The sequence below is a fragment of the Aplidium turbinatum genome, chromosome 4 (assembly GCF_918807975.1).
Source record: "Aplidium turbinatum chromosome 4, kaAplTurb1.1, whole genome shotgun sequence".
NCBI lineage: Eukaryota > Metazoa > Chordata > Ascidiacea > Aplousobranchia > Polyclinidae > Aplidium > Aplidium turbinatum.
Window position 1 is genome coordinate 32,819,154 of NC_137475.1, and position 72,089 is coordinate 32,891,242.

General features: G+C 37.4%; 3 protein-coding genes and 1 long non-coding RNA gene across 4 annotated transcripts in view; 2 read left to right on the plus strand and 2 right to left on the minus strand.

Annotated features, from left to right (window-relative positions):
* Positions 1-4,709: 4,709 nt before the first annotated feature.
* LOC145768249 (iron-sulfur clusters transporter ABCB7, mitochondrial-like) lies at positions 4,710-19,671 on the plus strand. Its single transcript, XM_082579732.1, has 15 exons — positions 4,710-4,895; positions 5,176-5,249; positions 5,773-5,862; positions 5,938-6,037; positions 6,401-6,509; positions 9,065-9,333; positions 9,595-9,771; positions 11,386-11,560; positions 12,018-12,175; positions 12,674-12,867; positions 13,305-13,404; positions 13,573-13,716; positions 14,133-14,264; positions 14,574-14,681; positions 18,902-19,671. Exons 1-15 carry the CDS (start codon positions 4,737-4,739, stop codon positions 19,007-19,009), a joined length of 2,097 nt encoding a protein of 698 aa, XP_082435858.1. The 5' UTR covers positions 4,710-4,736; the 3' UTR covers positions 19,010-19,671.
* A 543-nt stretch (positions 19,672-20,214) lies between these two features.
* LOC145768617 (peroxisome biogenesis factor 2-like) lies at positions 20,215-29,190 on the minus strand. The gene is made up of 4 exons (XM_082580155.1): positions 28,525-29,190; positions 27,178-27,422; positions 26,560-26,739; positions 20,215-22,074 (listed from the first exon to the last, which is right to left on the minus strand). The coding sequence occupies exons 1-4, from the start codon at positions 28,761-28,763 to the stop codon at positions 21,848-21,850; spliced, it is 891 nt and encodes a 296-aa protein (XP_082436281.1). The 5' UTR covers positions 28,764-29,190; the 3' UTR covers positions 20,215-21,847.
* A 7,457-nt stretch (positions 29,191-36,647) lies between these two features.
* On the minus strand, positions 36,648-38,656 carry LOC145768127 (uncharacterized). Its single transcript, XR_014288911.1, has 3 exons — positions 38,381-38,656; positions 37,427-37,529; positions 36,648-37,054 (listed from the first exon to the last, which is right to left on the minus strand). It is a non-coding gene; the product is annotated as an uncharacterized LOC145768127 (long non-coding RNA).
* Positions 38,657-68,086: 29,430 nt separating this feature from the next.
* LOC145768748 (uncharacterized) overlaps positions 68,087-72,089 on the plus strand; it is a 12,820-nt gene continuing 8,817 nt past the window's right edge. The window contains exons 1-2 of the mRNA XM_082580332.1: positions 68,087-70,212; positions 71,267-71,357. Coding sequence (XP_082436458.1) covers positions 70,119-70,212; positions 71,267-71,357 — 185 coding nt within the window. The 5' untranslated portion in view covers positions 68,087-70,118. The remainder of the gene's footprint in view (positions 70,213-71,266; positions 71,358-72,089) is intronic.

Consider the following 72,089-nt stretch of genomic DNA (forward strand, 5'->3'; position numbering starts at 1 on the left):
CCAGCACTTTCTAAGCACTGCCAGTAATTTTTAACTTTTAAGTTGTGTTCTATCTTTAGTAAATCTATATTCATGTCACCACATATGTAATAAGTGCTGTTGTTTTGATTCAAATTATCTATTGATGCTAACAGGTGACTTTGATATTCACTAAAGTCATAAGTTGGATGTCTGTATATTACACCACAGACCAACTTCTTTTGATTTGCCAGTTGTAGCTCAACCCATAGGTTTTCACAACCAGTAACATCAAACCTAATATCGTTGTTTATATTAAAGACAAAATTTTTATTAATAAACAAACCTACCCCTCCAGCTGAGGTTGGGGAATCATTATGCACAAAGTTATATCCAGGTAGCGAAAATTGAAAGAATGTAAATTGCTGAAGTTTTGTTTCTGATATTGCAATCACATCAGGCATTACTTGCAGCTGAAGCAATAATTCTTCCAGACTAGCAAAGTTTTTTGAAAGGCTTCGAATGTTTATGTGCAGTAGTGTAAAAGCTTTTTCCAAATTTAAATCAACTGTTTTTATTAGACAATCTGGTTTGCAGTAATTAGAGTCAAATTTTTGGGGTAATCTTTTGGATGAATCATTTACATCGGGATGAGATTGATCAGAAAATAAGCTAGTTAGTTCACAGGTAGGTACTGAAGTAAAAGGAAACATATTTGGATAGCATTGACAGCAAAAATATGGATCAGTGGAAGCCCCAAGGGACACAAAGTCTTCATATTTCATATAGGTACATTTTAAGTGTATCCATTCATTACAAACATCACAGCACAAAGAGTTCTGGTTAGATTTACAGGGTTTGAAACATTTACTACATGGGTACTTTAAGGGCATGGCACCTTCAACAGGACTGGTCAAGGCAATTTCATCAAAACTTGTACCATCATTTAACTTTTAAAACAGTACATAATTATACGAAGATTAAATGTAGCATACAGTAACAGTATTAAAGTTAATTGAGAGCAAGGGTTTGAAAAGGCAACAAAGAATACCTTTTGCTTCTGTCTTCACTTTTTGAATAGAAAATATTACCGTCCATTGTCCAATATGCATATATATTTCCTTTCATTTTTTCATTCTGTAGTTGATTGATTATTTTCATTCGTTCCTGGGTCAATGATTCCGTGATTAGTAGTTGTTTTCCTTTAAGAGCTTTCTTTCTTCTGAAGATTTCATGTTTCACATTATGAGATGTAAACTTCACAATAATTGGGCGAGGTTTTCCAACTTTTTTTGGTGTGCCTTTTAGACGGTGGCTTCTGTCAATCTCATGATTACGAAGATCAAAACCAAGATTGGTGCTGCAAAAGTCTTCAATTTTTTTATCCGTGTCTTCGTTTTCGCTAACTTGAATACCATGGAAGAGGAGACAGCTTCTTCTAGAATATTGCTCAATCTTTTCTTGCTCTTCTTTCAGTTTGTTGATGTCCTTTTTGACGTCTTTTGCAGTGTTATTAAATTGTTGACTTTGTTTTTCCACGTCTTTCTGAAAATCTATTTTTACAGCTTCATATATTGATTGTTTAAACTTGTCATCCTGAGAAAGGAGCTGATATAATTTATTTACAATTGAGTCTATGAAAGTACAATTGTCAGCTAAATTTTTTATTGTCAGCACATTTTCATCCTTTAGCGTTGTTTTGACAATGTTCTTCAGTTGTTCTTGTGTCATTTTATTTAAACAGTTGATCAGATGCAGATAATTATAAGGTTATTGATGGTAAATGTATTTAGGTACAAGTTTATCGAAATCCTATTGATCCATAAACCTTGATTACAAAAAAAATAGGGTAGGCCGGTGTCTGAAATTTTGAGATAGGGTAAGTTTGCTGCTGCCCTGCAGTGCACCCTTCTAAAATAATGAAGCTTGTCCATTGATTTCAACAGCGCATCGGCGGATAAGGCTTTCGCTTTTCAATCATGCAATTCTGGTTCGGCTTAAGCTCGTTGCTGAAAAACACTACTCACCTCTAACCAGGGTGTAATAAATTGGCCATTGGGTAGGCGTAGTTGCTGAAGGAAGTTGTGGGAGAGAAAGGAACTTGACACTTTACTCTCGTTAGTGCCAAAGGCTTAGTATAATGAGACACTTCTAATCTCTCGATGCTTGGATCAAGTGTGGGACTCACCTAAGTTCAACCAGCCAACTTGATAAAAATTGCATTGTTTTGTCAAGACTGATTGAAGATTGCTGAAATTTTACAGCTAGGTAAATTTTGTTTGACTCTAAAATTCTTAAGTCTAACAAAAATCAAAGAAGCATCTATGATGAAAAGTTGGAAATCAATTTCAATGCACCCAGACTCCAGAGTTTCATGCACAATAGCCTAACTTAGCTTACCATATTGCCATGGCTTACAAACCATTCACTGTTGGAGAAAAACATCTTATCTGTGTTTCGTACCTCCCCCTATTAAACGACTCAATTCAATTGCTATACAATGAATAGCATTTTTCTAAAAGCAGTCATCTTGTCATACGAGTTAAGATTGTAAAGTTGTATAAAGTTAAGATTGTACAAGAAATCATTAAATTTAAAAATAAAATGCAGTTTAAATCATGGCTGATAACTGATAAGCCTGTATGATGTTTATACTTGGCAATTATTGCACCATTTCATTATCTGCAATTTGTATTGCTGGTTGTCTACTGTGCTAGGTTGCATCATATTTTTAATTGTACTGCATCATTTGCATGTTGCAGTACTTGGCAGTTGGCACTAACCAAAATTATGTTGCAAATTGTAAAACTATGCATTCATTTCATGCTCAAGTGATATGAGAATCATAGCCTTTGATTAAATTAGAACCTCAATCATATTTATGAGGCTATTCTTCTTCGTCGTATGAGCTATTCTTCTGGACTATATGTTTGGGCATGATGTCATCAGCCACTCGACAGTCTCGTCATCCAGGGCTTTCAGTCCAAGCGCTCCATGTGGTGGTTGATGGATTGGGCAGTCATGGACGACATGATCTACTGTCTGGTCTGTGGCGCCACACTCGCATCCCGGTGAGGGAGCCAGGCCCCATTTGCACATGTCTGAACGAAAGCGACCGACGCCGGTTCGTAGGCGGTTAAGCCGGACCCACGCAAGTCTTGCGAGGGACATTCCCGGAGGGTGGGGATCGACGTCGGGTAGGAAATCTCGGAGTTGGGAGGTGTTGTTTTGCGAGGCTATAAGGCTATGAGGCTATAAGACCTATAGATAGCTATGTTCTATGTAATTTTTTTTGTTTCATTTTATAATGGTGGCTAGCTAATGTAATGAATGTAGACAAAAATCTCCCGGTGTATATTTGTATCAGTAAATTTGTCATAGTAAATATTCCCTGTAGTACTTACGGTATCTCATTATAGCCTATATATATAATCACCATATAAATAAGTTGTAATGGCGCATCTGTATATCTCTCAAAATGTACTTGCACACTGGGTAAGCAAGTTTTTCTTGGCTACCATAGACCTTATGGATGCATCGTCTTTAAGTACTGCAACTAATGCATGCTCCATGGATGAGATAAGCCAAAAGAGAAAAAAAAATTATAAAACCTTTAATAAATTGTAATACAGCAGAACTCGGTTAATCCGGATTCGGTTAATCCGGATCTTCACCTAATCCGGATAAAACTGGAGGTACAAATGATCTGTAATCTTTTTCTTGAGAAACAGCTTCGGATTATCCAGATTATTTAATCCGGATCTTCGCCTATTCCGGACAAAAGTTGCGCTTTCTCTATCGCTTTATCCGGATTTGCCCGACAGTTTGCCATTTTATGCTAAAACGTAACATGGCCTATTGCTAGAAATTTCTTATCTATTGTTCCGTTAATGTGACGCAATAAATTATTACGGATTTCTTCTTTTCATGAACAGTAATCCCTCTTAACGCAAAATTCGCGCACAAATGCCGAAACTCGTACTCTAACTTGAAAAGATATCGGTGGAATTTTCTTTTTCCAATAGAAGACTTTGTTTGACCGTGATTTTTTGTAAGTTTTCCATAGAAACTCGTCTTCCGTAACTGTTTTCAGAAGTTTTGAGTGACTACAGATTATTCCGACATGCATGTCTGAAGATATAACTTTTGCCAGTGTGTTCTTGCATTAGACGCAGCCTACAAATACATTCGTTTTACATGCATAGGCTACTGCATTTCAAAAGAATTCTATCGCTAATGTGGTGATCGCGCGTCTCAGAATTGGCAGATGACCACACTAATGCGTTCAATTTCGGCGATTTTTACTGATACCCTTCTATCTAGGAACGCCAGGCTTGATAGAACCGTCATCGGTTAATCCGGATCTTCGCCTAATCCGGATGGAATCGCCGGTCAAATCGAATCCGGATTAACCGAGTTCTACTGTAATTTTAAATTATGAAAATGTATGGTATGTATAAACTTTAGTTGAAAGAAATTTGGGTGTGACTTCAATAAAATGTTTCACCATTTTATAACACACTGAACTACCCAGCAAACAAAAACTGAACACATAAAATATTTCTCCCCTTCCCTTCAGCACACCTGGCAACAATCTATGTGCATTGCTGCCTTAAACATTAACTCTATTAAAAATGTTTTGTTTTCACTGACTACGGTAGCAGTTAGCAAAAATTAAGTTTTAACCATGCAATTGTCATACAGGCAATACGATTAACTGGCTATTATTATATGTATAAAATTATCAGGTGTGTTATTACTTTTTATGTGGCCAATTGATGTCCATCACGCTGCTTACAAGATGTTTCATTCAGAAAAGTTCAACTATTCAATCAAGATGCTTTAAAACTTTTCAAAACACATTTCCTATTTATCGAGCTCCAGTGATAAACTTGCAACTAGGAAAATCGTGTCTTACAAGTTCAAGAACTATATGGGTAAGGTATACAGTAAACATTGCATTGGTTTTCTATCTTATTCATCCTAAATGGTTTTTTTTTTGTTTCTTTGTGGTGTAGTTTATCTTGCTTGCTCTAATCGTTTATTTCTTAAATACTGTTGTTCAAATTTTTGGCAATTCCTATAGCCTTATTGGGCAACGGTCTGCACTTCCTTTTGGAATCCATAATTTTTCTTGTAGTTTTGAATTATATACTTGCTATGAAACTTTGCTACACAATATTTTATAAACAATTAAACATCTTGCTTGAAATGCAGAAAAGGGAGCTATTTGAAAAATGCTTTAGAAGAGATCTTCACATCTTCAAAAAGACCACAAAGAGACGACCATGGTATATGTCATACGGTATTGCTTTATATAATGATTTGGTACTATTGTTCATAAGAAAAGTGGTTGTGAAATGTCTAACTTCATACTTTCTATTCAAATGTTATTTAAAATTTAAATCAGACTAGATATTTACACACAGAGTTACCTCATATGAGTTTCAAACCTTTTCAAGCTCTCAAAGGCATTACCAGCAATTGATAAAACATTATTAGTAAACTCTGTAAAACTTCGAGGTAGCAGCATTTATTATATGATAGTGTCTGTGATGGATAAAGACGAAATAATTTTTTGACTATTGTCTTAGCTGTGTTTTGGTTTGATTATTGATTTGATTGGTTTGATTATTTTTGGTTTTATTATTTTGTTAAAACAAAATAAATTGACATGACTTATATGTTGCAACTACTAGTAAAAATCAATACTTATTAATAACAATATTAAACTAGGCTTTGGTTTTTTATCGAAAAATTAAAGTTGCATATTTTAAACTCCTTGAAGCCTATTTGTGAACATTATTTTTGTAGGGTTAGGTCACAAATGCATGGGCCTGGAAATGCGATTGGACCTAATGCAGATTTGGGGTCGAAACCAGTTGGAATGAAAAAGCTAATTGGGTACGTAAATGGCAATGTTTTCTATCTTGTTGCTTTTGGATAACTCAAATTTGAAACCAGAATCTGAAAATGCAGGTTTATGATGAAATACATTTGGCCAAAGAAATCATCAATTCGAAGACGGGTCTGCGCTGCTTTGGCTCTTTTGTTGGGAGCTAAACTGTTAAATGTTCAGGTATATGGTTAAACTCAAATGCTGTGTATATACATTTTTTGTATTGGTGGAGACTTTTTAAACATTAAACTTTCCTGTTAATTGTAAAATATATCACTGCTTTTTTGATTGTTTCTGATGAGACAGCAAAAACAAACTTCACTCAAATCTTTATACCGCATGCTTTTTGTCAGAGGTTATGTAGAATCTTTATACTTCAAGACTGATATAGTGCCGTACGGTACTAAAAGTTGTCTTTACATGCACCTTGCAATACATCAATATGAGATTTTGTATAAAGTGATGTGCTGTAATTTCTTGGTCTGCCTCGTACAGTGCTTAAAATTATAAAACTCAGTGTGAAATTCAGTAAACTATTTACAGGTACCATTTCTATTCAAACATACCATAGATTCATTAAATGGAATTGGTTTAAACATGGATAGCGCAACCAATGCTGCATTCACAACAATTTTCTGCTTGATAATTGGATGTAAGTTGTGCAGTGGTTTGTAAATATTCATATCTCAAGCTAATTTCATCAAAAGTTTGTTGTGGCTCCGCTTTGTACAATTTGCTAAAAGGATGTTACATAATGTGAAAATTAATAGGCTGTTGAAGCGGGCAAGAACAACTCAATAAATTGTGAAACTTTCTGCTTTATTGAAAAGTTTTATAGAATTTACAAAGCTCTTTTTACTGTTTTGTTTTTAATATCCACACTTCCACAGGTGTACTTAACCAGTGGGTTACAATTTACAAATTTGTAGAGAACGTCTATGTATTTTCAGTCAACAAATAAAAAGCACAAATTGTAGGAACTGTTCAGCAAACTTTTAGAGATGTTATTAACTGTTTCCATCTTTAGTGCTATTGAATGAAAGAAATCCCTGAACTTTAGCACTTACATAATACATATTTTGGATCTTTGTGCCACACATGATATTTTTATACGACCAAATGCTGAAAAGTTTTCAAAACATTAACAAAAATACGTCTGAAATATGAATTTGCTCTTCACAAGTCCTTAAGTTGCATAGGCGCCGACTTTTCAAAAAACCTTGGAGGGCGAGAAAGGTGATGACGTCATAACCGTAACGCTATTTTACTCAATTAAAATAGTCTTTGATTAAGCTTAGTGTCTTGTTAATATTGACAAATAGGTCGCAAACCGAATTTATTAGAACCGCTGCTTGAAAGGATTAGTTTTACGCATGCAGTACGACTAGTCGTAAAAATTTTGATATTGTTAGCTCATAATTGGAACAGTTGGAAAACAAGACGATTCGTTTCCTTTTCGTGCGAGTGAATAACAACGATCAAGACAGTATAAGTTATCGAAATAAAACGCAAAAAATCATGATCTCAAGCAGAGTGAAAACCCGCTAACAGTTACAGTTTTATTAACCTCGTTTCGCTAATTACTTACTTTCAAAGCGTTGACAACGGCGAAGTGTTTTCTCTTCTGTTTTTTTATCGAAAGTTTTTGTAGTCTTTTATTGAATACAGTAGGCTATATACTCGAGTAAAGGTCGAGATGTTCGCAAGTGATTTTCACCTCAAAAAGGCAAGTTCAACTAACACGGAACATGCTGTTGTCTCCAGCTCGGCAGTTTTCAAAATGAACGCACTAAAAATCATTGTCAACGTAGATTACGGAGTGTGAAATCGCGTCGGCCTAAGTAAAAGTTTTGAATACGTTTATTTGCAGTGATTCAAACTTAATTTTCAAATTCAATGATTTCTTGTCAATTCTAAACTTTATGCACTTGTTGATATTAAGAGTAATAATGATTATTCTTAATAATAATGATAAAGAATAATATTGAACATAAATAGAAAAGACAAGATTAGAAATGAAGTTATCAGAAACAAAACTTGTATCAAAGATGTCATGGAAACAGCAACAAACCTAAAGTGGCAATGGGCGGGACATGTAGCAAGAATGAAAGACAACAGATGGGCCAGGATAACCACAGAATGGACACCAAGATATGCAAGAAGAACTAGAGGGAGACCAAAAAGAAGATGGCGAGATGACATAGAAGAAAAGATTGGCATCACCTGGATGAGAACAGCAAAAGACAGAATGGTGTGGAAACATATGTGGAGGCCATCTGCCAGCAGTGGCATGACCGGCTGATGATGATGATGATGATGATGATGAGCAATATGCAAAGCTCACGAGACAAAACAGAAAGAGCTGTTTTAAGACATCATTTTTTTATTTTTGCGTGTAGGATATAATCGTTCTTATTATTACGTAACATTCCATGATCGTTAAAGTCGATGTCAAACCTTAGCGGCCGCATAAAACAATGATGTCAGGTTGGCTAGGTGATAATAGCGGTAAAAGACGTCGTTAATGCATGCAATATCTGCGACCAAGACCATTAAACACCTTTTCTTTTATCAGTTTTCGAGTTAATTCTCACACATTGCGAAGAAACAATGCGTTCTGTTGAATCATAATTGATCTCACAGCGGGAAGACCTCGTTGAAAATAGCGCGTCTAATTTAGCTGGTTTACTGAATATTGCCGTGAATAGTTACGTGACTATTCCAGCAGCGTAAGTTACTCTACCATCTACTTTGAAATTTCCATACCGTATGAGAAAGCCATGCGATCAGCTGCTGTTTTGCGGGCAAGAGCAACGTAAGCTTTTCTTGCTTTCAGCATTCTTTAAGTCCGTTTAAATTATCTAAATCTCTTTCGCGAAGTGTTTTATCTTTAAAACACCACTTGTAATCACCAGTTTTGTTGCCCCTCAACCATAAATTTACGGGGGGCGCCGCTCCCCGGCCCCCCCGGAAGTCGGCGCGTATGTTAAGTTGTATTTATTTTTGAAACAACAAGGGCTTAATGTTTGCACCTTTTACTCATACGATTTTTTTAGCAAAAGAATAAAACTTTTTATTTCTTCCAACGACTTCGTTTCACAGCTGAGAAAACATCCCATCACACAACAACATTCTACAATGAGTTTGTTAAACTAATCAACTCCTTCAAAGAAAAATTAAAATAAGAAATGAAACTATGCTTTGCAGATGGTGTGTGCCGAGGTGGGGCAGCACTTTGCAGCGAGTTGCGAGACGCTCTTTTTGCCAAAGTCGCGCAACGATCAATACGAAACATAGCAGGGAACCTGTTTGAACATCTGCACAGCCTTGACATGAGGTTTCACATGAACCGACAGACCGGGGCACTGTCCAAAGCGATAGACAGAGGAACGAGAGGAATGAACTTTATCCTTCGTGCCTTTGTGTTCAACATCATTCCAACTATTTTAGAAGTTTCTTTGGTTAGCTCTATTTTGGTAAGGAAAAACATCGATGCATTCTTCAATTTTTCTTTATAGTTGACAAGTAATTTTTAATGTTTTATAATTGTGACAAGCATTTACATTTGTAATCTTTTCGAAGATTTTTTTTGAATAGCAAAAACAATATGATCATCTACCAGTGTTTTGTTTCGTCAACATTGTCTGGTCAAGAAACCCTCAATGGTAGTATAGGAATGTCTCGTGTACGTTTAATCACCTACACCACTTTTAACAGCCAAGCTTTTGTTATTTTAGTGGTACAAATGTGGTGGCAAGTTTGCAGTGATCACATTATCAACATTGGGCGCCTATGCAATATGGACTCTCTCCATAACAGCATGGAGGACAAAGTTTCGAGTCCGAATGAACCAAGCAGACAATACAATGGGAAACATCGCAGTCGATTCGTTACTTAACTACGAAACTGTAAAGGTATGACAAAAAAATTATATGCGCAGATATTCACCTGTAACTGTTTAATGCTACGTTGTGATGTATAAGCCAAGTCATCATTAATTAAGAGTTTGGTTTTACTTCGTGTTTAATTTGTTACATCCATAAAGTTTGTTTTTGATTGGCTGAGCTAGCAATAAACATAAAGCACGTCTGACTTTTTATGCACAAAGCGAAATGCTCTGCTGTACAGGTGAACGTGTTGTTTCACCGTGGTTCCTTTGCTTGAACAGTGCTTGCAAGATATGAGATTACATGCATGTCATGAGTAATGCCTATTTAAAAATGAAGGTACGGTTGGCTGGTCAGGTGTGTTATAACAACGCCACCTAGGTTATAATAACGCCACCTAGGCGTTCGTTATAACCCCGCAGATGCCGTAGGTGTTTTCGAATGGAAAGATAATTACTTTAAACCAGGGGTGTGCAACCTTTATTACAGGAGGGTCAGATATAAATAACTGGGTGAAGCCGCGGGCCGCACGTTTATTTAACTTGATTTCTAGGCTAGTAGTTGCAGGCACAAAAAAGTAGTTTTTTTGTTATTCATGTTATTCTTATGGCGTTATTAGGGGCTATCTTCTTTCAGAAATAATAAGTTAAGACACATAAATTTCTGAAAAAAACTGGTATTCTAATTTATTGTGACACCGTCTTTAGACGAGTTCAGTGAGAAATTTGCAGCTGGCTTCTTTTCCCAACGGCATTTTTCCAAATTTAGTTTAATGGAAGTGCTATCGAAGTCCATTTTCCAAGTGTTTGTCTGTCAAAACCGATCGATAGGGTGATGTCATGACGCCCATTTTAGAAAAAAAATGTTTGCACAAATAGGCTACGTTGAACCAAAAAGAGACATTTTTGAAGCCATGGATTTTTTCAAATGTAGAAAGTCATCTTAGTTGAGCTGTTTCGTGAAAATCGCCAAGATTCATTTCTAAATACTTTGCTTTCAAATCCTTTTTTCTCTTGAAGATCAATAAGTTCAAGTTATATCTGCTGGTGCTTTGTCAATGTCTGTGTTGAATGGCGAAGAGAACATACCAAACAAATGTTCATGAGATTTGAAGTCCTTGAAACGAGCCAAAAATTCATACAATGTTTTCAAGTTGGTCTGCAAATTCAGTTTTCTTCTCAGGATGCATTCCATAGTCTCTCAAAGTTGGAAAGTGAAAAATATTTCCTGTCTGTACGTGAGCTTTTCAAAGTCGTAAATTGTTCATAATGCCTTTTATGTGACCATACATTTTTACTTTCCACAAATAATTAAATACAATGAATTAGCGGTGGCCGGTAGAAGATTTCTAAAATGGTTAACAGAAGGTGTGAAATCTACAATAATCCGCTCCACAACGAATTGTTCCCACGTACCAGACTAAACTAAATTGTAAACACGTTGCGCGGGCCAGACACAATTCAGAATTGGCACATCTTCGCGGGCCACATTTGGCCCGCGGGCCGCACGTTGCACACCTCTGCTTTAAACAACAATTTAGAATTTGATCCTAGTATCTGCTATAAAATTTGAAATGACCTTTTGTTGTCTGTGCGCTTGCATGCTAAACCGTGAAACTGATCTATCATTTTTATATTTTAGTATTTCAACAACGAAGACTTTGAATTGAAGAGGTATGATAACGTGTTAGCTGATTATGAAGATGCGAACTTAAAGACCAACATGTCACTTGCCATGCTCAATTTTGGTCAGCAATTTATTTTCACTTGCGGTCTTACTACCATCATGTTATTCGCTGCTCAAGGCATACAGCAAGGTAATTAAGAAGCGATGTGCTGCTATTGGCCGAGGTGTGGTTGTGCATCTATGAATCATCATTTGCAACAACGCAAACTATAATAGTGGTAATTGTATGCATAGTGGAGGGGTTTCACTGACATTACTTTTTTAGTTAAAAAAGTTGAGTTATGAGCAGCGTGTATCTGCAAAATACTGTTTTGTAATCTTTTCTATTGTTTGCAGAGACACGTTGCTCAAAGCGTTATACAAAGCAAACAGTGTCAGCGCAGCAGTGGCATGATCCGATAAGGTGTAGAACTCACGCCTACCGATTCAGAGACACACACTAAGCTACCAAGCCAGTTATTTAGTGATAGATAAAAAAATCAAGAGACCATTACATTGTGGAGGAAATAACTCCCTTTTGTATGCGATTGATTCAATGTACCCAATTTCGTGAACTGCTTTCAAGTTGTTCGTGCGTTTCTTTTCAGGAACCTTAACCGTGGGCGATCTGGTGATGGTCAATGGCCTGCTGTTCCAACTCTCAGTGCCACTAAACTTCCTTGGCTCCGTCTACCGTGACATTCGTCAAGCCGTCATCGATATGCAAACTATGTTCAATTTAATGAACATGAAAAGAGAAATCACGGTTTGACAGTGTTGATTGTATAAAATTACTGTTGATTCATCACTTTGTGTATTTTCAGCCATCAAACGTTGTCATTTTTAGATTGTTTCAACATATAGTGACATTGAAATATTGAACAGCGGTACTGACCATTCTAAAGTAGTAGTTGAATTTCATGTTTCACACCTTCGCTCAACTGCTGTATCATAATTTGTTTCCAACATGCATGGCTATAGTTACGATCCTGTGCAAGCCTTTTTCTTGTTAAAGATTGAGTTCATTGGACGGGATGCCCAATCTTTGTGTTTACTACCTTTAAGTAGTGCAGTAAGGTCTAGTTGCTTGTTGTGAACGGATGTTTAACCGACAAGCCTTCATTAGAGACCTTAATGCTCGGTGAACCGCTGATACAAAACGCCAAGAAAAAAGCAATACACAATTGGCAAAAGCGGACTTCCCATTTTTCCGTAGATTTATCAATCCATCGGAGGCTATAACCGATTGCGATTGGTGTTTCAGAGCCTGCCTGATGCGCCAATGCTAAACCTTGCCCCCGAGCAAACTTCTATCCAGTTTGAAAATGTGGATTTCGGTTACACACCCGAGAAGCTGATCCTGAACAATCTCAGCTTCGAAGTCAATCCTGGAGAATCCGTAGGAATTGTAGGAGGAAGTGGGAGCGGGAAATCGACTGTTATCCGATTATTGTACAGGTAAACGAAACCAAGGAAGACCATCTATCCTTTGCACCCAACTAGTGGGAAATAAATTACCGTGTTATTGGTATTGTACAGGTGTCGAAATCTGTTTTCGTTTCTTCAATTTTATTCCATGCTTGTGATTATAGCTGGTTGTAGCTACTGCAGTAAGTTATTGTGTTGTAGTTTGTGCAACGGTTGATAATAATTTAAATTTTAGACTTATGAAAACTCAGGTATTCCCTCCTACCAGCATGAGATGGTAGCATCACAGTCCTTAACGCTATTGACAATTTTAAAACAAACCTTATTTTTTCCAACTGCTTCCTTTGCTAACACAACCCAGAGAATGACACAACCATGTGCGTCGATTGCTGATAACTTTGGTGCTTGATCAATGAACCTTACTCCATAGTATCGTGGTACTGAAGACTTTCTGTTGTTCGTTTCAGGTTCTATGATCCGTCAAAAGGGAGAATCCTTTTTGGAGGAGAAGACATCAAAACTGTGAATCTGAATTGCTTGAGAAAGCTTATGGGTGTTGTTCCACAGGCAAGGATATACTGCATTTTATATGATTTCCTTTAACACACTGGCACAAATCCAGTCATTTGTTGATGGAATTTTGTCGATCATTTTCGTTGTAAGTGGGTGGTTGCCACGTTTAAACGCATATTTTAAACATTTAATCTTAGTGCTTCGATTCATATATTCTGTTAGGACACAGTGCTATTTCACGACACGATCTATCACAACATTGCATATGGCGATTTGAAAGCAAACAAAGATGATGTTCAATCTGCGGCCAAGATGGCGGATGTACATCAAGCCATCCTCAACATGCCACAGGGTTATTCCACGGAGGTATAAAGTAAAGATCTATTTAATTTTGATCCATACCATCACTAACCATGAAGATTGAGATCCTTGCCTTGCAATTACAAAAAATTGGTTGTAGACTCGATTAACGATTTTGCAAAAGATCTCTCTCGCTCGGTAATCAACAGTTTTGTAATGTTCTGTAAAGGTTGGTTTTCTCACAACTAGAAGTTGTTCCATACAACATGGTCACAAGAGCGTGATTCATCGTCAGTTATATGTCAAAATTTAGGGTGTCCTGTCGTTTTAAAGCATTCTTTTATCCTACTCCTGAAAGTGGAAAGGAATTGTGATTATTGATGTAAGATCCTTGTAACGATAACGAAGATCAAGTACAATGATTTAAAAAATAATTGTGGTTGTTACAACGCTGAAGTTTAATTTTCTTCTTACGTTTGAAGGTTGGTGAAAGAGGCTTGAAGCTGTCTGGGGGCGAGAAACAAAGGGTTGCGATTGCCCGTGCAATATTAAAGAACCCAATGGTCGTCCTGTATGATGAAGCCACATCGTCTCTAGATTCAATCACGGAGGAGGTAGAGCTCTGTGATGAGATATACTGCTGCTTTCATGGTGGCTAAAAATTCACTAGCACAATATTAAATTATCTCTTTAATTTTACTTGCCCTGCACAAGAGCAAACAAAGCAATTAAATTGCCTACTCGTTTAGATTCTGTTTTCTTGCAGTTAAACCATCAAAACATAAAGGTAAAACAGACTGAAAGGGTTACGTTGATAATGATTTCATTTAAATTAGTTGTAAACTACCAATAAATAATCGATAAAAGCATTAAAGCTTCGACTAGTTGTAGTGAAGTTATTCTAAATACACTTACCATTCCAGCACATTCTTTCGGCAATCCGTCGAGTCACTGAAAACCGAACGTCAATATTCATCGCCCACCGTCTCTCAACTGTGATGCATTGCGATAAAATATTTCTATTGAAAGATGTGAGTACATGTCTGTGTAGGTGGAGTGAAAAAAGTTTTTTGTTTAAATCGAAAAAAACGGGGTTCTTAAATCCCGACAAATGACCTAAAACTTCATTAAAAATTGACTTTAGGGGGTTGCCCTCATTTTCCAGCGGGCAACCCCCCAATTTATGCGCGCGAAGGGGTAAAATTGCCTATCTCGGTAACCACTGGTCGTCATGATATATAGCTCAAAAGCTGCCAAAACATCATGTTTCTATCTGTTCTAAGAAGAAAGTTTGCTCTATTTACAATACAAAACGAGTTATAGCCAAAAAACCAAAATATACACACATTTTTGTTAAAATTCAGCATTTTTTCTGACAAATTGTGATCTGTCATAAGTTTTTTGAAAAAAAAAGTCTGATATGTTGCACAAGATATAGTAACACACTGATAATACCGAATGTGAAAGATGCAGGGAGGAACTACGGCAAGAAGAGTAACAAAATTTCAGTATAGTGAATGGTCTATACTTTGATGGACGTAAAGATACAACACAAACGGTTGTGCAAGGTGCAAACGAAAAGCACTACAGATCTGTTCAATTGGAAGAACACTATACTGCAGTTGGCGAGCCGGGGAGTTATTACCTCACCCACTTTTCTCCTGAAGATGGCAAGGGCAGAATCATAGCTCAACATCTATTCAATTCATTACAAGGTACAGAATTGCAAAATAAACTGGCAGTTGTTAGTACTGATGGCACTGTATCAATGACAGGAAAACACAACGGATGCATTCGAGACCTGGAAGAGTTGCTGAATAAGCCACTTCAATGGATAGTATGTCTGCTACTTAGGCTACTAATGAATTGCCTTTGGGACATGTGTTTACTGTTTGCAGGTCTCGATGGTGCTACAAGTGGCCCAGACACATTTGCAGGTCCAATTGGAAAAAACTACATGGAACTGTATCCTGTTGGCCAGTTACTCAATTCAAAGAGCTCTCGCCACCACTTTTGGCCTTTCCAAAGCTCCCATCCGAAGTTGTGAATGACTTAAGCAGGCCTCGAAATTCGTTTTTGTTGACGGCGGACAAACGTGTCCGGTCTGAGCAGCTATCTCGGCGGACAAATTAAGTCTCACGGCGGACACACCAGTTTTTGCGTCGATCGTCACGCTTAATCACTTTATCTTGAAAATTCTTGGCCATTTGAGAACTATAGCTACGGTTTAGAATGCATTTTATTATTTCAGCGAAGTCACTCTGAAAGACGTGCGCTTGAAGAGTCAAAGCGCCGTGTACCTGCTCAAAACGCCGCATAACTGATTAACTTCTACCGAACGAGGTCGTGTGGCTTCTTGCGTCACAATGCTCTGGGCACGAGTCCGAAAAACTTCTACACTAACGCTACTATTTTCTGCTGTGCAACGTTTCACTAGGCTTTTTTTTAAGTTTATTTTTGCGTGTCATGTGAGCGAAAGTGAATTTTCCCTGGGCCTTTTCTTACAATAATACCAAAACTTAACAAATTTTGCTGTAATAGCCTACCGAACTCGTATTATCTAATTTTGTATCCAACCTTGCCTTATCGATATTACTCGGAGATCAAAGCCAGACATTGTGACGTAAAACTTGAACAAAGTTGCGCTGATTAGTGTGGAAGTACCGGTACTCCCATCGATTCTTAGCGAAGAATTCACCTTTGTTAGGATGATTCAATGTCATCAATCGTTGAAGCAACGTATAAATCGAAAGTTTTCCTGCTTGAATGGAAGCTACCCAGGCAACAAAATTTATCATTTTTACATTGATTCAACGTCTGCGTCTACATTGAATTAATATAAGAATGATCGATTTTGTTGTCTGGGTGAGAGATACAGTAGTCACATTTTCTAGATGCGCGCTAAAATGCGCGGGAAATTATATTCTCGCAACAATTGTTAGTACTATGCAATGACGATTTGTATCGCTAGTTCCCGTGTTATTTCTCGGCGGACAAATATGACCGATCTAGATGGTACTTCCCGCGGACATCACATGCTGTGACGGCGGACATGTCCGCCGTGAATTTCGAGGCCTGCTTAAGTACGGACCAGTTCTATGCTTATAAAATGTGCTGGGCAATTATTGAAGGAAACGTTGATGATGATCTGGCTTATTTGGAGGTTGGACCAGTTGTGCATTCAAGATGGCTAACTTTGGGATGCAGAATTTTAAGTTATTATGTGACAGTGGGTGAACCGCCTTTGAATCTGGAGATTCTGGTTCGTTTTTGGCTTTTTGCCTTGAAGTATATTTTCCGACTTGGTTTGAAATCAAGCTAAACAACCATATAACAAATGGATCCATGAACTTTTTCAACTTGATTCAACGAGTTTTGAATTTTTCTGACCAAAACGTTCGGGAAATTGCTTTGAATGTGGTGACAAGAAACGGTTATTTCGCACACCTCGAAAATATTCTGATTGCAATGCTGGGGGATGATAATGAAGAAGGGTGTGACCAAGGTGCTTGCAATTCGCAAACATGCCGCTGAAACAAATTCACTTATGGACATTGAAAGTCATAGCAGTTCCAACCCATTGAACTGCAGTCCAATTCGTTTGTTCTGTGTTCCAAAGTTGAACTTGGAAGCAAAGGCATACCACGAGTTAGTTGATATTGAACCTTATCAACAACTTTCTCCAGCAATTGAGCACTCAACCGATGCAGAGTTGGAAGAATGCTGCGAGAAGCCTCTGATTTTGTTTTATCCATGCCACAATCAAACAGTGGAACGACATGTGAAGCTCGTAACAGAAGCATCAGCACAAGTTTCAGGATTTAAAAGACGAGATGGACTCATTTGCCAAAAAGTTAAGTCTCGTAAACTGATGAAAAAATTTGACACAAAAATCCATTTTAAATAAGTCGTTTTAATTCAATTGACATACCTATTCCTTTTTTTTTTTGTGATTATCGTGCCATCAGAAGGCCTGAATTGTCATTTCAAAAACAGAGCCTTTTAGGATTAGCAAAGCTCACACTTGAAATATTTCAACTGAGGAATTACAAATCAACGAAGTTATGAAAAAACGTTAAGTTTGGGGGCGACTGGGATATGAGTTTACCGCTCTTCGAGTCTCCAGCCACCCAAATATATGTCAAACACAATCTGCCTCCAGCCGTAATCAAACTCGTGCTTTGCCGCTGCAGTATTGAAAACCTCGAGCAGTTCCGCTCGGCCATGTCGCTAACATGTCACACCAGGCAAAGCAACTTGTTTTTGCAAAATGAATACGAGTTCTTTGAAGTTCCATCACCAAACGCTTGTGATATTTTTGCACTGCTGCAATTAACATTATGCTTAATGTGAGTGCTTCATTATGATGTTTTGAACTGATGTTAAAAGGACTGTGTTGTGAATATTTTTGGATTATTGGCCCAATCTTCGGTATTATCAGTGTGTTACTATATCTTGTGCAACATATCAGATTTTTTTTTCAAAAAACTTATGACAGATCACAATTTGTCAGAAAAAATGCTGAATTTTAACAAAAATGTGTGTATATTTTGGTTTTTTGGCTATAACTCGTTTTGTATTGTAAATAGAGCAAACTTTCTTCTTAGGACAGATAGAAACATGATGTTTTGGCAGCTTTTGAGCTGTATATCATGACTCTACGACCAGTGGTTACCGAGATAGACAATTTTACCTCCTCACGCGCATAAATTGGGGGGTTGCCGGCTGGAAAATGGGGGCCACACCCTAAAGTCAATTTTTAATGAAGTTTTAGGTCATTTGTCGGGATTTAAGAACCCCGTTTTTTTCGATTTAAACAAAAAACTTTTTTTACTCCACCCTACGGCGGTGACCGATAGCTCAGTTGGTTTGCGCGTGACTTCGTGAACAAAGAAGCTTCAAGATCAAGCGGCGTTGGTTCGACTTTCGGGGTGTGCGCCAGAGCAATACGCATGCTAAGGAGGGCTCTCCATTCAGTGGCACCTAGTGGATGGAATAATTCCCCGGCAACAATCGGAAAACTTCACTCTGTCAATCTCGGTAACCGGCCCTGCGTCAAGAGCCTCTACGAGTCTACAAGTATCCGAAACTACCAGGAATAACCTGTCAAGGCTTTGTCAGTCCGAGGATAAAGATTCAAAACTAAAGTGCGAGTGGCCATTAAAATGAATCTATAAATCGCTCTTATTTAAACCATACCGTTTAAACTTTATGTGATAACCTTTGCTTTATCCCTTTTGTATTGTTTTAGGGACAAATTGCTGAAAGCGGGACTCATTCTCAACTTCTCAGAAATACAAATTCGCGTTATTTTGAATTGTGGAACAGCCAGCACAAACCGAACATACATCAGGATTGAAAAGAACCGAGTGGAATCGTTCATGTTTGCGCATAATATTATTGCTTATCCCTGTTTTAGAAATTTTATAAAAAATTTATGAATTTATTATGTTTTTTCCACGAAAAATATTCCTGTTTGCTCGGACCTCATAACAGTCTTCAGGAGTAAAGGTGAAAACAACTGCTTGCACACTCCGGTGCCCTACGAGATTAGAATTTTGGTCTCATCATCATCACAACTTGCATGTGAAACGGGATATTAGCCGTCTTGCGTCAGAATGCAATCGTAACGGTAACTAGAACTCAAGCCAATAACTTATATTGCAGCTGAACTAGCTTTTGTGTGTGCATGTCGCCATACAACTTAGTATTGACCCTGGCACCAATTCGAAGTCATGTTGTCACTGGTCTTCCGATAACATTCATTTTAGAAGTACAACCGTGCGTATTTTGAAAATGATAATGAATGCGTTTGAGTGAATGTTCGTAGGAGCGGTTGGCGTTGTTTTTATCCATGTGCTGCTCGTGTGCCATCCAAGTTGATAAATGATCTTTACCTCATCGTGCATAGCCTACATATGAAAGCCTTTCATCTATGAACAATATTACGGACTGATCAAGAATTTTGTGACCATTCCGCATCTCCCTCTGCGCCAAGACAGAATATAATTAATAACGATTTATCTGTTGTGCTTTGTAAAGTATACTATTAAATTAAACTTTAGAGCAGAGCTCTTTTGATCCGTTTGATTATGGCATCGATTAATTGGGATACTTTGTTGAGTGAGGCTTTTAAAACAGTGCGCTGTATACAGTAGCGTATTTAGGGGGGAGGATAAGGGGCGATGGCCTCCCCCTAATGATCACGTAAAAAAAATCATAAATTTTGCAAAAAAAAGTTGTAGCACAAGACATAATTGCTTGGGTAATTCATCCTGCGCAACTGTGTCACAAGACCTAAGGGGCGATAATAGGCTTTTTCACCAACTTTTTGGCAAGACTTGCTCAATTTTTGGCGAAGAAATCTGAATGCCGCGGAGAGCACCTAGACAACAACATTGACCTAACATTCCAGCTGAAACCGCGGAGATCTATTTCAAACAAACAGTTTTTCTTCCTTTTCTTGACAATTGCATGGCACAAATTCACGAGAGATCCAATGAGCACTGCTCGCAAGCTTTTAAAGTCAGCACATGATATATCTGCCTTCATTGATTCATGAAATGAGAACTGCCTGATCGACGAGATTTTCGACTTCTACCATGCCTACCATGAAATGCTGGATGTTGAACCAAGCAATTGCTTTGCAGCTACTATTAAATTACTAAAAGCGAATTGGCTTGCAGTTTCTGTGGATAAAAGACATGCGACTTTTGTGGATGCGTGTCAAGCTGTTGAATAACTCGGCAATTATCCATAAATTACTTCGAATCTTTGCTACGCTTCCAGTTACAACTGCCTCCAATGAGCGATGTTTCCGTTCACTAAAGTAGCCTACCTGCAAAATTATTACCGCACGACCATGACCGAGCCACGTTTGGATGGTCTCATACTAGCTCAGATGTATTTAAACAAGGATATTATACTCGAGAATGATGCAGTCATTGATATATTTGCCAAGCGCAACCATCGCATTAAACTGTAAATTGTCATTGCGAATCGCCGAGAATGTTCAAAAGGTAGGCTATTCGAGGTCGGAAGGACTAACTTATTGTTTATGTTCTGAAGTGTTTGATATCTTTTGTTGGTTCATTGATTGGAACAGTAACTTACTTCTACGGATTCGCTCTTGATTTTGGACCCCCTCCTATCTGACGGCTTCAACTAACCCTCTCCCTCCATTCTGACGCATCATATGACATTTTGGTATAGCCTACTCCCCCTATTTAAAGGATCAAACAAGTCTAATTTTTACCCAAGTAGAAAAAATTTGAAACAATTAACAACCATTTTCACCAAATTTGAGTTTTCCATGTACTACCGTTGAGACTACCCCTATTGGCCTCCAGCCGCTGATACTAAAAAGCATCATTTTCGGGCTGAAAAAACTTTTCCCCGAAATAAAAAGTCTGACAAAAAAAATTGGCTTTCACAGTAGCCTACGTAGTTTGACAAAAACGAAACTTTTGTAAATACATTGTGCCTTTACTCATAGTGCAGTGGATCCCTAAGCATTCTCTAAAACATTCCATGACAAGAATTTTCCCTTTCTACATTTGGTTTAACTACGTTTTCAGGTGTCAACTTAAAGAAAACGGCATTAAATTCAACTGCCCCATTTAATAGGTGACAAATTTACATCATTATAAACAAGGCGTGTCATCCAACTGCTTCGAACTTTTGCTTTAAACTGCAATACAAAGATGAAGAAAATATTGAAACGAATGAGATTTACAGTATCCCATGAATGTGGTGGGTGTGGATTAGCTGCTCGCTGGAATTCTACGGTACACCAAACTTGGCAATTGTAAAAACATTAAAATAAAAATATTGCAAACTTGTATTCTTGAAGATTTGTGTTGAAAACATTCACCCGGGACGCATTCACCATGCGGCGCTTCCATTTAAAAAACATTAGGCTATTTCACAAGGATCAAGAAAATGAAGCATCTTGTGACAGGTGTCAAACCCACAACAATGCTTGATTGAACTGACTCGTGTGAAAATAAATTCCTTTGTATTTTACAAGGATAGCCTAAACTTTCGTGAAAATTTTGAACCCTGTTTCCAAAACCTCTGCAGACAACAGCAAGGGACTAAACATCAAGAAGTTTCTGTAACGTTAAACGGATAAATTTGATTTGCCGCCATTGAAATAAATTATGAAATTAATTTTATATAAATAGACGATAAATTCTTAGATATATGATTCGACTTGTGAGTCTTTTAAAATGTTGCGGTGAAACCGCAAAGGACGAATTGCCCCAACAGCGGCCCCGCATGAAGGGCATTTTGCACCATCATCGTTCATGACAGTCGATGAAACACAATAGTAGCAGTAAGCGTGCCGCCCGCAAGCTCCTTCGTATGGCATTAATGGCGTGCTCTTGCAAAATGCACACGAGCCCCAATCTTCTTCAAAATCTGAAAGAAAAAAAGAGAAAATAGGTTGTATACTATCGAATATATCGATCTTCTACAACGAAAAAACGTTACTTCACTAAAGTCCAGTGCCAAACGTAAGCTGTAACAGAATGATCATTGCTGTGCTGTCGGCTGCAGCGTGGGTCAGGTGCATGTCGGAAGGCGTACACCGATGCATAGCGCTCAAGTCCGCTTTCCCGCAATGCAGGATAAAGATAAACAAACAAACAAAAAAATCCTATTGTAGTAAGACATAAATCTCGAACCCAATTTTTAATTAGGATGTTGCCAGATATCATGCAACAATAAACTAACTATATATATACGTTTATGTTTTGCAAAGTCTTTGCAAAAATCGTTACGTGTTGAGTTATTATTCATAGTTCAAGTGTGCATGAAATAGAGCATTTAGCCAATAAAGTATTACATGCATTGCCAGTAGCGTAGTCAGGAATTTTGAAAGGGGGGGGGGGTTGACTACTCAACGGCGGGGGGTCTGGGGGACCTCCCCCAGAAAATTTTGAAAAATTGCTTTGAATTTGGTGCATTCTGAGAGCATTTTCAACAAAAATGTGGGTACGAATATTCCTGTAAAATGGTGCTGTCCGGTGGCATAGCAAAAGGATAAGATCATGTTTTCTTCGGCATTTTTCGGAAAAAAAGCTAAGTCTCTGTGTTTTCTTGTTGCTAATTCCTGGCTGACATGTTTGAATGTTTGGTATTGGCAAAACTCGCTCTTTTAATGCAATTTTGTTTAAAATTAGGCAAATTTTTTTTTAGACTGAAAGCATCATTCTCAATATCGTGATGTCACACGCGTGCCAAAGGGGGGGTTGTAACCCCCAAAACCCCCCCTTGGCTACGCCACTGTGCATTGCATATTGACTATAGAGAATTACCGTATGCGTATTTGCAACCTGCAGGAATGTTTTGACCGGTCGACACTTTAAAGATACAAGTTTTTCTATGAATCAGCTGACTGCCGCATTGTGACCCTTCTAGCACTCAGCCAGAGACTTGTCTCTTCCTTTAAAGTTTGTTTGGTAATTTAAGAAAAAAAAATCATGGGGGTAGAAATCGAAACCACGTCATCAAAATAAATACCTCCGAAACCCTAATGCGCAGACTACTACGCCAATCTGCCTATGGCGAATTGTTCACGAAGTTTACTCAAAAATGTTGCAAGAAGTTCACGTGCGTGCCACAGCGACCTATAGATTACAAATAGAGATGTACCGATACCAATATTTTGGTCGATACCGATATCACTTTTTTAGGCCGATACTGATACCGATAATTTGGCCGATACTTTGGTGTTACAAAAAGAAGCAATTTTGGTATTTGCAAGGAATTATATCAAATGCTAAGTTTTACCTTATTTGCATAAAACTATTAAAAAAAGCTTTTAATTGGCATAATTTATTAAAGATTCAAGAATCCAATCTCAACCGCATTGTTGTGTCATAATAGTAGGTTTTAGTAATGAAAGGCCACCGTAATTGAGGACTGGGGAATAAGGGAAGAAAGATTACATCATAATTGGGGTTTCTGAAAAATTAATAAAGTGTTTGCGGAAACTCTCCAAATAGGCTTTCAGAATTGATAATAAGATGTAAAATGTAAACCTTGGAAGTGATTTGTGTAGTCGTACAAAAACTATTCGACAAGTACTGTGCAACCTAAAGGCGCTTGTCGTTTGGTTGAAAAGCTTTTGTCAGGCCAAGACTATACCCAGGTAGCAAAAATGTATAATTTTGCATATTTTTTTACGTTGCTAAACGTCTAAAAAAAAACGTGTAACTTGGTTGTTTTTAGTAAGCTGGTTCTATCAGTTTGTGATTTATTTTCCACCTTTTGTTGTAATAAACTCACCAAGCTTAAACAATGTCATGGCAGAATAAGTAGGTTCAAAATGAAAGCAATGGGACTACGAATCCTCACTAAACTAATCAATAAATGGTCTTGTTGCGCCTAAGATGACAACCTCATTGTGAAGAAAGGAGCGTTCTTACCGGCTATCAACACAAGGTTGAGCACTCACTAGTACAGTGAGCAGTTGCGATTCGCTAACCACAACGGTGTAGCTTCCACATTAGCCATTTCAATTCTTGTCGATGTCAATTCTTGCTACAAAACGGCTGCCGAGAAACATATACTGTAGTTGATTGGATGGTCTAAATGTCTAGCGTGGAAGCTACACCGTTATGGTTAGCGAATCGCAACAGCTCGCTGTACTAGTGAGTGCTCAGCCTTGTGCTGATAGCCGGGAAGAACGCTCCTTTCTTCACAATGAGGTTGTCATCTTAGGCGCAACAAGACCATTTATTGATTAGTTTAGTGAGGATTCGTAGTCCCATTGCTTTCATTTTGAGCCTACTTACTCTACCATGACATTGTTTAAGCTTGGTGAGTTTATTACAACGAAAGGTGGAAATTAAATCACAAACTGATAGAACCAGCTTACTAAAAACAACCAAGTTACATGGGTTTTTTAAACGTTTATATGTATATTATTGTAACTGTCTCCGCCGCCAGTGTAGTCAAATCGTTTGACAGCCGCTGGCTTCGATCAGTCTTTCAACAAGGTTGATAGGATCTCCATTCTGTTTTGTCCTTTGCGATGTTTTGCAATCGATGGAGATGTGATTTGCTGAGCAGGGATCCCAGGCCAGCTTTTCTGATGTCAGATCTCAGCAGTTGTAATAAGTTGGTTACCAACTTATTACAACTGCTGAGATCTGACATCCGGTTCGGCCTTGGTACTTTTTGCTGCCAATTATCGCAAATTCAAGGGCTTTCTGGGGAGGTGAGTCCTGGTGAAATCTCAGAAGATGTCCAAACATGTTCCATCTCATGATGGAGATCTTGCAAGACAATGGTTCACTGTTGCATATTTTGTAGAGATTTTTGTTCGAGATAAGACTGTTTGGCCAAGTATGGCCAGTTATGACACGTAAATGTCTTCGATGACAGGCATCCAATCTTTCAAGACTTGCTTTGGTAACAGACCAGCTATTGCAGTTGTAGATCATAATTGGGATGCAGCACGCGCTGTACAATCTTAGTCGCAACTGCATTGGGATTCTCGATCTCTTGCTCCATAGTTTCCAGTATGATCTGAAAGCGACATTGCCTAAATTGCAGCGAGATTTGACATCGGCAGTGCTGCACAATGATGATCTCAAAAGTTTGTGCGTACGCCATTTTTCGTTTCCTCGAATCGGTAGGCTTTCAGCGTCAGTTTTATTTGTGTCTGCTCGAAATATGTGGGTGAATTCAGTTTTAGTCTCATTCATGAAAAGATTGTAGTTTTGCAGGTTCTTTGTAGCAATAGGTTGTAGCATGTCAAGTGGCTGTCTTTCCTCATCCAGAAACTCAACATCGTCTGCGTACTCCATTTCCAAAGGCATGCAGGTGTCAGATATAGAGGGGTTTGGTCTGGAGGACTGTTCTCGCACTGAGCTCAATGCTGCAGATAGGTAGCAAGTGAAGAGTACTGGTGAGAGGCTGTCTCCTTGAGTGGAACGGATGGTTGTCTCAAAGTTTGCGGACATTTCTTTAAACGTTTAGCAACGTAAAAACGATGCTACCTGGGTAGTATTGGCCTGGTTTTATCCTCTGCTGAGAGTAAAAAAGAAACACAAATGATAAATATTGAAGAAATTGAGTCTCCTTCACAACTTAAGAATCGAACAACGCAAAACTGCTGAAAACAAAAGTTTTGTTTGAGTGAAAGAATCACTGTAAGCAAACAATGCCAAAAGGAACAGGTTGTTATTTTTCTACATCAATGTGACGTTATAGTTAAGTCTACTTTAAAAAATCTATATCTTTGCCACTGCAGAAAATCCGCAGCAAACACCTTTTTTTACATGTGTAATTCTAGTATCGGCCACAGTATCGGACAAATTTTGCCGATACCGATACTCAAAAAATGGTTGATATCACCGATACCGATATATCGGACATCGGGTCTGCTACTATTCGGTGAGTTCCTAACCTCTAACTCCAAACCCCTAACCCAAAAACGGCAATGATAACTAGTCTACAGTACCCAATAATTTAAAAAAAAAATTGAAAAAATCCCCCGTTAAGGGATCGGACTCACCAAATCGGACTCACCGAAACGGGCCATTCCGCCTAATATCGGTACATCTCTAATTACAAATATGCAGCTTACGGAAGACAAAAATTTGAAACTACAAAATATATACGGTACCGGTACTCATTTCATATCTTTAAGCAAGCCGCCAGTCACGGCTTCTCTTTTGTTATGAAATTATGCATTCAAACGCAAAAAAATAAAGATTTCAGATAAATGTGTTAAATGGGATACGCATACGATTCTTAAATCCCAAACTATGGGATATTGGTTAAACGCATACATAAAAAAACAGGCAAATTGACTATGATGTCGATGTGATTATGGACATAATGGAGTTTCATGTACACAATGACTCAAAAAGTGATATCACAAATGTTAACCTGTTTCATTATGCGAAACAAAAACTTGTGATATTTTTCTGCGCATTTTTCCCAAATTCATTAAAGATAAGAAAAACACTCCAGTTTCAGCAAATCCATGCCAGAGTAATTCTCTCCTCATTACATCATGTGTGATTTCTCTTGGGGGAGGATTTTCATCCACATAGACTGTTCTCAGCCCTAGAAACAAAGGCATCATTAAATTTTTAGCTGTAGCTACTTTGAGTACTTATTGAAAGAAATTGCATTGAACAAACGAATATTTAGCAGTATAACCACTGCAGTGCAATAATTCAGCACGAACAAGTGAACACGTAAATTTTCTGTGATTGAACAGAATACTATTGATTGGCGTTTATTTTTTTGTTGCGAGTATAAATACACACATTCATTAAGCAAGGTCAAATAGTACAAACGATCACATAGAATCTGTGGATACTGCAACGGATGGCTGCGAAGTGACCTGGAGGGTCTTCTATTCAAGCAGCCAGCAAACTTGAGACAACCATTCAACCATGATATATGTAATCAAGTGAACACAATTCACCATTATCAATTCAAAACAAGATGAGAGTTGACAGGAAAAAGCAATCAGTTGAACAAGTTTAAATACCCTACCTGCTATTCGTAGCAAAGGAGTATGGAAGCGGCCATTGTGAAGAAACAACAAAATATTTAGCAGTGAGCATACATCCACCAATGACTCGATCAATTTAGAAAAAAGTTGAAAATTTTTCACTTTCGAAATCCAGATTCTTCCTGTTAAATTTGTTGACTTCAACCAATAACTCAAGACAAGAATTGTTTGTAAAAATATTAACTGACGTGGTGAAGCATTTTTCAATGTCTGATTGTTTCCAAACCTGAAACATACCGGTATACATATTGAGGATCTCTTTGTAAACTCAACCCAACTAAAAGTGTTAGGCCATCCAAAATACTAAAAAAATACGAAAAGCTGCAAACTTTTGCCTTAGATATTAACAATATACAAACATGGGTGAATTCATGAAGTAAGGTACGGTAGATACCAGTAGAACAAAGTTGCTGATTCAATTCAGTAGAAATCATTTCAGGCAGAATACCCGAGTCTATGCGGCTAAAAGTCTATCCTTTCACAACCACCATTGTGGTAATGTTTTAGGAAGAATGCTTAACGACAAGATAACAGCATTATTTCATAAAAAATACAGCAAAATTTACAAATAAAAATAAAGATTACAATTAAATATATTACTACAATTGCTTGAAAAACTTTATGTCCCATCCCACGTTACACAGTATGGCATGAGATGACCCCATTCTTGCAGGTTGTCCTGAGGCTGGGCACACACAGGATGGAAGATGCACCAATGATATAAAAGAAGAATTGGTTAAGCAAAAGCGTCATTGTGGAAATGTAAGGAATTTTTAAGAAGAGATATACATATATATATATAGATTTGTAATTAAAATTGAGACTGTTATCTTGTTCTATCAAACCATTTATGTCATATGGAAGGGAAAGTTGGACCTACAACAAAAAACTTAATGCTTTTCAACTCTGGTGCAGTAGAAGAATATTGAAAATATCATATAAAAAACACCTTACAAACGAAGCAATTGGAAAAGAAATGAAGTGCAGGATTGATGGGTAAACAAATAAGCAAAAAATGAAGTTTGCTGGACATATTTTGAAAGGGTCAGCAGGCCAGCTACATCAATATCATTGGTTATTGAAGGTATAGTGAAAGAAAAAAGGTGCAAGGGAAGGAGACAAACATGGGGAGGTGTAAAACAGTAGCAAGACATGATCACAGTAAAACAGTAGTAAAACATAGCTGATTGTCAAGCATGGGAGAAGCAAAAAGAGTAGGCTACCGTAGCGAAAGAACGTGACCTGTGGAAAAAGTTGACAGCCAACCTTTTTCTCGGAGACAGCATATGATGATGAAATATTACAAATTAAATAGAACTGTACAGTACCTTAAACCCAGTAATTTCTGGCCGATTGTCTGGTTGTTTTTCCACAATGTGAAATAAAGAAGTAAACCATGCATAACAGCACGTATATGTGGCTCATACTGCATCAAATCAGAATTCCAAATTTTGTATTTAAAGCACCATTTTAATTGAGCTGATAGCAGTTGTAATACATTGTCGTCAAGTTCTGTAGTATCAAGCTGAGCTACTCTCAACGCAGGATAAACTGCTTTCGTCTGCATTTAATTAACTATAAAAATGGACATCAAAAAATCTACATTCTGAAACAACAAAATTGTGTTGCCGAAGATCTTTATAACAAAAACACTTTGTTAAAAGTTGGTTTGTTGAACCATGAGCAGGGTTCGACCTTAACTTTTTTTCGCACTGGCCAACCGGACCAGTGGCTCACCATTTGCACTGGTCCGCACAAGGCCAACCCAGGGAAAACCACCTTAAAACGACAATAATGAATGATGGCAATTTCATCTTCTTCATAGCACAACCAGGGAAACTGTTGTTTCCATGCATGCAAGGTTAAATTTTCTCGACCGCTTTGTTCGATCATAGGGGAGATGTGGGACCAATGATACAAGGGGACCAATACAACACAGCTCGTTTTTGATCCCTACTAAAAATTAACTTTTTTTTTGGTAATTATTGGAACGAGATTACATAAACCTTCTTTGCCACGAGGTTTGAAAGTTAGGTTGTTGCAAATGCAGAAATGAGACACAAAAGTATGTTTTTGGCAGGCAAAAGTAAAATGTAGTACTTCTGGAAAACTTTCAATATTATGTTCAAGTGTTTATTATAGCAAATGCTAAGTTTTTCATGTACTAGGTAGGAAGGTATTTTACAAGATTGGTAGGCTTTATGAGAAATAATAAGTCGAGTTTTGTGAAACCATCGTTTAATTCAAAGTTTTTGAGATGGGGGAGCTTTGAGACACTGTTAATTGAGACCATGTCTCAAAGGTCCCTGTCTGAATTTGAAAGTATTTTTTGCAGAAAATGCCTATGTTGAAGCCATCCGAAGGCTTAAAAAGGAATTTTTTAAATGAAGCTTCAAATAATGCTTTGCATGACATTGTTTAATATAACTTATCTGTGAGAAAAGCTGCCAAAAAACATAAATTTGATCATACCACTCTTGGCAGATTCTTGAAGGATGGATGAAAAATGAGCCATTTTCTGAAGTGTTGTCACACTTCATTAAATTTATGAATTTCTCCAAATCAATCTAGGTATTTCTGGAAACGTAGCCTACAATGTGAGAATTCTGTAACTTCTGATGAGCATCACCAAACAGGAGAAACTGAGCCTTGTACCTCAGCTTCCTTACAAAAAAATGATTCGATTTTGTTATCTTCAATACGGCCATATCCAAAAGCAGTTGCAAAGGGAAGAAAGAGAAAATCACGAAAACGTAAATCAGTTGTGAAAATCTTCAGAATCTAACACAAGCAGTGTTGTGGAAGTTCATCTAGAAACTGACGTTGAGAGTGTTTGCACCGATACCAGTGATGTTTCATGTGAAGAAAATGCATTGCAAAACATAATTCCTGATTGTCTTTCTACTGGAACCTATGTAGTGGCCAAAGTTCATGCAAATGCAGATGTTAAATTTAAACATTTTATCGGCCAGCTTGCACATGGACCTGATCAAGATAATGACTATGAAATGGAGTTTTTAAAACTAAATTGAGAAAACATCGGACAAAATGAAGGACTGTTTTGTGTTCCCAGGAAATGAAAATGTGGCTTATGTGTCTCATTGTGATATTGTATGTCTTCTGCCAGACCCAACCTCTGTTGCCAAAACGAAACGCTTGTCTGGTGTTTTGAAATTTGCAATAAACTTGTCACAATATCACATTGCTGTCTGTGACGACCCCTCCCCAGCCAACTGTTACTGTTTAAACAATTTTGTATTGAATCAGCTTGTTCTTTCTTCCATCTGTCCATGTTCGTTCTAGAAACTTCTTGTTCTTTGCTTTTACACGAAATGCAATCTTTCTTCAGAAAAAGTACAGTTTTCGTGTAAGTAGTAAACCTGTCTCATTGGTCCCATTGGTGTGTTGCAAAGGTCCCACCCAGGTGGGACCAATGATACAAAAAAGTGAACTTTTAAAAAGTGAAATAATTTTTTAATCTGTGGTCCAATCCAAAGCCTTAGCTATGCATAAATACAGTAAGAAGATGTGCTTCCCTCAAACGCTTAAGTAGCCCTGTACTGCGAAAATCACGCGCGACAACGGAAAAAATACCCATTTTGTTTCATTGGTCCCACATCTCCCCTATGCCTGATTACGTTTTTTCTTCTTTTGTGGCTCTTGCTCCGAGTCTACTCCCTTCCTCTTTGCGCCTGGCTTCGGAACTGTACTACCCGTGGTCGGCGTCAACCACCGCAACATTTTCTTTGTCCAGTAAAGCAAAATTTTGTAATAAAGATAACTTTATTGAATAGAACGCGAATTCTTTAAGCAATCTTGAGTAAACCTTAAGTATTCTTATTCAATAGTACCTAATTCAATAAAACAGTCAACAATCATTATTAATTTAACCTATTTATTAAGTTAATTTGATGCCTCATCACTCACATGCTCTCTAGCACAATCTTAACATTTTTATGCATCAAATCTCTTTCAGAGAGTACTGTACTAGTACTAGGCTACCAGAGCTCACGTGTTGTTGCGATTACCCTTTTTCTTACGATTAACACCGTCACGTGATGTTGCGATTGCTTTTTTCTTACGATTTAACATGTGATGTTGCAATTGCCTTTTTCTTACGGTTTAACACGCACGGATCACGTGTTTTGTTGTTTGAAGAGAAGCGCAAACGAGAACCACGCACTCTAAACGATCAAAAGACATAATACGATATTTTCGCACTGGACAGTCGGACACGTGCGAAACGATTCGTACTGGTCCGGGGAACTTGCACTAGACATTGCCAGTGCTAAGATCGAACCCTGATGAGTAAATAAAATCACTGAGCAACAGCAAGACATTATCATGACGGAAACAAATAATGAAATGTATGATATAATACAATTGTTTTAACTTTTATCTTATTTTTGTTAAAGCTGCTGCAACCATCAAATCTGGCAACCTTCATTTGGTCACTTCTGGACTGTGTAGTGTGTACACTTGATCTGACTTTGGTGACCTTATGGTCTTTTATTGCCATCATTGCTGTGCGAATTATTTTTGTTTATTGTGTTGTGTATATTTTTTGTTTATATATTCGATAGCAGAAAAAATAAATAAACTGAACTTGCCGTTGTAGCAAAAAATGTCAAAATATGGAAATTGTAAAGGATTTCAACGCATGGTCACTGGTTGACAACTTGTTCGAAACAAGATTAAAAAATAAAACCTAAGTTCATATGCAGCGAATTAATCCCTTTCCACATTGGTACAACGTGCAGACGTTGCATTGATCAATGAAAAAAGGAACGATCTGCTAAAGAGATGATTTTTAGTCGAACTTAAAGTCCAAATAGACAAATCACCCAGCAATTACTACATTTAAGTTTTTCTTAGTAGACTGAAGATAAGTGTTTCGGTTGGCCGAAATTCCAAGGGCACTTGCAGTGAAATTGTGGCAGATGTAAATTTTTGGCTTTAACATGCATTTATTGTCAAGTAGGCCTAGTGTTTCTATGGACAGATTTTGTTGTTGCTTAGTGATGAGTTTTCTCTAATTCTGTAGTTGGGTGGTACATGACTTTGTGTTTGACAGTTATTGGCAAGGCAGCTTGGACTGGAACACAAAAAAGTCAAATCAAATCTTTAATAATGAAATTGTTTTGGCTACTGGGTTACTTCATTATAATTTTAAGAGAATTCATGATTTTTTCTACAGGGTTTTCAAATATTTATAATTTTTTGGTATGTTGATTGTTGATCAATATGAAGACTAATTTATAAATAGTGTTGGGCGATATTGAAAAAAACAAAACGATACGATATTTGAAAAAATACTCGATATTTCGATACTTTTCGATATTTTTGTACTAATTAAGAAAAGAGTTTCTCAGTTTTCGAAATTAGTGTTGGCAATTGCCGAGGTGATTGCCGACTCAGATGCATGAATGGCGCATTAGCGTCGGCAATAACAATGCCGAGGCTACAAGAGCGCTTGTAAAGTTAGGGTTAGACATTCCTCCCAGTCGTTATGCCACAGCCATAGATTTGCTCCTTAGTCAACACCCTGATGGAGCTCTGCGAAAGAGGCGTGTGGATGGGTATCAAAACACGAAAGCGGCAAATCGTGGACGCTTCATTGCGAACGGCGAAGACACTGTAGATTTACATTTTACAGCCAAGCGATAAGCCTCTTGATGTGTCCGATTCCAGTGATGACACGACAACCTCATCCTCCGATACAGCATCTGATGATTCCGATTCTGACATCTAGTTCTTCATCAAACAGACTTTGTGTTGCTCGCAGTATCCCAACTGTGCCAAATTATGTTAGTGCATACGTAAATCGAGGCAATTTTCTCGCAGGGAGCGATTAATTTGTTACCGGTACTTGGTTGAGCAATTAACGTTATTTTATGATAATTCAACGTCACTAGATGTTGAAGTAATGTAAAACAAACGTAAATTTCTTATTGGGCATTGTTGTTACGCAATATAACCACGAGACCAGCCGGAAAAATTAAATCGATTTGTGCTGACTCGAACGTTGAATCAACCCAAAATTAAAGGACATGTCCGCCGTCACAGCATGTGATGTCCGCGGGAAGTAACATCTAGATCGGTCATATTTGTCCGCCGAGAAATAGCACAAGAACTAGCGATACAAATCGTCGTGGATTTCATAGCACGAACATTCGAACAGTTGTTGCGATAATATATTTTCCAGCGCATTCTAGCGCGCATCTAGAAAATGTGAATCCTGTATCCCTTAGCTTCCATTCAAGGAGGAAAACTTTCGATTCTTACGTTGCTTCAACGATTGATGACATTGAATCAGCGTAACAAAGGTGAATTCTTCGCTAAGAATCGATAGGAGTTCAGGTACTTCTACACTAATCACGCGCAATTTAGTTCACGTTTTACGTCACAATGTCTGGCTTTGATCTCCGAGTAATAATGATACGGCAAGGTTGGTTACTAAATTAGATTATACGAGTAGGCTATAACCGCAAGATGCAACAAAACTTGTTAAGTTTTGGTATTACAGTAAGAAAGAAAAGACCCAAAGAAAATTCACTTTCGCTCACATGACACGCAAAAATAAACTTAAAGAAAAAAGCCTGTAAAACTTTGCACAGCAGAAAATAGCGTTGGTGTAGAAATTTTCCGACTGCTGCCCAGAGCATTGTGACACAATAAGCAACACGACCTCGTTCGGTGGAACGATCGACGGCTAAAACTGGTGTGTCCGCCGTGAGACTTAATTTGTCCGCTGAGATAGCTGCTCAGACCGGACACGTTTGTCCGCCGTCAACAAAAACGAATTTCGAGGCCTGTAGGCTACTTCGAATTATATGCTGATCACTTTGAACTTTGGCTCTTAATACGAGTAGATACTAAACTGAGCAAACTGCACCTCGTTATTGACTCCCAAGAAAAAAAAAGCGGAAGAAATCAAGAAAAACGTTTTTCAATCATTGTTTGCTTCAACGTCACCATGCTGGCGTTTATCAGCTACCGTACTTCTGTTTCTTTTGTTATCTTAGGAGCAGCGCTCTTGTTAACAAGTAGATCTTTTAAATGAGATTGATCCGCAATGAAGGTCAAACTAACGCAAATCTGAACTTAGAAACATTTGATTTAGGATTTTTTTAATAATTTGCGGGGGGGCAGCCACCCCGAGCTAAATTCACGGGGGGGCGCCGCCCCTCCGGAGTCGGCGCCTATGATATTGTGGTCACATTAAGTGTAAATATATGTAATTGTATCCCCTATTTTGGGGTCAAGGAATTCAAATCTGTGCTTTAAAATGCATTTAAACAAAACCAAACGAGTCAAAATAGCATTTCAAAATCCATTTTCATACTTTGCAAGTTTGCACATGACGAACTTCTAATGCCATTTTTGGAATGTTTCAAAAAGTTTGGGATGAAAATTTTTTTAAGTATGATCTATGATTCCCATTCTACTATAAAATGGATGATTAACAATTTGGTATTAACCATAGAAAAATTTGCAAGTCTTATAAATAATCTTGCATATAAATTTCATGCAAATTAAACAGTACTGTACCACAGGTTCTTGGAAAGTTACGGTACTCTTTAACATTGTCTTAAGATAAAAATACTTTTATTGTTATCAAATTGACATTGCATAAATGATGCACCTGATTCCTCATCGACTCTTTGATCATCATAGCCCAAGAAACTGTCATCTTACACTGTAGATCTTCCACTTCATTAGGTGGGTTGAAGATGGCACAATTGTTTAAGACGATGCGGGTCTGTTTTTCAGCACCACATTCACAAGAAAAAGATGCCATTCCCCATTGGTACAAGGTTGAGTGGAAAAGCTCAAGCTGTAGCAGTGATAGTAATCTCGCACTAATTGCATAGTAGGCTACAAGTCCTGCGTGTATAGTAATCACTCTAATCAGTACGGCAAAAGTACCGGTAGTAATCATAAGTAGCTTCACTTTATGTCATCGTAAAGTCTCAATGCTGGTTATGTACTGTAGTCATAATTTTCTGAGTAAACGAATAGCTGAACTCATAAACTATGCAAAACAAAAAGAAGCTCAATTTTTTTCTCAAAACATCATTTTAAAGCTTCATTAAAAACCTTCGTAGCCTAACCAGTCATATTGTAATTATTCATTGCACATGTATATGTCAGTCATTTTTATTGTGTTTGTTGTAATGTCCACTACTAACATCAATTTCGATTCCAAAAACTACCTCTCTACATCAGATACTAAAAAATTCTTTCAAGAAAGTAAAAAAACAAAGCTCTCCTTGTTCCACTTCAATACCCGCAGTCTAAGCAAAAACAAAGACAAACTCGAAGAATTTTTGGCCGAAATTAATCACCAACCAGATATTATTGCAATTTCTGAAACTAAAATAAAACCCAATTGTGTTGATAACTTTAACCTCATCGAATACAAATTTTTACACAAAAACTCTCCTACAAATGCTGGTGGCGTTGCACTTTACATTAAAAATAATATTGCATATTCTATACGTAATGATATTAGCTTAAATGTACCAAATTGTGAAGACCTCTGGATCGAGATAAAAAGTAATTCTCAAGACAGCGCAGTCGTGGGTGTCATCTACAGGCATCCTGGACCAAACATTGATAGTTTTCAAAACAGGATAATATCAACTATTGTGGAAATTGAGAAGACGAAATCACAATATATCATTTGCAGAGACATCAACATCAACCTTATGCATGAAAATAAAACCCCTAAAGTAAAAGAATATTTGGACTCACTTGTGGCCATAGGTTGTAATTCCGTGATAAGCCATCCAACTAGATTTTCTAAAATTAGTGAACCATCTTTATTGGACCATATTTACACAAACATTGAAAAACAACACAAAACCAGCGGTATCTGTTTATATGATGTTTCTGATCATTTACCAGTGTTCTTGAGCGTAACTAATTTGAATTTCCTTAAAGGGGCAGTAAACCCCAAACCATACTTTTCGATTTTTTTGTTTGTAAGTGCTCTACACATGTATAATAAGTGGTTGTCGTTGAAATTTTCCCTCAATTTCATTGCGTTTCTTTTGTAGGGCCGTTTTAGTTAGCCCTTAGTTTCAGAGCGACGCGTGCTCACTGAACCGTGCAATAATCGGACGTGACGTCATAACGGTACAAGCTGCTCGTATGTTTACGTAAGATGCATTTGAAATGCAGAGTAAGAGATCGCTTATGGTGTCGTTTCCAGCAAATGCAGTGAACTATTTATGTCGATTTTAAGCAGCTTAATAGTTGATAAAATGAACACCGAAAGCAACTAGCTTCAGGCAAGCACCATATTAGTTTATAAAGAACTAGGAACATTTTCTCAAGAACTCTGATAGGTATACTTTACTGTACAAGTACAAAAATCACTCTCTCTATGCACACGGCAAAGCTTTTCTTGAAGCAGACTTTGAATTGTGACTTCTTTTTATTTCAAATCAGGATATTTAAATCCAACATATTTTCTATCTTCACTTGAAAATTTTGACCTAATGGCCGAAACAGCGCATGACGGCAGAGGCACACGGATTGAATGACCAAGGTAACCCCAGATCCACGGAACAAACTGTCTGTAGACAATGTGCCTATAGCGTATTTAAAAACAACTTTTGGTTACATGAATATAATACAACATGATTGCCCATTTTTAGGTATTGCTACATCATTTAAGACGGGTTTTGGTTAGAAAACCATGAAAAATAAGATGCAATTGCATCAGAAACATCTGGATGCAAACGTCTAAGCATAAATGCATAAGAATAGGTGTGCTCTCCCATTCTTCTCGGTGTTCTGCCAATGTTTCCCTTTCACATAATGCAATCTTCAAGAGGCTCTTGACATGATCTTTAAAATGCATTTTAAATCAATAAAAATGTATGGTAGTCACAATGATTGATGCACACGTTTCACTTTACCGCATATGCTTACCCAGTTAGCAAAATCAGTCATTTTTACATTGATTCAACGTTTTGCAGACGTTGAATCAATGTAAAAATGACGGATTTTGCGTCAAATAAATGAATAATAAAAATGACAAAATTTACGTCAAATCCGTCATGTTTACATTGATTCAACATCTGCAAAACGTTGAATCAATGTAAAAATGACTGATTTTGCTGACTGGGTAATCACACACTACAACTACACATGGTATTATAAAGTAGCAGTTTTGGAATATTGTTGATTTTACAAAATTATGCTGTATAGATAACTTACAGTAAGTGGGGTTTTCTTTGATCGTTTTTAGAGAATAGCCAATCCGAAACCAGCGGTAGACCTGCTGCTATTCTCGTTGGAATGAATAGCAGTTACAAGTTGTCTATAAAGAAATGCAGATCAAAGTGATGTTTGCACTCACAAGCCAATAAAAACTTATCTGTAGGTGTGTTTATTATATCCATTATAACAAATCCATAACAAAAATGTTGACCAATAATAGGCCTTCCCACTCCGCCCCGTTAGCTCAGTGGTTACACGCCCGACTCAAGATCACACGGCGCAAGTTCGACCCTCGGAGTGTGCGCTTGAGCAACGCACTTTCAGGACTGCTCTCCATTCAGCGGCACCTAGTGAATGGAATAATTCCCTGGCAACAACACTTCAACAATCGGAAAACTTCAACTCTGCCAATTTCGGTAACCGGCCCTGTGTCAAGAGCCTCACATTTATGCGGGTGCAACCTACTTTGTACCATGAACAGTTCGTACCATGAAAAGATCGAGAGAAAGCAAACATTTTAAAGTTAGGGTTAAGTGAAAACTCCGATCCGTGTGCTATTTTGGCTTTTTTTATTTTATTTTTCAATTTTCTCAGGGTACGACTTGATGGTACGAACTGTTCATGGTACGAAGTAGGTTGCATCCCATTTATGTACTGTTACATTACCGTTGCATATAGTTCTAGCCGGTAAATGAAATAAACACCAGTTGGTCAAGGACTTGTTTTTGTTAATACACTTGGTGAGTTATAGATGGGTCATTTTAAAATTACATGTAGCTAGGCATCGCTATACCAGCAGGCAGCAACTAAAATGTAATAGGCTTAGTCGGAAGATATTCTAAATTATATGAAAAAAAAATTCTCAAGGATGATGCAGTACTCCCCATTCCCAATTTATGTACGGTACTTTATAACAAACATGTAGTAACATAATTGTTAAGCCAAAATTACTTCAAGAACTTGACATTTCCTGTCAGGCTGTCGTATGGATGGATTGGAAATTTGTTGTGGAGTTGTCTCATCACTGGACCTTGACTCCAAAGGTTGCAGAGTTGTTGAAATAGATTTTTTTGAAAAACATTGAAGGGCATGCATTTGCGGTTTAATTTAAGCTGTGTTGCAAGTCCCATGTCAAATTGAAGAAGATTTTGAAAATCTGTTTTCTTGAAATGGAGTCGGCATTATTATGCTGGTCTCTGTTGCTCCTGGCCATACTCATGTGGTGTTTAAAAACTTATCCCATTTTAATTTTCTTGTATGATTTTTTGGAAATTTGAACAAAGAAATTTTATCGACAGAAGAACCACCAGATGAACACTGAACAGTCATATACAACACATCGACTTGTCATGATGAGTACAAAACTGTAACAGGTTTAGCTTAATCTATTTATGTATGATGTCAGTAATAGTATAGCACTGGGAAAGCATGTAGCCTATATATATATATTGAGGTAGGCATACTACCTAGTTGAGCCTGTCTGATAGGCCTGTTGAGAACACAAACATGACTAAACATGAAAAATAAATAAATTTAAACCCCTACAACCCTTGACTGGCTAAATCTAAACCTCTTGTTATTAAAATCCCATCAAAACCATACATACTGTAGCACTGCAGGAAAATACTGGCATTTGCTTGTTTCCTGAAGTGCAAGGCCTAGTGTAAATGTGCAAAAAATGATGTAAGCTAGTATCAAGGCTACAGTAATAATAATAATAATGTCATGGTTTTATTTAATGTCGCTCTACAACAGCTAAGGTCTTTTAGCGACAGGGCTCATATTTAATTTTATATCTGGTTTTACGATGTTATCACATTATTACCCGATTTATTCTCACTGCGTTACACAAGAAAGAACACAATCGGTACCGTTTTTAAAGTCTTCGGTTTGACCCGACCTGGAATCGATCTCAGATCTACCAGCACCAGAGCCGAAGGCGAAACCACTCGGCCACTGAGCTGGTGCAAGGCTACAGTAAACTAAATCTGAGCTAAAATTGTTACTTGTGATAATTTTATCTACTGCTGCAAACGCCTCAAACCTTATCTACAGCTGCATACCACAGAGTCACAGACCTTAAACAGTTAAACCAGCAAAATGTTTTGGCGAACTCTGGTTATGACGTCACGTAAGCAAATATTTTATTTCGACAACAGTTGAAGCGGTGTGTGTTGGAGTTGCAAAACCAAAACTTTGTTTTAAGATTGCACGAGAACAAATGAGTGTTTTTTCGTAAAAACAAGTGCAACGTGTTTTTGAATATCCCCTTTATGTATTTCAACTCTCAATTTGCATTTGAAAATGGACTTGTCTGCCCCTTTAAAACCAAAGTTCCGAAATTGACACGATGTATGCGGCATTTTGACAATGAAAACTTTTTATCTGAAATGCATGTTGCTATGAACTCCCTTGATTTCACAAAAAACAACGTCAACACACAATTCTGTGAATTCATAGATGCGTTCCAAAAAACACTCAATAAACACGCACCTGTAAGGAAATTATCCCGTAAAGAAGTTAAATTGCAAAACAAACCCTGGATCACAAAACTAAAAGGAATTCTTAAATCTATAAAGACAAAAAATAAACTATATCGAGCGTGCTATAAGCACAAAGATGACATGAAAATAAAGAAATATAAAGCTTACAATAACCGCTTAGTGCATATAAAAAGAATATCTAAAAGACAACACTACACTTATTTATTTGAAGCAAACAAAGCTGATGCATCGAAAACATGGAAAGTAATTAACGAATTGATCACTAGCAAATCCAAGTCAACGTCATCGCTTCCCACCAATATGGAAATAAATAACATTTTACACAAAACTGAATCAACCCACTTTGCAAACCTATTGAATGAGCACTTCACCAATATTGGTACTAATATGGCAAGTAAAATTAAACCAACTGGCGTATCCTCTTCAGATTTTTTAACAACAACATGCCAATCCAGTTTTTTACTTGAAGACATCAATCCCAGTGAGGTTTCAAACATCATAATGACATTGAAAACAAAAACTTCTCCTGGAATACACGATATCCCGACAAAATTCATCAAACTTGCAAACTGTATTATTTCACCCATTCTTGCTCGATTATACAACAACTGCTTTGCTCAAGAGACCTATCCAGATCCACTGAAGCTGTCTAAAATCATCCCAATACCAAAGGTATCCAATCCCACCGCTTTAACCGATCTCAGGCCAATATCTCTTTTGCCCACTTTCTCTAAAATTCTTGAAAAGCTTTTGTACGAACGAATGATTAAATTTCCGGATAAAAATAATATATTAACTCCCAGTCAACATGGTTTTAGGACAAACGATTCGACAGAACTCAGTATAACTCACATATATGATCATTTACTCAAAAACTTAAATGTTATAGTCTTCATCTACGTTGAATATATGTAACTCGTGACCAGCGTCACTACATAATCACCGTTCAGCGTTTTCTGGTACAGACGTTGGAATTGATTACCACCGCACTGCGCGTGTAATCAATTAAGCGTTCTGTACCACGTTCCTCAGTTGATTGTTTTGCGTTTCTTTCTTACTATATATTGCGTTGATTTTATACACTGAATCAGTAAGTAACAAGAGGTAAATGGTTTTCTCACTTGGTTGGCTATCGCTACAATTATTATTGTTTATTTTATATTAAACGTCTGGAAATACAACAGACATTTAACTGGCGTCGCCGGCAGGATCTTTACAGAATTTCTACAGGAATTTAGAAACATGGAGAAACTGATCGAAGTCCTGCAACAACAAATTGCTAACCAAGAACGCCAGACGAAGGAGCAAATTGCCAGACAAGAACAACGTCACCAGGAACGTCAAGAAGAACAAGAAAGGCGCCACCAAGAACAACTACGAGAAATACGAGCCCAAACTGCGAGATCACAGCCAACAACAATACAACAACAGGTATCTTTACCTAAGTTCGTAGCGTTCGATGCCACCACTGAACTGTGGGCAGACTATTGGAAGAGGTTTAACACCTTTGTAGCAGCACATTCAGTCGCACAAGACAAAATGCCGCAGGTTTTTCTCACCAATCAATCACCTACAATCTACAAAATGTTAACAAATTTGGCTGCGCAGGAAACAAACCCAAAAGAAGTCAACGATCTCACCATGACGGAAATTACAAATTACATGGCTCAACAATTCGACCCAAAACGCTTCATCGTGAGGGAGCGATTCCGTTTCTGGAGCGAAATGAAGCGCAAGCCCGGGGAAACAGCTCAAGAACTAGCCATCCGCATACGCCAGGCAGCTGCCACCTGTGACTTCTCGTCCATTTCAAATCCATTGGACGAAGCTTTACGTACTCGTTTTATTTGTTCAATAGGTAACGAGGCGGTGCTTAAGGCGTTATTCAAAATCAGAGCTGATGAACTTACTTTCAAACGTGCGGTGGAGGTTGCATCATAAACCGAAGAGGCAGCCAAGGTGGCTAAAGAAACTGTTTACGGCACTCCACCAGCACCAGCAGTTGCGAAAGTAAGGACCATCAGCAAACCTCCAAAAACTAGGCAACTTACAGGTACTTTCTTTACTTCTAAAAATAAAGAATGCTATCGCTGTGGTAATTCCAACCACAACGCCAATGACTGTAGGTTTAAGAAAGCCACTTGCCATTTCTGCAATATTACGGGACACTTACAGAGTGTTTGCCGAAAGAAAGCTAGACAGTTCAAACCTTCTAAGGTAAATTGTATCGAGGAAATTAACATGCTTTCTAGTTCTTGCAGAAAACCTCGAAATTCAAAGTTGGAAGTACCGATCTCCATTAATTCGGTAACCACACACTTAGAACTGGACACTGCTACAAATGGAAATTTCCTTTCCAACGACGTCTGGACTCGGGTAGGCGCACCTCAATTGCAAGCACCAGTGTCGCAGTTCCAATCTGCTACCAAGCATCTAGTACCAATCACGGGTTCTTTCACGGCCCAGGTAACTTGTCCTTCCACGGGAAGGTCAGACAATATTCCTTTTGTAGTCACGACAGTCAAAGGACTGAACTTGCTAGGTCGTGATGCAATTTCGTCTTTAGGAATTTCTATCGATAAATTCCTTCTGTCTAACTATTCTACTTTACAGAGTATCCAGTCATACGACAAGCCTGATAAGAGTCTGGAGAAAGCATGCTCCCTCTTATGTGACGAGTTCAAAGATGTTTTTAAGCCTGAACTCGGGTGCTTACGAGATTATGAACTAGACATAGATTTTAAGTCTGATGCTAAACCTGTTTTTCTCAAACCTAGGCCTGTACCTTTCGCGCTAAAGGAGGACTTAGCACAAGCCTATAATTCGGGCATTGCACGTGGTGTATGGACACCAGTTCAGTTTTGCGATTGGGGCACACCGGTTGTTCCAGTCCGTAAGCCTTCAAACTCTTCAGAAGCGAAGGCCAGGTTACGCATATTTGTCATATATTGACATTTTGTCAGTCCCCAAGTCGGATTTTCACTTTTGAAAAGAATTATCACTTGCCTTCCAAAGTCTGAAAGCTGTTTCTTGCCTTCTTCCATTATGTGGGTGTCAAAATTAAAATCAAATAGAACCTAGAAAGTATCAATTTAAAACAACGTATGTGGGTGTCAAAATTAAAATCAAATAGAACCTAGAAAGTATCAATTTAAAACAACGTAAAAGAACCTAGAACCTAAAAGAAATAAAAACATGTTAAAATAGAAATGAGTGAGCACACATTTTATTCATCATTTAATTTGATCTTCAAATTTTCTGCTTTTCTAGTGACCACCCTGTATAATGATTGGTTTGAGATTATATATTTCAGCAGTAGCATTTTAAATGTTGGTGAAGTTAACATGACACAGTTGCATAAACAAACTAAATATTTTATTTTTATTTTGGGGCGCAACTGCATCATATTAAGTTGGGTAGTTTTATAAAAGTAACCAAACAAAGCTAACTAGCTAAGCAACACCACAACATTACATTTAACACGTCACTTATAACATTTTTTTGTTAAATATTGTGGTGTTGCTTAGCTATGTCTGTTTATGGAAGAAAAAGTACTGCAACCTCTCCACCCGAATTGTTTTATGAAAGTATTCACCAGATACCCAGATCTATATAAATTAATATTTTGTATTTGCCCAAATCAAGATGATGCATTTATGGATATTATGAAAAAAATTAAACACTATGTAAATTTTGATGCCGAGGCAACTGCATCATGCCAATTTGGGCAGTTTTATAAATAAACTATGATCAGATAATTTCATATTTTTTGTTGCCCAAATCTAAACGATACAGTTATGTAAATGGGAAAAATTAATGAATTTGTTCATTTTGGGGATACTGCCTCACGCTAATTTGGGCAGTTGCATAAACAGACTAATCAGTTTCATCGGATAATTTCATGTTTTCAGCTGCCCAAATCAACACGATGCATTTGTGAAAATTATAAAAATTAGCTATAGGCTATAGGCCTAGCAAATTTTGCATTTTGATTTGGGCAGTTTCACAAAAGTATTAGAGATATATTTTGGTGGCTGCCCAAGTTGGCATGATGCAATTGGTTCATAGCCTAGCTGCCCCCCCCCCCCCCCCCTCTGCCCCCCTGGCTCGTACGGCTATGCTTGTAGAGGCTTTGAATCACTGACGCAGGCCCGGTCACCGAGATTGACAGATTGAAGTTTTTCGATTGTTGAAGTGTTGTTGTCTGGGAATTATTCTATCGTTTAGATACCGCTGAATGGGGAGTAGTCCTTATAATGCGTTTACTCAAGCGCATACCTGGAGAATCCGAGAAGCGCCGCTTTGATCTTGAAGCTTCTTTGTTCACAAAGTCACGCGCTAACCAATTAAGCTATCTAAAATACAATACCGGTACCTAGGCTACCATTACACAGCGCATCAATCAGAGTTTTTAAAACACTGGAAGGAGTTTATCAAGGGAACATTTTTGACCGTAAGAAAAGTTGCATGTTTAGGGCTAAATCGAAAATTATAAAAATAAGTTAAAAATTATGTCAAATTCATACAACACTTTTAGTCTATGTAGCCTACCTGGTTCGCATACGACTTCTACTAGCTTAAAAAGCGTCCAAAGCGGTAGAAAAAAGAAAATATTTTTGGTATCACACGTTTTGCAATGTGTATTTGTGTGTTAGAGGTGTCTATCGTTATTTTTATATTTTTAAATAATAATTTATTTGCATCAGACAAAGCTGTCCATATCCAAAACAAAACAACAAAATAATACACAAACTGCAAATGCACAAATAACGAACAACAACAACGAAATAACATCAAAAAAAAAGTTTGCTTGTGATCACAAGGTAAACCTCAACTTCACCTTGCTTGACGCTTCTTTGCAATGCATTTGAATTAACTTTCAAATCAAATATCAATTAGCAGCACTCGGGATATTTTGATCTGAAGACCGTCAAAAATAATGATAAACCCATTAAAAATTCACTTTACAGAAACGCAGTTCAGCAACAGCACTGACACCAAACAAAGCTTACAAAAACTGGTAGCCACTTTAACAAGTCGAAATTCTGCCACTAAACTTGACTAGAATGAAACCGCCAACCAATCATAAGCTACGGTTTAAGTGACGTAAAAAATGGCGAAAAGAAGATGATAGAAAGCAAATTAAGTGATGATGGATTTTTTGTCAGCTGGTTGGCTTAGGGGTTAGGGTTAAGGCTAGAAATTAGTCATTTCATTGACGCGGGTTCGATTCCCACCACTGCTATTGCTCTTTTCTTCTGTAGTTACCAAATAAAGTTCAAAACAAGCATTAACTCTCTGGATGAGTGCTAGAAGGGTCACAATTGGACGATTGTTATCCGCTTGCTTGCTTCAACCTTTGCTTCAACCTCTTATAACATGTTCTGATTGGTTGGCGGTTGCATTGTAGTCATTTGCAGTGGCAGAATTTCGACTTGTTAAAGTGGCTACCACAAAAACTAGCGCTTCCTTTACTGACACCAACGTTGCAAAATTGTAAGGCTGATGAACATCTGCTCACAGACTGTAAAAAATCTCATACGATTTTGGGTTGAGCTACTGAGCAATAACGTAAAAACCGCGAATTCACTTTCTGAACGTAAACTGCAAATTGTTCCGTTCGAAGGTGAGGACGAGAACGCCATCTAGATCGAAGGGACTATAGATGAACTGTGGAGTTCCAAAACATTTATTTCTATGTAGTAACTATTATTGTAACGAACTGTATGTGCTTATTGTAATATGTATATTGTATACAGTAGCTTAATTAATGCCAAGCAATCTAAAGTTCAACATTTTAATAATGGATTGATAAAATTTACTTTTTATGAGAAAAAGGCCTATATGCCCTTCTTTGGGCCGGAATGTGTTAATTTTTTAATCGCTTTGAATATCACATCAAGTATCAGCCGAGCAAGCGATGCTTGTTGTGATGTTGTTCTAAGAAGACTTCTAAAACGCCAACCGTGTTTTAGTGTTAATAGATTATTATGTTACGGTATTTTTACAGACAAAAAGCTTGCCTTATTTGAATTCATATCCCTCTTTGGTAGTCTATCACATTGTACAAAAACAATTACGTTTTAGCAATTCTTTATTTTTTCCGAAAAACAAGTTTAAATAATTGCTGTCAGTTTTTAGACAAGAAACTGGGTTTGCAAAGGTCTGATTCATAATAAGGCACCAGAATCTGTAGTTTGTTGCTTCAGAAACGCTATTTTTAACTTTTACTTCTGTAAAAAACTGTTTTATGTCATCTTGTGGGCTAAAAATTAATCGGCGTTTTTCATCATCCATTTAAACGTTGGCATAGCACGGCCAACGTTAATTCAACGTTTAAATCACATTTGTTTGTAGCCTATGTGACTATAAATATTTGGTTCAGCACAATATTTCTTCAAAGCTTTTTCCGCATCTTGAAAAATGCTGTATCAACGTTAGCAAACGATTGTTATCCGCTTGCTTGCTTCAACCTTTGCTTCAACCTTGCTTCAACCTATAAACTCATTTTTTTTTTACTTTATTTTTAAATAACGCACCATCGCTGTGTTTTGCTACATCAGCATAATAGTTTAGTAAAGTGAACGTTTGTTTACTTGCAAAAGCATGGACGAGAAATTCTCTTGAGTTTTATATTAGCTGCATTTTGTAAAACGAGCTGTTCCATCTTGATTCTTAAGCATAAATTGAGAAACGTTATGTTAAACATTTCTTGACCATTTACCAGTGACGATCGGTGAGGGAAAGCAAGGAAAGCAGTGCTTACCTGAGCGAAAACTATGCAAAATATAATGACTGAATTCTAGGTTTAACTTCTTATTATTTTTATCAAGTCTATTTTAACTTGAAAATTACTGTGTTCATGACTAGAATTACTCATAACGCTTGTGATTAGTCTAAGTCCTCACCAAACCGCATGTCTTGCCTATAAATGACAATTAACGCAAACGCTTTTGTCAGAAACCATCACTGAAGCTCCAGGGAAATCAACTTTCAAAATTGCTTACCCTACATTGAAAAACGCCTTCGTTTTATCCAATCCTCAATCGTTTTGCAAAACGACACCAGCTGCTTAGCCAATCAGATGTGTTATCTGGTGTTATGGTTAAAGTTGCTTTCCCAGTGACGTCAATGCTAGGGTTGCCATACCGTCCGGAAAATTCCGGACATGTCCGGAATTTAGTGTTAAATTTTGCGTCCGGAAGGAATTTTAAAAAATGCTCAAATGTCCGGAATTTTATGATGGGCGTTTTGGGAGAATAAGAATTTTTTTTTCTAGAAAATTCGCTCAGCCAGCTCATTTTACTGCATCTGCAATCGTACTGTGCAACACTGCCATTTTTTTTACTACGAGGTTGTACGAAATTATGATGTAACAGAGCGTTTGATTTATCAATGATGTTTACCACTTAGAACTTTATGGAGCTTTGGAACTTTCTTGAACTTATTGACCGTTGTGCTGAATCAGAATTGGTTAGATATAGATCACATGCTGCGAAAATTACTAGAACATTCCAACAGACTATAAAAGCAGGCGATTTCGCACATATAATCAGAGATTTACTTGAAATGTCATAGAGGAAGCCTAGTGAAATTTTGATATAGAATCCTTGACTAATTTTAATGGCTAATAGTTCGGTAGCGCATATATGGTCTCATGAAATAGTCATGCACTGTCCGGAATTTTGCTTTTTCAAATATGGTAACCCTAGTCAATGCGTATCTCATAGCGGCTGCTTTTGGTTTCAGGCGAAAGGAATACAGCCTCTACACATGAGTGATTTTGTGCTTGTAACTATAGGCTACTGAGTACGCTGAAAATAAAGCTGGTTCTCTTACCAAAAAAAACATAGATTCAACAATAAAACATGCAATTCCAAAGGGTACATTAACTAACCAGTACTGAAACAGCACAAGTGTTTTTTAAATTCTTTGAGTCAATAGACTGACATCACAAGTTCAGAGCAAATATACTTGTGTTCTTCAAGAATGGGCTAGCTTAATTTATAGGCTAATTATTTGCTCTTTACTAGTGCACCAGTCCAATGCATGTCTTAAATGCTTACAGATGACATTGACAATAAGTTTTTGTGCTCAGTCTAAAAAAGCAGCCAACATTCTAGACTAGTCCCAGTTTGATTGATTGATTGATTGATTGAGTCTTTATCCTCGGACTGGGAAAGTCCGAAGATGTTGTTTTGGAAATGCTCTCAGAGCGCACCAAATTGGAAGTGTTTTCAAAATTTTTTGGGGGAGGCCCCCCAGACCCCCCGCTGGAAGTGTTGCCTTCGGCAACACGCCTTCGGGCTTCGCCCGACGGTTACGCCCCTCGTGCCTACTACCTTGCTGCAGCATATTTCCAAGTTGCTTTCCCAATGGTTTAAGCCACCGAACGTCACTGCCATTTACTAACTGCAAATTTTGTATTTTATATGAATAAGATGTGTGGCGCCCGAGAGCTAATTTTCTCTGATGCAACGCGCGTCACCGTGACGTCATGTCGAAATCCAGAATCTTCCTTTCCAATCAACAAATACCGCGTACTTTCGGCATGCAGCCTTGTAATCAATCTTTGCACTGCGCCTGAATCGCAGTACCACTGTATTGCATCGACTAGTGAATCCACCGTTGTATTACGTTAGATGATCGTATGTAGAATCGGCAATGCCTGTGGTTGCGCCTCTCCAATTTAAACCAGAGTTCTTTTTAAGAAACTGCAACTATGATCATTCACTATACTAGACTGCTATTCGACTATACTTACGATAATGCTATACCAGACTTTTCACTATTCAGACTATTCAGACCAGTAGCGTAGCCAGGATTTTTGAAAGGGGGGTTTTTGAAGAGCCAACGGCGGGGGGTCTGGGGGGGGCCCCCAGAAAATTTTGAAAAATTACTTTGAATTTGGTGCATTCTGAGAGCATTTTCAACAAAAATGTATTTACGATTATTCCTGTACAATGGTGGTGTCTGGTGGCATAGCAAAAGGATAAGATCATGTTTTCTTCGGCAGTTTTCGGAAATAAAGCTAAGTCTCTATGTTTTCTTGTTGCTGATTCCTGGCTGAGATGTTTGGTATTGGCCAAACTTGCTCTTTTAATGCAATTTTGTTTAAAATTAAGCAATTTTTTTAGACTGAAAGCATCATTCTCAATATCGTGACGTCACACGCGTGCCAAAGGGGGGTGGTTGTAACCCCCAACCCTCCCCCCCCCTTGGCTACGCCACTGATTTAGACTGTTCTAGTGTTCAACGCTATTCAAGACTATTCTTTATTCGAGGTTTATTCAACTCAGACTCGCTGTTATTTTTGTTGGTAGTCAAAGTTGAAGTTCTTTTTGTTCGGTGTTCTCATTTCACTATGTTTGGATTTCTGTTCTTCTGAAACTGGCAGTCAAGTTAATAAACAACGCAGTCTTAAAGAATTCTATCTCGTGGTCAAATAGCCTACTGTTCTGTCAACTAGTCAATAAAATAGGCAGTGAAGAAGACTATCGTGGCCTGGTCATTCCTCGCCAGTTCTGATCTCGGTTCTGCCCAGGAATGTCGCCGTCAGCACGGACGGTTGCATATGAGCGCGTGTGCTAATTATACCGCGTCCGCTACAGATGCACTAGTAGAATCATTTGCTGTATAACTGTTACGACTTTATTATCATTTGGATTATTATTTGTAGCCTACGGGTTTATCACTTCAAGCCTTGCCTCCTCGGTGATTCAACTGAACTGTCTCCACCAGCTCTATTTAGGATTGAAGTAAGATATATCTGCGCACTAAGTTTGTTAAATAAACTTGCGACCTGCAACCTCGTAAACTTGAGATCTTGTAAACAAGTGACCTTCTGACCTTGTGATCTTCTGACCGTGTGATCTTGCAACCTTTCCGCTACAATAAACTAACAGAACTCAAGATCGTGTTCAGATTCAATCTACTTGGCTTGTTTCTCTTTCTGTTGGAGGGCGCAAAACTGTATTAACTAAGCGACGCATATAATAATCCGATCCACTGTTTGGCGCCAGTGAGAAAGATATTCTCTAACTTAGAATTTGCGCCAAAATTCTACAAAAGGGTTTATTGGAGTCAGATAGCTGAATTAAATAGATATAATTTTCATCAGGTAGTCTTAATATTAATTAAATATAAACACTCATTAGACCCGGGGATATAGTGAGCTCGATTAGACCTTAAATATAAATAAATATTACCACAATCATTCTTATACTTAAATATAAATGTAACCACAGGCACAGCAGATATGGCGCTCGCTTTACAATCATACAATCCTTGTTCGACTTCTGGCTTTTGCTGGTTGTTGACAAACACCGCTGACCTCTATACCCAGAGTGTGATAAATTAGGTTGACGTAGTTGTTGAAGTAAAGGCGGTCGAGAGAAAGGAACTGGCCACTCTACTCTCGTTAGTGCCGAAGGCTTAGTATAATGAAAACCTTATCTTCTCATCCCCGATGCCTGGATTCAAGTATGGAACACACCTTTACCTATAGCCTAGATCAGTGGTTCCCAACCTTTTTTGGTGTCGGGGCCGAATTTCAAGCTTCAGAGTACGTATGGAGCCGCATGAAAACACTCAAGTAATTATAACGAAAATTTGATAGCATGTACCAACGAATAGCAACACTAACAAGGAAAATAACACAAATCAATTTAATGTCCAACTTGGCATTGGCTTTGAGCTTTAACAAGTTTGTCAAAGCGAGGCGCAATTGCAGAAGATGCAGTATGCAGTAGCTGCTTGAGATGGTCATCGGTCAACCGATGACGATATTTATTTTTGATTTTGATCATTTTGCTGAAAAGTGCTTCACATACGTAAGTTAATCCAAATACAGAGGCGTTTTTCTGGGCATTAGTTTTCAAGTTGGGATATTTTCCCTCTGGAACTCGACTCCAAAATTCAAGTAGGTCTTCACTTTGAAATAATTGTTTGAGCTTGATATCTGACTGCATGTTTCGCAACTCCAATTGAAAATTATCAGGAGTAGTGACCACATTAACTGCAATAGGATTTGCAAACATGTTCATCATTGGCAAAAATAAATTCATTCCGTTAGTGCGTTATTCCGTTAGTAACTGATAAGTCTGCTGTATGCTTCTTCAGATGATCCATTGGTTCGATGGTCAGATAGCGTTGGGAAATGTGTTGTAACACCACCTGCAAGCTGCGTTTTCCTAAGTAGACAATGGGCCATTCACGACAGTATAAAGTAGGCTACAAGGTGTAAGATGTAAAACGAAAAGTTCACTGACAGTGCAACCTCTACGGCACAACGACAGTGCAGTTTGTAAACAATTTTGACTTCGTAAACAATTTTGACAAGTCAAAAAATAATCGCCCTAATTATTATAGCCTAAATAGATTTTTTATATTTTTTGTGGGATTTTCAGGGGTCAATGAGAGCCGCAAGAAGGCTAGCTTGGAGCCGCATGCGGCTCTAAGAGCCGCGGTTGGGAATCACTGGCCTAGATAGTGCTGTATTCGTAAAAAAAGCACAGGGTATACTATCAGATTTGCCAAAATGATAAATAATACACAACTTGCAAAATACTAATCATTCATTCTACCATAACATGAATTATCAACATCAAAATTGGACGAGAGGTACAAAATTATTTATTTTTGAAAAACCAAAGGGCATACTATAATTTCTCGAAAAAGCAGAGAGCATAGGCCTGCTGCGTATACCGCCGTATACCCTCGAATACAGCACTGTCTATAGACCTATTGCTATAGCCACAGTAATCTCAAAACTATTTGAACGTTTTATATTGAATCATCTATTGCCTTTCTTGTATACCAGTGACATTCAATTTGGGTTTAAGTCTGGTCATGAGTGTTTTTTTTAATATAACAAGCAGTGTCCTTTTATGTTGTTTCGTTCCCATTGTAGCCTATGCCTTTATATGCCTGTCAACTATGGTGTAGCTGTATCTATCTTTTATCCAGTAGCAATCACTTACGTGTTGGATACAATAATTGTTACAGAATGTTATTTAATCTTCAGAGAAGATGCAGCATCACCTCTGCATACGTTGGTAACCAAGGCCTACGAGAGGGGGGTACGGAGGGTACGGCGTACCCTTGAAGACACAGGCCTGTGATTGTTGGGGGGACGGAAATTGTGATTTTATAGCTTATGCGCAAAAATGTTTGGTTAAAATCATCCTAAACGACTAAATTCAAGCCTAAAAGTTGTTATTCTTTAGTCCTAGGGGGGGGCATAATGTAGCAAATGGGCCCGGAAAGGTAATTGAGTGCATTGCTCGCAAATTAGGGACCCAAAATAGTGATTTATTGTTTTACGTGCAAAAATTTTCTGCTAAAAGTAGCCTAACCTAAATTAAATCATAAGTTGGTTATTCTCCTGTCCTTGGAGGTAGCCTATAGTGTAGCAAAAGCAGGGTTGGCAAAAACCCGAGCTTTTTTTTAAAAAACTATTTGAAAAAGATAGTTTCACCGTTCACGTTTATTTCACTACAAAATGAACTTCGGAGTTGGAGCAGGAGTCGGAGTCAATACTTTCGAAGCAGGAGCGCGGCCAGAGTCAAAAAAGTGACTTCGTTCACCTCTGCTAGGCATGTGGTGAATGCAAAAGTTAATGAAGAAAGGTTATTGTTCAGATGATTAATTTAATCGGCAGCAGTGGCCGGCCAAGTGGTTAGCGCGTTGGGTTCGCAGTCGAGAGCCTGCATGTTCGACTCCAGGCATCCGCACTTGCTGTTGTTTCTCTGGGAAAGAAACTTTACGATAATTGATACGATAATTGCCTCCACCCAGTGATCGATTTCGAGTAATGGGCAGGGATGGAGGAACCAGTTTAAACGTAGGTGGGCCCAAAGGCGTAGCAGTCAAAGTTGATCAAACTTCTGGGGGGCTTCGCCCCCCAGACCCCCCATTACATTGCTGCATTTCTAATACTTCAATTCGTTTATACATTGTGTTTTTTGGATTACATTTTGTGCCAACCAGTGAAAAATTTCCGCTTTTGGGCCCGATTTGGCCAAACAAATTACAAAATTGTTAAATTGCTCTATAGCGCTGTACAAAATATGGCGATGAAGCCTACACACAAACAAAAAGACAAAAATACACACACAGTTATAATCCCAACCTGGGAGAACTAATCAGCAGCATTATTCAGTAGGGCGTAGGCCTACGTGCATCCACTGCATAATATGTAATTACAGTAGAATTCGCCTATAGTGACACCTGAAGGGACCGCGGAAAAAGTGTCACCATAACCGAAGTGTCACTATAGCCGAATTCTAATCAACTGTTGCGTATGCAAACGGGACTTTGCAACAGGTGTCACTATAGCCGAAGTGTCACTATAGCCAAAGTCACTATAGGCGAATTCTACTGTATATCATTGTTTTAACCTTTGAGAACAATTAGCTTGATTTATAGATTACTCCACCAATCACACGCAACCACACCCACATGTGCTGCCCATCAACAGTGGGCTTAACAGAAAAGTTTGAAGATTAGATTTCATCATTGAGCTATCAAAGATAACACAAGCCAACAAAAAATTTTCTTTTCAAAAGGCACGGTATGTGAGAGTCGTTTTAGGGCATTTCGAGGCCCCTCATTCCGAAAATGCACTTGTTTTATTCGAATTGGCTGTAGTTTTTGAAATAGTCTACAGCAAAAACTATTTTTTTGCAATTTTGAGCCTCTATAGATTTAACGTCGTGTCATTTATTACGCAGACAAAACTGGAAGTGATCCCAGGCACATTTCTGAGTTGTATAAACGCTATTTAGAACCAATCACATTGATTACAACCCAAACAAACGGCTATTTAACGTTTACTGGCCTAGTAACAATCAAAATACGACGTGAAGCAAGCCTTAGGATACAAGATGTAGAATACGGTATATAACTTGTGCTTTGCGTTAATATATCTGTTGACTTCAACAATATCAGACTTACTAGCTAAGCTAGCCTACTAAGTACCGTACCTACAAACAAAATACATCCATTGGTTTGCTTAACAATTAACTAAACGAATAAGCAAAACAAAGCCTTCGATGAACAAACGCAATTCTTTATTATGGTAGGCCTACTATAGCCTACTGAGCAACATCCATCAAGGTACGAAGGCCATTAAAATAATTACAGAATATAAAGTTGTGTTCTTCAATAAAGTGCGGTAGCTGCTTAAAATTTTATCCTTGATACGGAAGAACGTAATCTTGGTTCGAAATTCAATTCCTAGTAGTTTCAAAAATTCGAAAAAACTAAGTGCATTTTTGGAATCAGGGGCCCTGAAATACTTAAATGACTCTCACCTTTTGTGCCAAAATTTTTTTGTTGGCCTGTGCAGTGTGTAATCAAACTAGTGTGTATCAAATGAGTGAAGAACTTTTTTTGGAACTCCTTCTCTAATTTGCCGTTTTCGCTGCCTTTTCAAAGAAATTTAGCTTTCAAAAGTGGGTGGGCCAGGCCCACCTAGAAAATAAAGTAGGTGGGCCCAGGCCCACGAGGCTCACGTGGTTCCTCCATCCCTGGTAATGGGTAGTAGGCCTACATGGGTAGTAGCAGGGCCTCCAAGAGCCCTGCCGGGCCCCGGTGCAGATGTTGCTGCCGGGCCCCCCAGCGTGACATGTCGCATGATATCTCACAAATCACAAGCAAAATTTGCGGTTCGCATTAGTCCACAAGGCCAATGCATACATGGTGTTCCGCACAGTGTTTTTATTTTAAAACCAGACCTGTTATAAAAATTATACAAACAATACAAGAGGTTAAAGTATTAACACTCCACCATTTCACAAAGAATGCAGTATTGTACTGGTGTTTATGACTTTGAATTCACAGATACACAAAGATAAAAGGCTGTGGCTATAGTTACACTATGTAGTGTAAATATAGCCTCAATAGTGTTGCAAGATAAGGAATTCTGCCCAAATTTGAAGAAAGGTTTATAGCTGTTGAAAACAAAAACTTGTACGATATCATATTTTGGAAATTTTTTTTAGTCCTGGGCAAAGATCAAAACCCTAACCTTATTCCTAACTCTAACCTTAACCCTTCCTAACTTTAATCCTAACTCTGGCAACACCTGATTGTAACCATGGCAAAAAGTGGGTAAAAATATCCACTTTGAAGATAAAAATGGCAACACTATCCGGCATGGCTGACATACATATGTAGCATAGCATATGTGTGCATGCAGCTTTACATTAACATACCGTACAGTATCATTTCTGACCTTAAAATCAGCAGAGACTAGGAGACCAAACTTGGATGAATGCATTGCTATTGTTCATGACATTAAGAAATATATATATATACCAACTTCATTTCAGGATCAATAGGCTGCTTCTTATTTTTACTCCTTTAGTTTTCTTTGCTTGTTTGAGTGAAACTGCATTCAAGCACGATTGAGAGTCACTTTCTCTTCATTTCTACAGCAAGCGGTCAGTAGAAAACAAAGTTGAATATATTTCTATTTTCAAGTCTTATCAATGTAAATGTACCTACATCTATCACTATACTATGTATCCATACCTTTACAAATACCCTGCATAACTACAGAATGGCTGTTTTGAGTCAATATTGACACTGTTCCTGAAATTCAAGAGTAAGATTGGATTGGCCTGGCTGGAGAAGACTGCTAAGAAAACTTAATGAAAAGGAAAACTTAAGATACAGTATAAAAAAAAAATATTTGTTTATATATATACTAATTACTAAGCATATTTTTGAAAATCAACACCTTTCTGCAGTGCTGGAAAAAGTAAGTTGCATTGCAATTAGGACACTTCTGATTCTGTCTAGAGTTAAAAGAAACTGTACTTCAACAGAAGTAAAGATCTATGATTTTTTACTCAAAAAATCACACTTTCACTAATCTTTTAACTTTTTTTCGATTTTTGTTAGACTGCTATGACATTTGGCCCTGCTACAAGGACAAAATTATTTTCCAGCACTGCCTCCATGAAACTTGCTTGCATTCCAATATATAGCAAAATCATTCAAGTCCTAAAAACTCAAAAATACTGTACTGTCTCAGGCTATATTAGAGAAGTTCAGTATAATTAGTATATTAATTAGTAGGCTATTCTATTTGAATAAGTATGCGCCTGATGATTGTACCTTGCAGTACATGAAACCAATGGTAGCGCAAACTTTTTATAGTTGATTAAATAATGGTTTACATTAGCTCTGTCTTTTAAACATTGAGCACTTTTATTTGCAGCTGCTGCAATCAATTTCTGGATTAATTAGTAGGCTATATATTTTATATATATATCCAAAAAAAAACACTTGAGCATTTTTGTACTGAAAAAGTGACAGTAACAACTTCTTGCTAAGCAATTCTAACAATATTTCAATACCGGTACTTTTTACTACTTTCTGAACTCTTAGAATATCACACTAAACAAGATTATCTACAACTAAAATTGTACCAGTTCAACATGATTACACATAACTGTCACTGCTTGCTTGTGTCATAAATTGACAAGATGTCAGAAAAATGCATGGAATACCTTCTGTGTAATGACTGTAACCTAACCTGATCAATCAATTGCTTATTAAAACATACCGTACACACCCAAATATTCACATTAAAACACCACTGAAATTAAAACATTGAAATAAACTGAAATATTCATTCACACTGCAATATGTGTTTTCTGTAGTTTTTAAAAAAATAATGCCCATGATGGGCCCAATCGAAATACGAAACTACCATAAAAAATAATATTTCATGCAAAATAGACCTTGGCACGCAAATTTAAACATTTTGTCAGGCCCCCCTGAAAGTAAAAAATTGAAAATTCTGTAGTCATAAAAAAGAGCATACCCATGAGGGGGGCCCAATCAAAATACGAAACTATTATAATATGAAGTAAAAAACAATATTTTATGCAAAATCGACCTGAGCCCGCAAATTTAAACATTTTGTCGGGCCCCTTGAATTCAACAAATTAAAAATTCTGTAGTTTTGAAAAAGGGCATACCCATGAGGGGGCCCAATCGAAACACAAAACTAATATAAAAAACAATATTTTATGCAAAATCGACCTGAGCATGCAAATTTAAACATTTTCTCGAGCCCTTTGAACTAAAAAATTGAAAATTCTGTAGTTTTGAAAAAGGACATACCCATAAGGGGGGGCCCAATTGAAATATGAAGCTACCGTTAATATGAAAAACAATATTTTATGCAAAAGCGACCTGAGCATACAAATTTAAACATTTTGTCGGGCATTTTGAACTCAAAAAATTGAAAATTCTGTAATTTTGAAAAAGGGCATACCCATGAGGGGGCCCAATCGAAACACAAAACTACTATAAAAAACAATATTTTATGCAAAATCGACCTGAGCTCGCAAATTTAAACATTTTGTCGGGCCCCTTGAACCCAAAAAATTGAAAATTTTGTAGTTTTGAAAAAGGGCATTTATAGGCTACCCATGAGGGAGCCCAATCAAAATACGAAACTAACATAAAAACAATATTTTATGCAAAATCGACCTGAGCAAACAAATTTATACATTTTGTCGGGCCCCTTGAACCTAAAAAATTGAAAATTCTGTAGTTTTAAAAAAGGGCATACCCATGAGGGGGCCCAATCGACATACGGAACTAATATAAAAAACAATATTTATGCAAAATCGTTGAAATCAATTTTAACGCGTGAATTTAGACATTTTGTCGGGCCCCCTTGAACTCACCGGGCCCCGGTGCAATGCACCGGTTGTCCCCCCCTCTTGTGGGCCCTGGGTAGTAGCCTAATGAGTATTTCGTATAATGTGCTACCAAATTTAAGTCATAGCTAAGTAGAGTAGACAACCGGAAACAGACATTGCAGTCGGCTGCAGCGTGGATCAGGTGTAGGCTACGTCGGAAGGCGTACACCGATGCATAGCGCTCAAGTCCGCTTTCCCGCAATGCAGGATAAAGATTTAAAAAAAAAAATATTATGTTTTAACAAGATGTTATGTTTGAGACTAGGTAGAGAGCTTGACTTGTTGTACCAGATAGGCTACATACAACACTCAGTAACGTTAACGGATTTAACATTTTTTATTAAACTACGACTCAGCTCTTCGGAGTTGAGTATCTGCTTTGTTTTTTTCTTTTTATGTGTGATTGTATTATGGACCATCTTGAGTCTGGTGCAAATAAATACTGTAAATAAAATATCAGTCATGAAACTAGGCGTTGTCAACCGAGCAGTGCACGCGGACGTGTACACGGTGATGTAACCGCACCGTGCGAAATTTTTACTGTGTAATCCGTGCCGTGCGGTCTCCGCGCAGAAACAAATCTGAGGATATGATCAAAAGTGTAAAAAAGTATTGTTTTCAAAATCACATGTGCTCATTTGGCGACACCATTTTTTAAATTTTAATTTTTTCATCTGGCAACGTTATTAATTTTGTCATGAGGATGAGGTGAAGTATGCAAAACTGCAAACAGAGTTGCCATCTGGTATATTTATATACCAAATTTCACAAATCTGGTATATTTTTTTTATGTTTGGTAGTTGAAATTTTCGTTTGGTATATTGGTATATATTTGGTATATTTTGTAGCATTTGGTAGGTGATTTTATGAGTTTGGTATATTTTATAACTTTGTGTCAAATGACTAGTAGTTTTTTCAATGTACAAATTTGGAGTATGTCAACCTATAAAAACTTGTTTCTTCTTTAAAAAAGCTAAGTTGAAACACTAAAATGGATGTACCATTTGAGATTTAGGCTTTAGCCTAATGACCATCAATCAACAGCAATCGCCAATCAGCATTGAGAATATAAACACGAGCTAACTTACACTTACAGGTTAACTTACACTTGGTTAACTGTAATGTTTTATAAGGTATATTGTTGTCTCAAGGTGTTAAAGAATGCTTCTCAGTGAGCAATATTGCAAGTGTTGTTGACTTAAGATTTTGACTGTGCTGTTATGATAGAATGTAAATTTTGGTTTCAAAATGTTGAAGAGTGTTGTTAATGTGTGGCTAAAACTTGTTTCATGCTTACTAACAGGGCCGGATTTAGCTGGGGGCCCGGGGCACTTTTAGATCGGGGTAGGGATGGTAGAAGTAGGGGATTGCTCACTCATAATTAAGGTGGACAACTGGAGGGTCACAATGTTACGACAAAATTTGATGCAACTACAGCTTGAGGTCTACTGGCTAAGCTGCCATATGTCGCATACCGTACTCAGGTGCAGTTTATAGCCTATGACCTGCCCACGTGTGTACAAAGTAGCCTATGTATCGCCAAAATATATGTAGGAAATATGTGATATCATTTTTGTTTAATACAGTAGTATTCAAGTCATGATAATGCAGGGGTAGAATTCACGCAACACTGATAACGGTAGTAGCCTCACACTGCTGCAGTAAGGTTTTGCAGATTTTATACTGTAGCACCCAAAATTTTAACCAAATGTAGCAATTCATTTGATGAGAATGAATTTACCTAAAATCAAAGAAAAATTTGTGCAGTTAGTACTAAAAAGTTCAAAAATTAGCAGAACTGCTAATTTTTGAACTTTTTAGTAACCCTCCAACTGTCCATTTCTCAAGAAAAATCAGTAAAGTGAGTTGTCCCGATATTCCACTGTCCTTAGATCGGGGGATTTCTGCAAAAACAAATTTCACGCCTACAGTGCGAAAAACCATCTCTATGTCTACAGTAGCATTTATCCAGCAATGCACCACAGCATTTTGCAGAAACTTCAAAGGCTGAAAGAAAAAAGTCATAATAGCACAAAATCACATTTTGTCCACGTAGGGGGGCCTCCAAAAGGCGGAGGGCCCGGGGCACCTGCACCCTCTGCCCCCGCTTAAATCCGGGCCTGCTTACTAATTCCCTTATTGTGTTATACCGTATCGTATGTAATTATTGAATCATAATTACTTAATTCCTAATTACCCTGACGTTGATCCTGATACTTCGGTAAAGTGCAAAATTTCCTAAATTTTCGGAGCATGTCTACTGTATTAGGCGCAGACAATTAGATGCCTGCCAGTGCCAGATAGGTGTGCCCTTTGTGGCGTCGGGACATTTAGGTGTGGCATGCGGTCATTTTGGTGCTATTCGGAGTAAAGTATATTTTGTTGGGTTCTTGATGGTTGCATGGTGCGTTTTATTAATGCATTAGCCAAGTGGGCGTAGTCTCGTCTGTATTACAGGAACCAATGCTCCAGTAACATTTTTTTCTTCTGAAACTTGATTAAATATCATGCGAAATCGCTGTGGTAATCGATTCACCTTCGGGTCATATATGATATATGAAAATTAGCCTAAACTGAAATGTTCTTTTCCCAAGTTAAAAATTAAACATTATTCAGCTAGTTGATGTGTTCAAAACGTAATTTTTGTGTAAACTTTGGTTTTTCAGATCTGTTTGGTATAAACTTGGTATATATAATTTTTTCGGTTTGGTATATATTTGGTATATTTTTTTTTACTATTTGGTATATATTGCTCCACAGAATCTGGCAACCCTGACTGCAAAGTGAAAAAGCCAAGACTCAGGAATAAAGGTTGTTTTGTGAAAGGTTTCAGTTTCAGCAACTACATTACTCTAGCAGTGTTACCATTTTAGTCCTTTTTAAACCAAATCTGGTTTATTTTTCAACTGTTTGGTTTCTTATTTTTGAATTGGTTTATTGTTTATTTCTTTGGTCTATTTTTTATTATTTATGTTTGTTTTTTTGAAGACGCTTTACCCCAGTCCCCACTCCCCAGGTATTGTCAAAGTAGTCATTGTTGTCTGTACCATATGGTTTAAGAAATCTAAAGAATCTGTTATTGCCAACATTTTTTAATAGAACCTGAAGTCATTAGAAAAACTGGACAGCAGTGACAACATTTAATAGCCTAGTTGTTGCTGCACGAGGTTGCTTCAGTTTTTATATTCCCTGCGCAACTGCCACAAAAAGTTACCCAAAAATAGTTTAATCATTTATAGATTATAACAGGCCCAAAAGTGGCCCAAAACTTGTCATTCTTGACCAAAATATTTAGGCTGTGGCCTGTGGCTATATTTACACTATATAGTGTAATAATAGCCTCAATAACGTTGCCAGATAAGGAATTCTGCCCTCATTTGAGAAAAGTTTAAAGCTGTTGAAAACAAAAACTTGTATTTTGGAAATTTTTTTTATTCCTGGGCAAAGATCAAAACCCTGACGTTATTCCTAACTCTAACCCTTACCTTAACCCTTCCTAACTTTAATCCTAACTCTGGCAACACCTAATTGTAACCATGACAACAAGTGTGTAAAAATAGCCACTTTGAAATAATTTACTAAAAGTTATATATAGTCATTCCCCTAACCACAAATTTTTTTTTGAAACACGAAATGTTTTTCATCACCCACTCTTTAATTCTGAAGATATATTTTTTTGGTGGTAATCCACTTCTAGCTACTTGCGTCTACCTTACAAAACAATTTATTTCAGGCGAAAATTTCATCAACTTCGGAAATACGGAAGAAGATCGTGATATAGGAGAAGGATTTTCGTGGAAGGGGAAAAATCCCTAATGCGTAAATGCGCAGTTGGGGAAATTCGTGGATACAACAAATCTTTCAATTGCATGTTTATTTTGGAATAAATTTGCTTCCACTTGATATGGTTAGCTCCTGCATGTACCTACTGATTATTTTCACAAAGTTTCATCCAAAAAAAAAAAAAAACGTGGCGTAAAATGGATCCCGAAAACAATGTTGGTCTGTAGGAAAATATGTATAAATTACCACGTATCCGCAATTTTCCTGATTCTTATTTATTTAGTGAAAAAATATCATCCAAATATTTTAAAGACTTGAGAACACAATAGCAGTGATGACATTAGCCTGCTCATCAATTGATTGATTGAATCTTTATCCTCGGACTTGGAAAGCTTTTTGCAGAGCTTAATCCTGGCAGTTTCGCATACTTGTAGAGGCTTTGAATCACTGATGCAGGCCCGGTCGCCGAGATTGACAGAGTGAAGTTTCCGATTGTTGAAGTCTTGTTGCCAGGGAATTATTCCATCCATTAGATGCCGCTGAATGGACACATTCCTTAACGTGCGTTGCTCAAGCGCACACCCCGAGAGTCGAACCAGCGCCGATTGATCTTGAAGCTTCTTCATTCCAGAAGTCACACGCTAACCAACTGAGCTAACAGGGCGGTCGCCATTACACAACGCAACAGTGGAAAAAAGAAATCTATTAAAGAAATTAAAATCAACAACACAGCATAAGAAACACGAAAACAACACGGAGGAGTTAAAATGATTTGACAAAGTCTTCAAATATTTTGACTCGCTCTGCGTGACGAGTGCGGGCGAGACGTACTATGGCATTATAATTAGTACATTGCCATTTGTTGCCTTTAATAGAGGGAGCATGGCTGCAACAGATATTATGTCACATGCTGGAAAAATGGAGATGTCCGGATTTAAATGATCCGGGACATTTATCAAAATTCCCGGGTTAGTTGCCACGTTCTTAACGCAGCAGTGGACCTCGAGCATTAGCGTCGGCAATAAAAATAGGGTTAGGGTTAGACATTCCTTCCAGTCGTTATGCCACAGCCATAGATTTGCTCCTTAGTCAACACCCTGATGGAGCTCTGCGAAAGAGGCGTGTGAATGGGTATCAAAGTACGAAAACGGCAAAACGTGGACGCTTCGTTGCGAACGGTGAAGAGAGTGTAAATTTACAGCTAAGCGATGAGCCTTTTGATGTGTCCGATTCCAGTGATGACGCGACAACCAGCATCTGATGATTCCGATTCTGACAACTAGTTCTATCAAACAGACTTTGTGTTGCTCGCAGTATCCCAATTGTGCCGAAATTATGTTAGTGCACTGCATACGTAAATCGAGGCAATCTTCTCGCGGGGAGCTATTCATTTGTTACCGGTACCTGGTTGAGCAATTAACGTTATTGGATGATAATTCAACGTCGAATTAATGTAAAACAAACATAAGTTTCTTATTGAGCATTGTTGTTATGTAATATAACCTGCCGGGAAAATGAAATCGATTTGTACTGACTCGAATGTTGAATCAACCCAAAATTAACTTAAATTTTTACCCGTGAGTTATTCAACGTGAAGTAACGTAACAGCGTGCGTATCGCGTTGCTCGCTTTATCGCTACTTTTTGGTATTATTACATCACAACAAATCAAACAGTGTGGTCATGATAGACTACTCTAGTACCGTAGGCTATATTTTTCACTTCTCGTTTTACATGTTTTGGTACAATTTTTTTCGTTATGAACGTTCACAGCAATGGGTCTGCTACTATTCGGCGAGTCCGATTCGGCGAGTCCGATTCGACTAGTCCGATTCGGCGAGTTCCCTATTCGGCGAGAGCCTTTTTCGGCGAGTGCCCTATTCGGCGAGTTTTTGAAATTTTTGAAAGGAAATTATCGGGTACTGTAGCCTAATTATAATTGCCGTTTTTACATCGTTTTAACGTCGCTAAACGTTGAAATCGTGCAGAAAGGAATAAAAATAAAATGTTTGAACTATTAAATTAAAATTCGTCATGTCAGTTCAGTTGTTTTTATTTTTGACCATCATATGAAAAACAGTACACGTCAACATAGCAAAGGTGTAGAAAAAGGTAGAAGCGACAAAACGCGAACGTTAAAACGTGCTTGTGACCGAAGTAAGTTATTGAGTTGAAAGAAACATACGCGCCGACTTCCGGGGGGCGGCGCCCCCCGTAAATTTATGGTTGAGGGGCAACAAAAATGGTGATGACAAGTGGTGTTTCAAAGATAAAGCACTTCGCGAAAGAGATTTAGATAATTTAAACGGACTTAAAGAATGCCGAAAGAAAAGCCTACGTTGCTCTTGCCCGCAAAACAGCAGCTGATCGCATGGCTATCTCATACGGTATGGAAATTTCAAAGTAGATGGTAGACTGTAGAGTAACTTACGCTGCTGGAATAGTCACGTAACTATTCACTGCAATATTAAGTAAACCAGCTAAATTAGACGAGCTATTTTCAACGAAGTCTTCCCGCTGTGAGACAATTATGATTCAACAGAACGCATTGTTTTCTTCGCAATGTGTGAGAATTAAATCGAAAACCGATAAAAAAAAGGTGTTTAATGGTCTTGGTCGCAGATATTGCCTGCATTAACGACGTCTCTTACCGCTATTATCACCTAGCCAACCTGACATCATTGTTTTATGCGGCCGCTAAGGTTTGACATCGACTTCAACGATCATGGAATGTTACGTAATAATAAGAACGATTATATCCTACACGGAAAAATAAAAAAATGATCTCCTCGTTCTGTTTTGTCTCGTGAGCTTTGCATATTGCTCAACAAGTGCATAAAGTTTAGAATTGACAAGAAATCATTGAATTTGAAAATTAAGTTTGAATCACTGCAAATAAACGTATTCAAAACTTTTACTTAGGCCGACGCGATTTCACACTCCGTCATCTACGTCAACAATGATTTTTAGTGCGTTCATTTTGAAAATTGCCGAGCTGGAGACAACAGCTTGTCCTGTGTTAGTTGAACCATGGCCACCTAAAGATACGGCCTGATTTGTCACATTTTGCAGAAATTTCCAGGTTTTTCTAACTTTGGGCGAACGTTTAAATAACCTTTTCTAAAAATTAGATTTTTACGCTTTCTTTACTGCTTTCCCCAGATGACACAATAGGTTCTAATAGCCTCACATGTTGAAAAACAAAGAAAATTTAATTTTGTAGAATTTAGTCAGACTGTTAATTTTCAATAACAGTCTGATTTTGCGATTTTCAACTTACTTTTTCTCATTTGCTGTTGCTTCCCCAAGGCAACAAAAAAGTTTTTTGTCATTAGGAAACCGCAAAAAGTAAAAACATCTCAAAAAATGTCAGTTAAGCACTAGCAGTAGCTGTAATCAAAATCTGCAAAATGTGACAAATCAGGCCGCATCTCCAGGTGGCCATGGTTGAACTTGTCTTTTTGAGGTGAAAATCACTTGCGAACATCTCGACCTTTACTCGAGTATAGCCTACTGTATTCAATAAAAGACTATAAAGACTTTCGATAAAAAACAGAAGAGAAAACACTTCGCCGTTGTCAACGCTTTGAAAGTAAGTAAACTAATTAGCGAAACTAGGTTAATAAAACTGATACCGGGTTTTCACTCTGCTTGAGATCATGATTTTTTGCGTTTTATTTCGATAACTTCGCTGTCTTGATCGTTGTTATTCACTCGCACGAAAAAGAAATGAATCGGCTTGTTTTCCAACAGTTCCAATTATGAGCTAACAATATCAAAATTTTTAGGACTGGGCGTACTGCATGCGTAAAACTAATCCTTTCAAGCAGCGCTTCTAATAAATTCGGTTTGCGACCTATTTGTTAATATAAACAAGACACTAAGCTTAATCAAAGACTATTTTAATTGAGTAAAATAGCGTTATGGTTATGACGTCATCACCTTTCTCGCCCCCCAAAGTTTTTTGAAAAGTCGGCGCCTATCGAAAAAAATTTGGCACGGTCGCAACACCTTCAGAAAAATTTAAGATATGAAGGGAAAATAAAACAAAGAAAATGTTACGAAAAAAAAATCATGTTTATGTCTATAAGTTAGTACTTTTGAATAGTTAAAATGATTAGTTTGGATCAACAAATGTGTGGCCTACAGCTTGGATTGAAAGGAAATTATCGGGTACCGTAGCCTAGTTATCCCGACCAGCAAAAATTTGTTCCAAGAACCCAGTTAGCCTAGCAGTTCATTTTTACATTGTAGTAACAGAATAAAAAGGCTAACCAAATGTGTGGCCTATCGTGTTAACGTCGCTAAACGTTGAAATCGTGTAGAAAAGGGAGCTTTTGCTGACTAGGATACTTTGAAACTGAGAAACATTCACAGAAGCCTTTCGATTTGTTCCAAGAACCCAGTTAGCCTAACAGTTCATTTTTACATTGTAGTAACAGAATGAAAAGGCTAACCAAATGTGTGGCCTACAGCTTGGATTGAAAGGAAATTATCGGGTACCGTAGACCAGTTATCCCGACCAGCAAAAATTGCCGTTTTTACATCGTTTTAACGTCGCTAAATGTTGAAATCGTGTAGAAAAGAGAACTTTGCTTACTAGGATACGTTGAAGCTGAGAAACATTCACAGAAGCCCTTCGAATTGTTCCAAGAACCCATTTAGCATAACATTTCATTTGTACATTAATTCAACGTCTGAATACATTATCTTAAAAATGCAACGTATCGTAGGGCTTCTGTGAATGTTGTTCAGTTTCAACGTATCCTAGTCAGCAAAGTTCTCTTTACTACACGATTTAAACGTTTAGCGACGTTAAAACGATAGGCCACACATTTGGTTAGCCTTTTCATTCTGTTACTACAATGTAAAAATGAACTGCTAGGCTAACTGGGTTCTTGGAACAAATTTTTGCTGGTCGGGATAACTAGGCTACGGTACCCGATAATTTCCTTTCAATCTAAGCTGTAGGTCACACATTTGTTGATCCAAACTAATCATTTTAACTATTCAAAAGTACTAACTTATAGACATAAACATGATTTTTTTTTGTAACATTTTCTTTGTTTTATTTTCTCTTCATATCTTAAATTTTTCTGAAGGTGTTGCGACCGTGCCAAATTTCTTTCAACTCAATAACTTACTTCAGTCACAAGCACGTTTTAACGTTCGCGTTTTGTCGCTTCTACCTTTTTCTACACCTTTGCTATGTTGACGTGTATTGTTTTTGATATGATGGTCAAAAATAAAAATAACTGAACTGACATGACGAATTTTAATTTAATAATTCAACCATTTTATTTTTATTCCTTTCTGCACGATTTCAACGTTTTGCGACGTTAAAACGATGTAAAAACGGCAATTGTAATTAGGCTACGGTACGGTACCCGATAATTTCCTTTTAAAAATTTCAAAAACTCGCCGAATAGGGCACTCGCCGAAAAAGGCTCTCGCCGAATAGGGAACTCGCCGAATCGGACTAGTCGAATCGGACTCGCCGAATCGGACTCGCCGAAACGGGCCATTCCGCACAGCAATTGCCGAGGCAATTTCAACTTTTGCCGTTTGACCTTGGCAACGTTTTTGTAGGGGTTTGCAGTTACGAGTTAGGGCTGTAATAGTTAAAATATCGAACGAAATTGGAATAAATATCGATATTGAAAAGATATCGTATCGAAAATTCGATATACAGTATCGCCCAACACTAATTTCCACGTGCTTGGGAGGTTCTTGCCTTGGAAGACGATCAAGGATGGAAGAGCTTCACCGGCAGCACTGCAAGAAGCTAACACTGTTGTGTCAGCACGACCTGGACCGGAGGAGTCCTTGGCATATCCACAGCCTATATTAATATACTTGCATATTTCAAACATGTACTATGTTTCTGACAAATAAACCATTGATTGATTGACATTTGTAAATTTGTCTCCGGCTCTGAACACCCCCACACTAGCCTGTATAATGAACATGTTTAAATAAGTTTCTACATTCTCTAATGCACATATCTGAATTATATCAAATATAGTTATTACTATCTGAAGCCTTTACAAATTGTTTCACCTAACGGATCATCAGAAGGTCTTATTCAAATAGAATCTTTATCCTAACTCTTCATTACACTTCCTTACCTTTTCAATGACCCGATCAAAACGGATATATATAATAAAAGCATGGCCGCTCTTGCGCATTGGTAAAATCGCTCGAATGCGTGATATTTACTATCGCCATCTAGTGGTTGCTGTTTTGAACTTTTATTTACCACATGGCGCTAGAGTATTATTTTTCGATTTTATTGATGTTTCAATGGCAATTCTAGGTTCACCAGAAGAGATTTAACAGCAAAGTTAGTGCAGACGGTCAGAAAGTTTTCAATTTTATTAGGGACAGGGTTTTGGGACTAAGTCAAACATTTGCTGAAATCTGAAAAGCGGTTTTGGTCTAATTTTTAGTGCAGAAATAGGGATAGCAATCTTCTTGCCTGTGCCATTTCAGTTTTTGAGTTTGAACAAATATTAGCCTGTTTATTTTGAAATTCGTGTTTCGGGTTATTTTACCAAAAATTCGTGGTTAGGGGAATCACCATAATGAAACGGTTTGACATAAAATCTGAGCTTTCTTGATGAAACATTGTTTGTAGTTGCAGAGTTATTTGTCTTAAAATAGGAGAGTTCTGTGCTTCAAATTTGTCATAATGACTCTTCGATGTAATAGGAGATTGTTTTCAATTTTACAAACAGTTAATAAAACCACTACGATTTCGGCTGCAACATCCTTGTGGAAACTACAAACAGCATCCAGTGGTGTAACTCCTTTGAAATATTTTCAAACCTGTAGTTTTTTGAAGAAGCCTGAAGGTGTTGCAGATACTCTCGGTGATTCTGATACTCTCGGTGATTCTGTGGAAAGCTCTCCAACGTTTGGTTTGAATAAAGTGATATTCAGTGCTGATGTTGTGAAAACTCCCATCCCAATTATCAAGCATGAAAATATAATTGGCTACAGAATGTTGGTTGTAAATAAAATGCAACTTGGAAATCGTACCACTGATGCCAAGGAATTAAAAGTATTTGTTAACGTGGTTTGTTTCAATAAACACCTATATTCTATTTTTAAAGATGAAATCGAAAAATTTGATCATGTGTTGATAGAAGGTACTTTACATAACCATCACTATGAGGATGAGAGTTTGAGTAATTCTGACACTGATTTTGAAAATGAAGAAAAATCTCAAACGCAAATTTTAGTAAAGGGTATAAAAGTTTTTAGCCATGCGTAAATGTTGTAATCAGTGGAAGCAATACGATAGTGATATTTCACAATCTCAATGGATATTGGATTGTTTGTGCGTTTTCCGAACAATTTGAATAGTTAAGTGACAAATTATGCTTGAAATACTTTTTAGTAATACTGTATGAGTTGCACGTTTTTGTTGAAATTAATTATCAAGTAATCATTCTACAATACAATAGGCTACGACTGTATGTATAACCTGATATTGATTGAAGAAAGCATAGACAATGTTTGCAGTACTGTTTTTTGCTTCACACCCACTTTAAGTACTAGGGAAATCTGTTTAAATAATTCTTCCTTGAAGCCTTATTGAAAGCCTCCTGTCCTCTTGTCATTTTATCTCCAAGTCCTTCCCCTATGCTTACTTTAGTTACCTTGCTTTTTTTCCTTCTGCTTTCGTAACTTCATTATCTTCATCGCAAATCTTTGTAACTTTTGGATTAGTGGTAATGAGCAAAATGAACAATTTCGTCATATGATACATTATTATCACATGTGGAAAAATTCTGATTGATTGGATGGAAAATATGCCACTTTGTGTTCTAAAAGTGGCATCCAAATCTTCATTGTTGACACATCGATGCAGCATTGTTACACAATTTAGATATATACAATAATACATGTTTGAAAAATGAAATGTTGCTACTGTGAAACGTATCATAAATGATTTCAACACTAACTGCCTTTATTGATACTTTTTGCTATAACCATTGAAATGTTTAGTCTAAAATCATATATACAATTATACATTTGGCTTTTTAAATTGTCTTACAGATCACACAACTACTAAATCTGTAGAAATTGCCTTTTCTGAGACATTTTTATATGAAAACCGTTGTGAAAATATGTCTACAGTTTATGAACAGTAAATATTTGCCAACCAGTATTTATTTCTTTTGGTTGTATTTTTAATTGTTAGCTTTAAATTTGACTTATTCATTGTAAACATTGTGGTGTCTTAATAGAATCGTATATATACTTCAGCTACAGACACCAGCCGAACTAACTTGGAAACAAGCACAAGTTTTAATGTGAAGTTTTTGGTTGCATCGTAATCGTAATGTTGGTGACTAGATGCTCTATATCTGCTTTATATCATTTACTCTTTGCAGTTTGCAACCTAATCTTGAAGGACACCTTTCTCTTTATGTTTCATCGTTACTGATGCAATTTTCATGGTTATGGAGTTGTAGATTACTTTTGTGATCAGAGAAACAAAAAAAAGTGCTGCAGCAATGGTAGAATTTGACATATATAAGGCTACATGACTTTCTAAAAAAATGGTTTTCATGTTATTTGTATTTTTAGAATGTAAGTTACCTTGTGCATTAAGGGATTCTTTCCTTCCAGTCGTGATTGCTGATATGAGCGGTTTTGAACCAGTGTCATGATTAGACATTTTCATAGATTGTCACAAATCATTGCTCATCGATTTGTTCATACTCCTTCACAATGTCTTGGTTGTCGACGTTTATCGACAGGTAAAACAGTTATTTCATTAAAGCAGTTTGTTGTTGTTTATAGGAATGGTTCTTCCACTGAAACGAAACTGTCAATGAAGAAATTTAATTCAAGGCAAAATCAAGACATGATTTTTCATCAAAACGAAAGAAAATGCCATATTAGAAGTTTTAACATGTTTTTGAAAATGTACACAAATTGTATTTATTTTGTTTCTTTGTATTATTTTTGGTGTAAAAATTAATTTTTAATTTTCGTTTAAGAAGATTACTAAACATATACATATTTGATACATACCAAATCGGGGTTGTCGATATTTTACCCAACCCAAAAAAACCCGGGTGGTTTTTTTTTTAAAAACCCATAAAAAACCCAAAAGATCATATTTGTTCAATTTTTATCAGAAAATTAAAAAAATGAACCAAAGTACTTAAATTTAACTTCAAATTAGGACTTAAGGATATGATTGTGAAGGAAATTTCCAACAATAAATTGAAAATACAGTGGATATTTCTGTACACAAAAACCAAGTAATGCCACTTTGTACTACACTAAAACTCATTTATGCAAGAAGGCCTCATAGTTAAACAGCCCTAGTGCATTATTTGATTGAGTTATACCAGCATGTATATTGTATATACTGTGAGTGAGAGGCACTTCATTGGTAAAAAGTAGTATTTGAGGTGAAATAAGCACGAATGTACCTTTTTTGCATCTTTTTTAAATAAAACCCAAAAAACCGGGTTTTTTTTAAAAAAAACATGCGGGTTGGGCTTTTTTAAAAAACCCGGGTTTTTCTCAATTCTGTACCAAACCCTGTATATAGTTATCTGCATAATCTTGAAACAAGAGATCACTGGAATGTTGGCTTATATTTGCATCAATGATGCAATTATTTTGACCGAACTCTGTGTGCTGTAAGCACAATTTCTAACAAAGTAACAGGGGACCGAAATATATACAGTCATTTTAAAGCTTTGTCCCTGTTTATAGCCGCTCACTGCACGGTAAGTCATGACACCGATGAAATTGTTCAAGTTGAAAAACAATCGTGCTTTGTTTTTGTGTTTTTAGGTGTGGCATTCAAACGACGTTTGCATGAAGACCGATATGAATTAAAAGATCGAAAAAACGATGATTGGGAAAAAGGTTCAGATGGGCCTCAGTAAGACTCAATGTTTGAACTTTCGTTATTATGTCGGTACTTTGAACGTACCGCATTAACCTATACACTTAACCTATACACCTATTTATTGTGTCAACCGCGCGCAGCACAACAAGTAATAGGTTTGGCTAGGTGGGAAATCACATAAAACCACCCAAAAAAAATTTTGAGCAAAAAATATTAATGTTTAGGGGTCCCTCCGCCTCCCCGAAAATGTCCAAGCCCCATTTTTCCTTAAAATTGCATAACTTCTAAACCGCTTGAGGTAGAAACTTCGTTTTTGGCTCTAAAGACTCGGAAGTCACATGTTCCATTGTTCCTATCTGCTCTAAGAGAAATGTGTTCTTTAAAGTGTTGAGAAAAATAGTTATGAGCCAAAAAATGATTTTTATGGCATTTCAGACTTTGAAAAATCATAGTAACTGCCTAATCATGCATATTTTAAAAACAAATGTTTAGTTGCAGAGTAAATTGTGTTGAAAGGTGTTGTGTATACTATAAGTAAACAAAGTAACTGTAGGAAAATATCAAAATAAATGTGAATATTCTAAATTATCCCAAATTGGGGTCATTGTACCGAAAAACATCTTTAGCTCAAGAACGCATTTAAGTTAAAATACAAACAAATTCAGGTGTATGTTTATGAAATGCATGTGTCAGCTCAGTAACAAAATGAAAAGAACAACGTTAACTAGCAACATAAAGTAGCCTAATCCAATTTAGTTCCCAAAC

What these genes read in the sequence shown, in the direction of transcription:
- LOC145768249 (XM_082579732.1), top strand. Translation starts at nt 4,737, where the DNA reads ATGTCCATCACGCTGCTTACAAGATGTTTCATTCAGAAAAGTTCAACT. An exon ending in CAAGTTCAAGAACTATATGG is followed by an intron (nt 4,896 to 5,175) that starts GTAAGGTATACA and finishes CTTGAAATGCAG; the next exon opens with AAAAGGGAGCTATTTGAAAA. An exon ending in GTTATCCGATTATTGTACAG is followed by an intron (nt 12,868 to 13,304) that starts GTAAACGAAACC and finishes TGTTCGTTTCAG; the next exon opens with GTTCTATGATCCGTCAAAAG.
- LOC145768617 (XM_082580155.1), bottom strand. Translation starts at nt 28,763, where the DNA reads ATGCAGACGAAAGCAGTTTATCCTGCGTTGAGAGTAGCTCAGCTTGAT. An exon ending in TCCTTTGCTACGAATAGCAG is followed by an intron (nt 26,740 to 27,177) that starts GTAGGGTATTTA and finishes CTTTGTTTCTAG; the next exon opens with GGCTGAGAACAGTCTATGTG. An exon ending in TGTTTCGCATAATGAAACAG is followed by an intron (nt 22,075 to 26,559) that starts GTTAACATTTGT and finishes TTTTTCTTTCAG; the next exon opens with ATTTTGAAGAAGATTGGGGC.